Genomic DNA, 72,089 nt, shown 5'->3' on the forward strand with positions numbered 1-72,089 from the left:
TAGTGCAGAGACAACCTTAGTGAAAGTTCCAAATTACATTCTGTCTATTTATGACCAGAGCTCTCTCTGGTTAGCTCTTTCATAGAGCCAGTACAGATATGGTGGGTCTAATAATAATAATAATAATAATAATCCTTGCATTTGATACAGCGCCTTATCATGTCTTCTAGATGTCTCAAAGCGCTTCTCAGGTTATACTGGAAAGTGAATTGAAAATGACTAATTTATTATTGTTTTTTTTTGGCGGGATTATTATTATTATTATTATTAGGCGTGTGGAGTAAAGAAACTTGGCCAACGTTTCGCCCTGCCAGGAATCAAACCCAGTTCCTCTCGCTTGCGAGCTGAGTGCTCTAACACCAAGCAATAGGACCCCATTTCTCTGAGAAATGGCTTCTCCAGTGCTGTAAATTGTATAATTCTAAAAGCCATTGGTGCCATTTCAAGGCCATTTACCATTCAAGCAGAACCACTGTCGGTATTCGTATTTCTTCCTGGTACTTTTGTGAACATAGAATATATTTCCCAGTTCCCCTCCTCCCTTTCCCTTGCTTGACATCTGATCCTGTCATTATAAAGTACTCTAAGACATTATGCTATGTGAAGGGCGCTATGTAAATGCAAGTTATTGTTGTGTACTAAGTGCACAGTATTACTGTAAGAGCAACCTTACCAGAAAGAGAACAAAATTGTGTTTCAGAATTTTGTTTCAGAGGAAATGTCCTTCAAAATGTGAATTCTATCAGCTTAATGCTATAGCTTTGAATTGATGTGTCTTCCTAATACAATGCACACCCCATGTGACCAACCATTAATATTTTATTGCCTGCAGGGAATAAATATAGGAAAATATTCAAATTATAGTGAATTTTGCAGCTGACTTGCTAAACAGCTATCGCTGTCTTCAATCTGCCTTCCATTGAATTGTTGCTAGGATATCAATTGTATGTAACGGTTTTAATGAAAAGACAACTTTGTGACTTTTTTTTGTTACCCAGCCAAAGGGACCAGTATTTCAGGCCAAATCTTTGACTAAATGTGTTATTTTGCAAAACTATATAGCCTCTTCAACTTTGTTGTACAATAATTTTCCAATAATGACAACATTACATTTGTATAGCACCTTTCACATCAGGAGGACATCCCAAGGTGCTAGACAATATAGTAGTTCATAGAAAAAAGGTGAGTAATCTTCAGGTGAGGGGGCAAGAGGCATTGGGCAAATAGACATGCCTAATGTGAAGCTGACTCTGCCAAAGTAAGGCAGAGCTTTACTGTTCATCACAAATCCACCTCACTGCTTAGTCCTAGACTTCACAAATGAGTCAAAGGGAACTCCCCCACTCTATGCCCAGGAACTCAGAACCATGAAACAGAGCTGTTTGGACATGCATCCTGTGCATCACAAGCTTTACCTGCATTGAGATCTTGCTGTCATTGAAGAAAGGTGAGGACAACCAGAGTGCCCTTTGCCCATTCTGAGGGCAGTATCCAAGCAAAAATTGGTGGTCTGTCATAATTCCCAGATAATCATACTAATCAACAATTCTAAAAATAATAATCCTTGCATTCAATACAGCAAGTTTCACTTGAGAGTCGTCTGTGACTGTGTATTTTATAGGTGTACATGGCAGCCAATTTATGCACAGCAATGTCACACAAACAGCTAAGATTACTAAATTCATCCAAATGAATCTTGTGATCATGTTGTCAGGCACGCTTCATTGCACTTTCACATAATTGCCATATGATGGCAGCATATCCATTTAGTGCAGCACTGTCCAACCCGGTCACTGGCCCCATATGGCCACTTTGCTTTTCAGATGTGACTGTTTCCACATCGATGAATCAACTTGCGTTTCCAATAAGAAATAGAATATAGACTGCAGTATCATTCGCTTTGTGTGATTCTTTTTATTAGAGTGACCATTTCTGACTCTCGGTGCCCACACCTGTGATCACTTGACAATTTGGGGAGGACAGCACTGATTTAGTATTGTAGTTAAACTTTAAACAGAAAAGATATTCTCTGAAAATTCTTATAGAGGATACTAATCTGCATGCTGCGTTTTTCACCTCATGTTTCAACTTGTCATGATGGGGGAGAAGGAAAGCTTAAAAACTCACAAAATGACAGAAGTACAAATTCTGTTTGAAGTGAGATTTCTGTTTGAATTGAAGAGTTTGATGAGTGAACTATGAGCAGTTATTTAGTAGCCTCACTGGTAAGACCAGTCACTCAGATCCTAATGATAAGGTACAATTTTGCTAAGGATTACAGTATATTGACTTTTCTGTATGTATTGGTAATTTATACATCAGTTTGACTTCAGTGACATTATAATGCTTTCAAACTATCATATAATGCTTGCATTTGATATAGTGCCTTATCATGTTGTTGAGATGTCTCAAAGTGCTTCACAGGATACACTATAAAGTGTAGTGACTGTATGTTTTGTGGGCAAAATGCGGCAGCCAATTGCGCACAGCAATGTCCCACAAACAGCTGTGAATTAAGTGACCAACTTATTATTATACTCATGGGAATATATATATTATATTTTTAACCCATATATACTTATGGGAAGAACACATCCCATAGTTTTTGTAGTTTTTGTAATCGAGGTTTCTAATCAATATTTCAGCGCCTTGGGACGTTCTCCCGACATGAAAGGCGCTATTCAAATGTAATCTTGTTGTTGTAGAACACTTCACCATAGCTGCTATGCTTTGATTATCTTGTAAATACTGTGAATCTGAATTGAGTTGCCAGAACCACAGCAATTAGTTTTATACATTTTATTTAGAACAAATCAAATCATCAGTGGAAGGAAGAGAGAGTTCCTGCATACCCGGGCTGTAACTTCACTAGGAAGTGTTTTCCTCTGGGTGATTAGGCATTTGAATAGAAAATGATACAATGAGGAACCCAATTTTCAAACAAAAGAAAAGTTGCACATTTCCTGGACACATAATAATACTACTACTACTAATAATAATCTTGCATTTGATATGGCAACTTATGTCTGTGAAACGTCTCAAAGCGCTTCACAGAATATACTGTAAAGTGAATTGACTGTATATTTTGTGAGTGAAATGCAGCAGCCAATTGTGCACAGCAGTGTCCCACAGACAGTTGTGGATTGAAGTGACCAATTTATTTATTTTTTTGAAGGACGTATTAGCCCCCAGAAAGGCGATCTGCTATTCGACTAACAACCGGGTTCCTACTTACTGCTAGGTAAACAGAGGTGTATGGAGTAATGAAACTTGCCCAACATTTCGCCCAGGCGGAAATCAATCCCAGGTCTCTCGCTTACGAGGCGAGTGCTCCAGCCACTGAGCCAAAGGACTCCACGTTGTTTGGGAAAATAAAATTTGAATAATCTATTACAGAAATGATGCCAGATAACTATGTTAACTGAACAGTAAAGATTTTCATTTGGAAACTAATGCTGCTTGCATGGTTTTAAAATTAAAATAAAATGGAATTGAGAAGAGTCAGTTGAGTCGGTCGAGTTCACTCATTATTCAGATCTGAACAGATGGATTTATGCACATTCCTTGATCTTTTCTGCAAATATTATGTAAAAGAAATTGCAATGGATCATGGTTAAAGAAAATTCTGCTTGCTTTGTTAACATAAAAATGTAGTGAAACTAAATTGTGATTAAGGGGTACAAAGATGTGATATTTCATAACAGATTATCACTTCAAATCTAATATGAAACATTGAAATAATCTTCCCATAATCTCTGTGGTTCACTTTTTCCATAGTGAATCCATAATCTCTGTAGTCCAATATAGTATACTATAGATACCATCCTGTGTGAAGGATGCTATATAAATGCAAGTTGTTGTTCTAGCGCTTTATAATATCTAACAGCACAGGGATCCAGGCAATTATCAAATGGGTGAAGATGTATTAATTATATTAAGGAACAATACTTAAATACCTTTTTAAACCATAAACTGAACTCTTGTAAGAATGAATAAAATTGAGGGATATGGGGGCAAAAAGCCAATCAGAAAAAGGCTGAAATTTCAAATCTCCCGCCTGTACAACGGATGTGAGAGACACCGCTTTGGCCACGGGTGGATGAACAAGCGCTGGTGAGCGACCGGCGAGGCGAAGATGCGGCTGCGCCAGGCGCGGAGACGCCATTTACAAAATCCCCCGCCTGAAGCGCGTCCAGATCCCGTTGCCGGACATCACTTCTGGGCGCCATTTTCAAATCCGACCGTGTGCATGTCGTGTGACGTCACTTTCCGCGCCATTTTCAAATCCGGCCGTGTAAATCCCACTCCAGACCCCCCGCCCCCTCCCCCCCCATACACTCTGCTACTCCCACTCTGTCCTTTTCTCCCACCGGCTCCTCGCCTCTCTATCCTGGACCCAATCATTACCTCCCTCTGCTCCAGCCTGGGCATCCTCCACCGGGCCCATCGTGGCTCCCGGCGTTGGTTGTCCCAGAGCAGCCACCCCAACTGTCCCATCCCCCTTGGGAGGAAGCCTCCCCTCCTGGATACACTTTTCACCACACCCCCTCCCCAACTAACATGGCGGCAGGGTGGCCCTCATTTCCCAAGCTTCTCTTGGTCTATCACCTTATTCTTCTGGCTGTTTCTCCTCCTTTGAACACCTCATCCTCTACCATCCTTACTCTCTCTCACTCAAAATACTCCTAGTTTACCATCCCTGCTAAACCTCCTGGCTCCTTCCTCACTGGTATCTCTTCTTTCCTCTCATCCCTGTCGCTCTGCACTGAACACCTGCTCATAATGTGTGATTTCAACCTCCACCTAAACTACACTTGCACCACCTCCTCGGATTTCATTGCCCTTCTACATCAACTCACTGACCCACAACCGTGGCCATTCCCTCAATCTCGTCATCACACATGGCCTTGACATTTCCAACATGTCTATCATGGACAAGGCCATTTCGGACCACTTCCTCATTTCCCTCTCCTCCCACATCCCCCTCCCCACTTCCAAACCCTCTGCCATTTTTTTTCCACCCCTGGAAAAACGTTCCCGAGTCCCTCACAAATGCCCTCTCTTCCTCGGACCTCCTCTACCTCTGGCCCTCCACCCTCCTCTCCCTCAACTGGCACAGGCCTCCTGCTCATCCCTCACACCCTCCTCCCCACCATTGGAAATCATGCTATCAGCCACTATTATACCCCAAAACTCTGGAACGCTCTCCCTCAGTCCCTCCGCCTTGCCTCCTCTGTCCCCTTTTCAAGTCCCTTCTGAAAACCTTCCTCTTCAACTGTGCTTACGGCCACCTCCGAACCCCCCACCATCCTGACTCGGAGTCAGGCTCTGCCACTGTTAAATGCTCTGAGACACTACCCTGTGTTGCTCCCAGCATTGTCCCACAAATGCCACAAAATGAATAATAATGTGATAAATAATGATCCTTGCATTTGATATAGCACTTTTCGCGTCTGCGAGACGTCTCAAAGAGCTTCTGAGTATACTGTAAAGTAAATTGATTGTATATTTGTGAATGATCAATTTTATATGGAGGATTGTTGGACATACACTGAGAAACTAATTTCTGTTTTGAAATAGTGCCGTTGGATCTTGAAATTCCACCTGAACAGGCAGACCCTGATTTAGCATCCCATCCGAATTAAAATATATATATAGTAATTTCCATCCCAAATCCTCTTACCCTCCCAACAATTACTTTACAATGGAGTCCTGTAGCTCAGTGGTTAGAGCACTCGCTTTGCAAGCGAGAGACCTGTGTTCAATTCCAGGCAGAGGGCGAAACCTTGGGCAAGTTTCCTTACTCCACACAGAGCCTAATAATAATCCCTCCAAAACCAAAAATAAATTGGTCATTTTCAATCTACGACTGTTTGTGGGACATTGCTGTGCGCAATTGGCTGCCGCGTTCGCCCACAAATATACAGTCAATTCACTTTACAGTGTGTTCTGTGAAGCGCTTTGGGACGTCCTCCCGACGTGAAAAGCGCTATACCCAATGCAAGGATTATTATTATTATTATAATAATAGATTATTACTGGCCACATATTCTGCCGCTTTTGAAGAATGTGGGGTTATTTCATGTGTCAAGTTTGGAGTTTTCTTAATTTTCTTCAAGGAAGGCTTTTAAGTATATTCTGGGAGTGGAAGGCTGTCTGGAAATGCTCTTCGGAGGTGGCAAATGCAAGGGATGAATCTGGCAGAAGGGCTCGAGCTGGAGGGAGACGTGGAGGAATCTTGCTGTGTTTTGGGGGTTGCGGGGTGGGAAAGGGGGGTGGGGGGGGCAATTTTCTGGGCATATTACAGTGATGCTCGCTGCTGTTTATTGCTGGTGCTTGAGGTCTGCTTCGGTGTGGGGGAGGCGATCTGTCCTGGTTGGGGAGTGAGCTGTGTGCTCAGGGATGGAGGGAGGGAGGGAGGAGGAGGGAGGGAGGGAGGCAGCCCGATCTGCTCAGTGATTGAGGTGTATCCCGGTGGGGGAATGATGCTGCTGCTGTGGCCAAGGACTGTGATGGGAACAGCGAGAGGAACCAGACAGAGAGAGGAGAGGAGGGGAGGGGAAGGGAGAGGAGGGGAGAGGAGAGGAGAGGAGGGGAGGGGAGAGGAGAGGAGAGGAGGGGAGAGGAGAGGAGGGGGAGGAGGGGAGAGGAGAGGAGAGGAGAGGAGAGGAGGGGAGAGGAGAGGAGTGGAGGGGAGGGGAGGGGAGAGGAGGGGAGAGGAGAGGAGAGGAGGGGAGGGGAGGGGAGAGGAGAGGAGAGGAGGGGAGGGGAGAGGAGAGGAGGGGAAGGGAGGGGAGAGGAGAGGAGGGGAGGGGAGAGGAGGGGAGAGGAGGAGAGGAGGGGGAGGCGAGGGGAGAGGAGAGGAGGGGAGAGGAGAGGAGAGGAGAGGAGAGGGAGAGGAGGGAGGGAGGAGAGAGGAGGGAGGGGAGGGGAGAGGAGGGGAGGGGAGAGGAGAGGAGGGGAGGGGAGAGGAGGGGAAAAGCTGCTCCAGGCACATTGAACGCTCTGTTACCAAACAGCTGGTCAACGCCACAGAGGTGGTGCACGATCAGCCACACAGGTACCTACATACATACCCACCTGCAGCTATGGTAAGTCAGTGGCAACTCACCCGCACCCCATCCCATCCTTAACATCTCACTAATTCCCTTTGCTTTCTGCTCTCTCCCTTCTTCCCCATCTTCCAGTGCTTTTCCGCAAGTGTGGGGAGGGTGGAAATCATACTCCCCCCCCCCCCCCCCCCCCACTCTGTTTCCCCTCCATTTGCCCGTCTTAAGCTCTGTAAGTTATTACCCATTTACTGGGTGAGAATGCAGGACGAATCCTGCATTTGAATCTGATTTGAAAATAAAAGTTGGGGGGGTTAGTTTTAAACATTAGAACGAATATCATCTGACAATAATTAAATGTTGATTCATATATTCATTATTATTCTCAAATGCAATCTTAATAAATGTATTCTTTTTATCCTAATGATATATTTTTTCTAACAATCTATTATATATATTTATATGTATTGTTACTATATTTATTATTTTTTGACAATAAAATCCGGACGGTGGCTTGGAAGCTGTCCATCCCTCTGTAACCTTGTTACTTTATGAATAACATGGGTCGACTCTCTGCTGTAAAACCAGGGCAGAGGGCAGGTGGGAGTGAAAGCAGATTGAAGCCTTTGTGCTGCTCACTTACATATTACAAAGTTAGATCAGTGGTTATTTTTGCAAACCAGGATTTGTGGATTTGAGGAGCTTATCACTTGGGAACCGAGAGGCGTTTCAGCAGTGATGAGAAAGCCTCTGAATTTACATTCCATTGCAGTGTTAGCTTTCGTGAGAGGATGTATATTACAGCAGAAGTGTGTCACGCATATATATTTATGTATATATATATGTATGCCAGAAGCCATCCATGATCGTTTTATTGCACACTTATTCCGCAGAATCGAAGAATTAAAATAGGAATTGTTTTGATTTTAAAGCATTTAACTACTTCGTACATTTTGAGCTCTTTGATATCCAAATGGTAATAATATTGCGTATTCTAGCGATTTTTTTTTTTACAAACCAAATAAGGCAAATATGCAGTGGAAAATTTGGCCAAAATGTTTGATTTGTGTCTACTGACAGTATAGTAAAGCCTAGACACTAAGCAGAGTGGGGAGATGGATCTGGATTTGGATCTCTCCATTCTGTGCTACTGTACAGAGCTCTGTAATTCAGCATCAACAGTCTAACCAACAGATCTGAATCCAACCTCCCCATTCACAGTGAGAAAACGTGTCATCTCTTCAGCTGTTAAGGGTACATACAGAATAAAAGAACCATGTCACGTAAATTTCGTAATCATTACGAAGGAACCACCTTGTTCCCTAAAAGCAGGGAGGTTCCTTCGTAATGATTATTAAGTAAATATGAATTAATATTAAGTTTCTTCTGTTGGAAAGCACGTGGATTGCTTCCAGCTTGTGTTTTGGGGCATTGTCATTCTTTCCCTTTGATTTCCACTATCCCCAATGGCATTGCTATTTGTGGAATGGATGGACTGTGCATTCCAATTGCTGCTCCCACTACCTCATCTGCAGCACTTCAATTCATTTGACGAAGGGCTTGTATTCCTTCTGACCTATTTACCTGGTGGTTACAGCTCTCAGAATGACAGTACTCACACTGACCCCAGGTCCTGATGTCTGCAGACACGATTTCTCACAGTATGGAACCAACTGTGTGATAGTGGTAGGAAATGCTCTAATGCCACAATATGAATATTTCAAAATTCCCCTCAAATAACCATCTCCCTTAGAATACATCTTTATTGGTCTTTTATGTACAGGTGATGTGATTTGCAACACCCCATCAACAACAACCGCTTGCATTTATATAGCGCCCCTCATGCAGGGTAGCCAAGGGCAGTAATACAGATAATACAGGTTGCAATATTGACACAAGAGGTCATGGAGTTAGAATTACCTGCTGTAAAGAGACTAAGATTTCCATTGGCTGTAAACCGCAGAACAATAAGAGAAATTATTATTGATCTGCCTTTTTCTCACTCCTTTCCTGAGGGTGCCTTTCTTGAGCCATAGCCAAGGCACACCCACAGCCTTACATCAGGAAACAACTTTAGCCTATTAACCAGCCTAATCATTCACATCAGCAACCACTTCTAAGAGTAACACGCAATTCTAATGAACAAATGGTCAGTTTTATATGAGTTTTATAATACATTGATTCCTTATTAATGAAAATAACATTTTCCAAATTATTTTTCAATTTTCACTCACTCCATTCCATGCCCAGTCAACCGGAATGTCGGAATTCCAATCCTGAGGACCCACATTGTCAAACCTTTACAAATGAACAGTTAAAACGTTAGACAAATTAAGAACTTTAACATTTAACAAATATGTTTAACACATTCAAAGAAATCTACAATGGTGGAACACAGAGTGAAGCTTGAAAGGGAAGGAGAGCTGACAGTTCACCTTGAATTATTATATGCAAGAGTAGTGAATAGGTCAAATGGACTATCCAGGGAGGTGGTGGAAGCACATTTTGTCAGCAAATTGAAGAACTAACTAGTTACTCAATGATGAAATCAAATGATATGAGGATGGAGTAGTATAGCATTGATTTATACCTTCAGACTGACCAGATTAACTACAATAAACTTCTCTGGTCCTACATATTCATATGCTGTAAATTACTTCAGATTTCATGCATTCACTTTACAGTATGGATTCATTAACACCTGTCTGAAATCTTTGGTAGTGGAAAAGTTTGGTGAAGAAACATGGGAAAAATTGAGGTGTGTATTTACCATATTAATGAACAAACCTTTGAAGTACGTATTGATTTTTTTAGCAGACTTGCATATACTGTATATTTGTAGCTGTACATGTAATAATGCTGCTTTGTATGCTTTAGTTGGATAATTATAGTATAACCATTTCAATTAAATGTGTAAACCTTGTACCATATACCAATTGGTTATTTTAAAAGAAATAGATGAAGCATTCAGCAACATTTGTCATCATCAATGCATCTAAGGGGAAACTCAATGCATACATGAGAGAAAGGGTATAGAGGGATAAAGTAGAAGGATAGGGAGAGGGGATTAGAATGAGTAGAGCCTTATGTGGAGTATAAACACTAGCACAGACTGGTTGGGCCAAGGGTGGCCTCTTTGGGTGCTGTATAGTCTATGTAATGTAATTATGTAAAAACTTAAATCTAAAACAATGCAGATTCTAATTTATTCTAAAAAATATTATCTGCTAAACTGCAGAAAGACTTTCAGCAAATATATAATAGTTCAGGGGCTTAAAATAGTTATGACAAGAGATAATGACCTGTGTGGACCACGTTGCAAATATCTTCGCTGATCTAAAGGGGTGATCTTGCTGCTCAACAGGATTGCTTCCCTCCCCATCAGAAAAGCATGGCAGCCAGTACACACAGGGCAGTGGAATAGAATGATGATTTTGCTACCCCAGATGCTGCCACATCAGACTATGGTTAACGCCTCCTCCAGGAGCAACAGAGCCACAGGGTTTATATTGCAACACTGGTGTTGAAAGCAAGGTTGCTGACAGGGGCATTACTGCAACACAAACTGGGAATAAAACATTTATGAAACTCATGCCTAACTTATTTAAGTAGACAGATGGATCTTGAAAGATCTTCCCATCTGATTGCTTCATATTGTTTCATTTCTTCATAACTGAAAACTATCTGTTCTCAGGGCACAAGCCGATGTTGAGGACACATTCATGACTTACCAAATTTATGATGATGCCATCACCCTCAGGCTTGTCCATGAAGCCTGTAAAATTCTAGGTAAGTAGCTTACACGATGCACTGAAAAGATACGTTTGCATGCTCTAATTCACAGCAGAGCATTCCCTTTTAGTTTTTCATGTGTAAAACTTGTGGAACAATATAACACGAGTTGGACTGTGTTTAACAAGATCGCAAGAGTGGTTTGGATGAAGCCTATGTGATCTCATCTTCCCAGAACACTGCCTCACTGTCCTCCCATCACAGCAACAAGCTGTTTTTTTTTAAAATGAGTCCAGTGTCCTGGCCTCATCCACCTTTCATCCAACCTGTTCCAGACATTAAGTACTCGTGAGATAAAGAAATATTTCTTGGTGTCTGCCATGAAATTGCCCTTTACAGCTCTGAACCATTGTCTTGTTCTACTGCCTGCAAAATTCTACTACGAAATACAGTTCACTCCACTTTGGCTCTGGAGACAGCAGTGCTTCTCAGCAGAGAATGTGGAAGAGCTGACCGGAGATCACACCCTACAGTAGTGCTTGTGGCATTTTGGAACCCCAACTACTGAGTTATAGAGGGGGCTGTAATTTAGAGAAAAAATATTGCCCAGAAGTAAATACCAGCAAATTGTTAGCTCTCGTTAGAATGAATCTTCTTAAGAGTCAGTCAATGGGACAGATGCCCCTTCGTATTTGCTAAGCAGAATTTAAAAATGGATTTCTTGTTAAAATTCAAACAAAAATAGCAGCAAATATTTTTTCATGCATTTGCTTCAGAATATCCCTATTTGTGTCCTGCCATACAGGTGCATCTTCTGAAAGTATTCTGAAACTTTTTGGGGAATATTTCTTTAGTTTCTGTAAGATGTCCGGTTATGACCGGATGCTACACACACTGGGAGGATCGCTGATGGAATTTATTGAAAATTTGGATGCACTCCACAGTTTCCTCTCACTAACATATCAGGTAATCCATCAGTCCTTCTCTAAATATTTGTAAAATCTATTGCTATTACAATTATAGAGATCTAGGTTTATAAGTGTTAATTGGAATAGTGTCTATCATAATTATATATGTTTTTAGATTCATAGCAGTCAATGTGAAATTGCATATGTGTCTGATATATCATTGTGTGAAATACTTTCGACTGTTTAGAAGAAGATTTTGTGGGAAGAATATTCAGCTCAATCAATTTGTTCCAGATTTTCCTCGGTTTTACACATTACTATTGATTCCTTCAGAAATGGCTTTAAACTCAATAATAATCCAGTTTGATTTGATTCCTAATTTATTCATAGATGTGGCAAGTTTGATGTTGCTTGTTAAGCATAATTCTGCATCTCATTTTCTGGAGTCTCTGCAATCGATGAATTGCATTTATTGGCATCACTACAACAGAACCCTGTTTTAATGCACTTTGCTATATGCTTACGGAGTGATTGAGGTATGGATACCAAACTTTATTTACCAACAAATCCAAAATGCCTGTGTCAACTTCATTGGCGCTTTAAACTGGCAGTTGATGCACGAGAAACCAAAATGTCCAATCTCTGGGTCTTCAGGTTGTGCCAACATCACTTGATGCATGCTGTGTACGGCAGATATGACTGTTGCCCTGGAAGTCAGACAGTAAGGGCAGAAAAATGTTGGCCGGCTCTCTTGGTTTCCTTCATTCTATAAAATGCCGGTTTCCAGATCATCAAGTTACTGCCAACGTCACTTCCACAGTTAACGTGAGAGAATGTCAACAGTGACCTGTTAACCTGGAAGTTGGCACTTTGGGCTTCCCATGTGCCAGCCCATCTTTCTGCAAACATGCGCAGTGAATTTGGTGACACCGACCAGCGATAATGATCCATTGCAGCTCTGGTTGGGATTTTATGCTCCCCTCTCAACGCCAGCGTTATTATCACGCTTTGTTATGGAATTGTACTCTTTTAGATAATGATGCACAATTTATTTAGGGAATCAATATAGGGGAATGAACCATTGCATTCTTAGATGTGGCAATTATTATAAGGACAGAATTTGTGGTTTTTTGTCTCGTGTTTGTATTTGAATGCCTCTCCTCTTCTGGCGAATGGTTTCTCTCTCAGCCCGATTGGGAAACTAATCAGTGCCATTTTTATTTTAAACATGTCAGGGAATTTTTTATTTGAATCCTAGCCTCTAGAGCTGCCTTTTAATTTTTAAAAACATTTTACAATGATTTTTAGGCTTCTGTCTATTGAAGAAGTACAAAATCCTTGCTCTCCTTGGTCCCAATTCAGGAGTTTTCCTTCCAGCTAATGGATTTCACACTTCTTCACCAGACAAAGAGAACACAGAAAGGAAATAAAACAGGGCAAAGTAAGTGCCATATTTAATATATAGTAAACTCCTGATAACTTGACCCTGGCTTAATTCGTCACTATCATTTAAGTCATCATGCTGTCAATGTCACAGCCGCATTTATTTATGTATTTACACACAAACGTGCCTAACTCGCCACTCCGGATAACTCGTTACTGGGCTCTCTTTCCCTTGGAGTGACGAGTTGTCAGGAGTTTACTGTAATGCCAAAATGGTCACATTTCAGTGCTCCTCACATGAAAATAAAATCCCAGAGAAGGGACAAAAATCAATTATTTTAACTTGGACTTATTGCTATTAAAACTACTGGTCAAGTAGGGTGAGACAGGAAATCATATTGGATTTAGCTTTTTATAATTTGTACATAAATATATATATTGTATATACTAAATTTACATTTATATAGCGCTTTTCACGTTGGAAGAACTTTCACACAGAAAATTTATTATTAAGTTAGTGGAAATGCAGACTAAAGTTTTAATAATAGGATGTTAAATAATGATAGACTTTTTAAAAAATTGTCCTTTATTGTAAATTGTACCCAACCTTTTCACAATCATATGTATATACAATGTATATATAATGTATATAATGTATATATAATATGTATACATAATGCATATATAATGTGTGTGTGTATGATGTGTGTGTATATATAGTGTGTGTATATATAAATGTGTATATATATATATATAATGTGTATATATATATATATATGTGACTGGATTGACAACCATGCAGTTTACTTCCAAAGTGTGATGTATTGAAATCTCAAATGGAATATTCATATAATTGGATGTGTAATTGGGTGAAAGGGATCTCTTCTCCTGGATGTCTAGAGAGTGGTTTTAGTCACAGGCTTTTCAGATCCTGTACTGCCACACTTAATTTATTAGCAGGAATCCCAGAGGCTTCTATTCCAAGTCACGGGAGTGAAGATTTAACACTTCTTCACCAAAGACGGTCTTAAATTTAAATTAAAGTTAACATGACTCTCTGGCAGCCAGGAATTAATATTCTGGAATCCTCACTATCTCAAAAAGTTGCAGTGTTAATAATAATATTCTTTGCATTTGATATTGTGCCTTATCATATCATTGAGGCGACTTAAAGCATTTAAACTGAATTTGAAAAGCCTCTGGGTGAAATTATTAACTAGTTGGGGAGGAGGAGCAGTGTTTAATCTCAAACCTCTCATTAAGGACACCTTTTTTGTGTCCACTTGATATATTATCCCTGGCAATAATTAAGGAACGTAATGTATTTAGCCTTCCTGCATTTTTACCTCAAGTATTTCATATGAAGCATAAACATTACTGGATCTTGCAGCTGATTCATCAAGTGGATGATTACCTCTTGACTCCCCCAATAAAAAAAGCAATTGTGTGCTCTGTGAGTTTGTTATGTTTTTAAGCCTGTACCATGGTGATACTGGAAAATGTCTCAATATAAGGCAGATCCTGTTATAACACGTGGTAGAGTTATAGCGTCCCAGAGGGCTTATTTCAAGCGCTCTGGGATGCTCACCTACGTGAAGGGTGCTATATAAATGCATGTTATTGTTGTTGTAGAGTGTTTGTCCACGTTTAGTGCAGTTGGATCAGGAACCAGTACTCTAGTACCGTACTCTCCTGGCAATGTCTCCATGATTTCTTATACATGGCATACAGGGGCATCTCGCAGTCTTTCAGCATCACTCATGAGAGCAGACACTTCCTGCATCTATGTGCAATACACATGAATTGACATCAGCAGTTCCACACAACCTGGAAATGCTGATCGGAGGTCATTTTCATATCTCGTCCCATTTTAATGCAATGTCTGCCTTTATGGCCCCAAACCACTGCATTATAACTGGATCCAGCTGTATTTCATTAGTAAAGTTATTCCTGAATCTAATACATGAATATTGTTAATTAGGGAGCAGAATGTCTTTAAGAATACAGTAATTTCCTCTAATGTCTTTAGCAGTTGTGGAATGATGTTATGAGCAGAGCAACAGTCTTGGTGTCTGATTTGTATTATTTCTTAATAGGATTTCTTCATAAGCGAATCTATTTAGAATTCCTTTGGTACCTTTACTTTGGAAATAGATTGCGTCAGAGCAGAGTTCCCACAGCTCAGTGCAATATATTTCTGATTAGTTACTGGAAGGATTTCCCTTTTGCATGTGTCAGATTCCTCATTAAAAAACATATTTGAAATTCTTTCAATATGAAATTCCAAATCATGCAAACTCATTAAGGCTAAAATGCTTAAACTCTCAAACTAAATGCTACAACATGTTGTATTTCTTGAAATGAATATTTGTACCAAAGAAGATCAAATTGTTTGATTACTAGGAAATGAATGCACCGTCTTTTCGTGCAGAAAAAGGAGAAGACGGAAGAATGCTGCTTCATTACTATTCTGACAGAAAAGGGCTTTGTCATATTGTTCCAGGTAAAAATACATCATCATCTTCTTGTTGCCTGTTTTATATGCCTCATGTAAAAATATGAGATGATAGAAAAATAAGTTGAGAACATGCATGAATGTTACAAAATACGCTTATCAATAAAAAAACAGCTTGTTTTTATATAGAGTGCTTCATGCGGAGTAGCATTTCAGAGCGCTCATAAAATAAGATGTAACGAGTGGGATGTCCTCCCGACGTGAAAGGCGCTCTATAAATGGAATCGTGTTGTTGTTGTTGTTTTATGAATATTTTGGGATTGTTTTCAAGTTGACTGATAATCAGAGATACAGAGGTTGTTTTTCACTGGATGTACCTCCTGTGTGCAATGACTGGTTCCTAGGGATAATAGAAGCTGTAGCAAAAGAATTCTTCAACAGTGAAGTGGAGATGGAAATTCTTAACCAATTGGAAGAAGAAGAACGCACAGGAAAGAAGGAACATGTTGTTTTTCTGGTTGTACAAAAGAAACTTCCGCCACAGCTAAAAACACAGTACAAAGGCAAACCATTGGACCATAAGGTACACTAAAAGGTTAAATATGTACAGCTGACATTTCAGCACCAAGTTAATCTCCACATTTCAGCTCACATGTGGCAAAATGGTCATCATTATCCAGCAAAGGAATGACCAGCATTGTACTATAATATTTACAAGCAGATCAGCAGAATGCAGTTGCAACTGAATTGAGGGTAATGCTTAACCTTCTTGATTCTAGTGGGAAAAAATAATTTCTCAAATCTGTTTAGCAGTTATAAGAACTACGCAAAGAGGGCTTGAATGTTCACATGGTTCTTAATTGTGTCTGGTAGCATTTTATATTTCACTCACCCATTTTGGGGTCATGATGATATGAATGAAATAAAGTCTAGAGTGCATTAGTTAACCTGGAGCCTAGAGGCACTTGAGCCACGAGTCAGAAGGTTTTGGCTTCAAGTACCTCGCTGTGAGTTTCAACTCATAGTCTATGTTGACACTCCAATGCAGCGCTGGAGGCCATACTTCAAATGAATCATTAACCCAAGGCCCATCAGGTGGATGTTAAAGACCCCATGGCACTATTTAAAGTAAAGGGAGTTTCTCCCAGAGTCTTGTCAAAGAATCCCTCATATAAATTTAGCCATTCACTTCATGGCTGTTTGTGAGACATTACTGTGCAGAAATTGCCTGTCACATTTGCCTACAAAATTCAGTCACTACACTTTACAGTAAATCGTGTGAAGTGCTTTGAGACATCCTCCCGACATGAGAGGCACTATATCAAATGCAAGAATTATTACAGTATCAGGGTAGCATCCTTTCTCAATTAAAGGTGGAATTCAGAAACTGAATCCCTTTCAAATTAAATGTATTTTAGGTTTAAATTTAGAAAAAAACAATTGTGCTTGGGCAATTCCATTAACAAACAAGATGTTGAATGTCAATCTCTAATTCCCATCAGAATAAACTAACAGTAAAAATATTATGATAATATCCTTATAATGATCAGACAAGAATACTTAAATAAATGAGGACTAACCACAATCCAGTAGTAAACATTTCCTCTCCTACTACATATTCTGTATATAGATTGAGAAGGCCACGAATAACATGAAGGAGAACTATGTTGCATTACCTGATTGCCCAGTGAAGAGAACACATTGGGAAATTGTAAGAAGTATTGTCAAATTTGGTAAAGGTATGTTCTTTTATACACAATTATACATTGGATTGCAAGTAGAAAAATATATCATGCCCCATTGAAAGAAAGATCTAAGCATCATTCCATTTACTCAAATCACTCCTATTTCCTCCCTTTTTATTACTAGAAATCATTTTGGCTCCACAAATGTTCTGGGTTGTATTATTTGTTTACGTGCTGGGTTGCCCTATCCTATGTTTTCCATTCTTCTCTTCTCTTTTCCTTAAGTTATTTACTTGTGTTGGATTGTGATGATACAGGTGCTGCTGTCCTCTATTTACCTGACTTATGTGGCCATTCTTCCTGTGAGCCTGAGTGTTAACCAGCTAATTTACTGTGGGACATCATTAGCAAGTCCAATCATCTTGTGAAGCCTAAAATTCCTCATGATCTCATTAATTGTTAAGAACTGGAGAAAACTGCCTTGCAGATAAGAGTATAATAATTTGCAAGGTGAAAGAAGATCAAGATTCATCTAGCTCGCCTTCCACATTTGTCTCCCTAGGGAGCTTGTTCCATAAGTTTACTACTTGCTCACTGAAGTAGTGTTTCTGCAAATTTTTTTTTAATTTATCCTCCTTCAATCGCAGGCCGTGTCCTCTGGTTCTACCGTTCAATACAAGATTAAAAAAAGCTTATCATGGTCTACGTTATCTATTCCCTTCAGAATCATATCGCCCCATCAACCTTCTCTTCTCCAGTGTGAACATGCCCAGTTTATTTAATCGTTCCTCATAGTCCAGTCCCTCCATCCCCTCAACCATTTTGGTTGCCCTCCTCTGTATCTTTTCAATTGCTGCAATATTCTTGACCAGAACTGCCACAGTATTCCAAGTCTAGTCGCACCAGTGATTTATAAAGTGGGGATTACCCCACTATTTCAGCTCAATATTGCCCTTTTAATACAGCCTAGCATCTGGTTTGCCTTACTCACTGCTGCTGAGCACTGTTGCGATAGCTTCAATTTATTATCAATTAGGATCCCCACGTCCTTTTCATTTTCCATACAGATTATTTTCTTACCATTGAAATAATAGTAACTTCCTAGATTTTTGTCCCCATGTGAAGCACTTTGCATTTCTCTACATTAAATTTCTTCTGTCATTGATCTGCTCAATTCCCAAGAATGTTCAAGTCCTCCTGTAACCTCTCCTGTTCATCTTTGCATCACCTGCAAATTTAGCCACTGCTTGTGATTACTAGCTCCAGATTGAAAGTCAATTGAAGGCTTTCCCAAAGTTCTCCATGATCTCCTTTGAACTGTGATGAAGTTTCCTTCAGGGTGCACTGACTAGGGATCAGGGGCAGGATATCTGTCTCCTCTCAGTTACAGACCTTCTATCCCCACCACTTCTGTTAATTCAACATGAATCAGAATTTTTGAAATGTACAATATGAATGATATTTATGTAGTGCCTTTCACATCGGGAGGATATCTCAAAGTGCTTAACAATGCTGGATTGGCACCCGAGCTGGGGATAGGGGTGGGAGACAATGACGAAACGCATGGTCAAAGATGTACATTTTGAGAAGTGGCTTGAATGAGGAAAAAGAGAGAGAGAGTCAGAGGGATAAGGTTCCAGAGAGCGCAGAATGGCTGAAATCCCATCCACCAATGATAGGGAGGATAGGGCAGGGGACATGAAGATGCCAGTAATGCTGAGTGAAGGGAGCATCCTGGTTGGTGTGGATGAAAGAGGTTGCAGAAGTAGAGTGGGGATTTGAACAACAGAACAAAGATTTCGACAGAGTTTGAATCATTTGGAAAAATCAAGACAGGAGGTCATGAAAGCGTGAATGAGGGTTTCAGCAGCATTTGAAGTAAGATAGGGGGAGAGAGAGGTAATATGGTGGAGGTGGAGTTTGGCAGTCCTGGTCAGGAACAAGAGGTGAGAGGATACTGATGGAAGGCAAGCAGGAGAGCCTCTATATTGTCAATTTTCAACAGAAGATAGTTAGAGTTCATCTAGGACTTGATGGATCTGAGAACACCTGTATAAAGCACACAATCAAAGACACTCACATTAATACAGCTTCACTAGTCAAAGAAGAATAATGTAATGAGTATTTGATAATTATTGTATGTGACAAACAAAATATGTCATTGTAACTCAGGTGACCAAAGCAAATTTGCACAAAGAACTCATTGCAGTTAAATGGAGAGATAAGTGGGAATGATGACGAAGTAAATATTTTTTACACAGTGGTGTTTAGTTTCACATTGATGCTTAATTCCACTTTAAAGGACCATATATTGCATATTCTATATTGTATGAAGGGTAATGCAATTACCAAATGTATTTCTATTATTAGGTAACTTGCTGAGTATCTTTCAGCCAGTTTATCCTGAGAATCTTTGGATAGATACAAAAGCTTTCTGCAACACATTTCCTTTCCATATTGTCTTCGACAAAGAGGTAAGATTTCTTGATTTGTTTTGCCCCTATGCAAATTAGGCTGTCATATCATTGCCTAAACTGTTTTAAATGATTGGATAATGTAAATGTTACAATCATATTTACACACATTATTGTCTAGATTGTCTAAACATTCAATATTTTCTTTTGGTTGCAAACTTATTCCAAACTTCCGTAATAATCAGTGTGTTTTTAAAGCAAGAAATTCAAGGTCCAAAGTGCATTGACCTGAGATCTTTCCCTATGAATGGCACAAACATTAATAGAACTATTGTTCCTTTTTGATACAGCTGAAAGTGAAACAGGCAGGAATTAATATTCAGAAGTACGTCCCAGGATTACAAACCATGAACGTTCAGATTGATAATTATTTCACTGTTACCCACCCAGAAGTGACATTTACAATTAGCAGCATAAGAAAGTTTATCAACAGTCCATTTGTCTTGAAAACGCGAAGAGAAATGATGCCTGGATTTTCGAAAACCACACCAATGCTGGAACTCCGAGGTATTCAGACATTTTTACCTGAATCATATATATTATTATATGCAATCATATAAATTATAAGTGATTTGTGGTGTTCAATAATCGGCACTGGCATTTGGGTTAGACATTAATTTCTAAAATAATACTTACTGAACAATATTTGTAATGGTTAAATAAATTCTAATGATACTCATAATCACTAGGACATAATGGGTGGAACTGTGTTGCTTAGTAAGGTTAAAACCCAGCAGTGGGGACAATTAGAGATCAAATTTATGGTATTCATTAAACTAACAGTGACGTTTAATTATCGCTGCAATTAACAGTTGTTTAATGAGAGCTAATCTATCCTGTGATACATTAACTGGCTACTGGTAACAATGTGTCAGTCAACCTTCCCCTTTTCTCCTTCTCCCTGACCCAACCTCAATATGAAAATAAGGCTAAGACCAGGATTGAGCTTGAGGCCCCTTTCTCAATCTAATTAATAATAATATTTTCTTAGCTAGGTTGAACACAGTTTTCACCGCTCACTTAAAAATCCCGCCAGGTGCTGTTTGTGATGCCTGAGTCATTAGAATCTGACTGTCCAGATCTGATTGAGCTGTTCTTCATTTAGGGCAAATGGTGTGGATGGAGTCCATGCAGTGTATGCTTTACCTGTGTTCGCCAAAACTCTGTAGTCTCCACGAACTGGAGGAGAGAAAGATGCACATCGCTGACATTGCTCTGCATGACACAACCCGTGACCTGATCCTCCTGAATCAGCAGCGGCTGGCTGAGATTGAGCTCTCCAATCAACTGGAGCGCAAGAAAGAGGAGCTGAGGATTCTGTCCAAGAACCTTGAGACTGAAAAACAGAAAACCGAGACTCTGCTGTATGCTATGCTACCGGAGCATGTTGCTCATCAGCTCAAGGAAGGCAAGAAGGTAGAAGCAGGTAAAGGTCCTCTCCCACAGTTCGAATCACTGTAAAATTATCACAAATAGAGTTGATAACTTAGTCACTGAAAAGATAGTTGCTGGTAAGTACGCAAGATCACAAGGCAAGTTCAAATAAAATAAGTCCATTGTCCCAGTTGATCTCATCCTTTCAGAACATCAACGCTACTGTTTTCCCAATTTTATTGCCTTCACCCTACTGCCTTCCTATTATAACAACTACTGAACTCTTAAATAAGTCCATTGTCTCGCTGCCTTAAGCACCCTTTCTGTTAGCCTGTATCAGACATTAATTAGACATCACTTCAATGTACTTTATATAAGTACTCCTCATATTTGAAGCGCTTTGAGATATCTCAATGACATGATAAGGTGCTACATCAAATACAATTATTGTCATTAATATTATGCAGTGGATTCTGGTTGAAAACTGCAAATAGTGGGACAAGCAAGTGCTACCAACTGAGTCACACTTTGTTTAAAAAGGAGATATGGACATATACAGGCAAAATAAAGATATTAAGGGGTATGGAGAAATGTAAGGCAGGGAAATTAGATTAAAAGATTTTTCATGATCTAAAAATGTCATCATGTGAGAGGATTGATTGGCTTCCTTCTACTATTTATCCAGTGCAACACTGCACAGCTAAACCATCCAAAATCAAATGAAAATTTGGTTCAGTTGTCCACTAGCCGGCAAGCTTCCCATTCATTTCCTGTGTGGGGATGAGTTTCATTGTGATGCATGTTTGTGCTTTATTTCAGGAGAGTTTAAAGAATGCACCATCCTCTTCAGTGATGTAGTGACTTTTACCAATATATGTGCAGAATGTGAACCTATCCAAATTGTTCACATGTTAAACTCCATGTACTCCATATTTGATCGGCTAACTACTGTTCATGATGTTTACAAAGTAAGTTTATACTGGTCAGGATAACATCCAAAAAAGTTGAAGTTGAACTTGACAGCTTTTTACAAACTTGACAAATTTGAAACATATGATCAGATAAAAGAAAGAATTTACATCTTTATAATATCTTATCACATCACAACATGTGAAAACATTTCACAGGACATTACTGTTAGTTGGAGTTTCATAGAATTAAATGAAATGTAGAATGTATAGCACTCAAACAGGCCACTCGGTCCAATTAGTGTGTGCTGGTGTTTATATTCCTCCAATCATCCTAATCCCCATAATTTTAAAATAAATGAGAATTTCTATTAGAATGCAGTTGGATTTTATTTATTTTGTTATTTTATTGGATTTATTGAAGTTGGATTTTATGGATTTTACTTTATTTAAAATCTATTTTACAAGAGATTTTATTTTACTTAGGACTCACAATTAATGATTGTTCCAGTGTTAATGAGGAATTGTAACTGTATCTATGGACATGATTCTCCTCGGCTTGCCCCAGTGCCAGGAGCCAAATATTTTGACAATATTTGTTGGCAATCATTTGTGCCAACAAGTTCTCAACCGCTGTGATACATTCTACAATTGGAATCGATCAGATTTTCTACCCAGCTGAATCAGGAGAAATTCTTGAATTCTGGATGATTTCTTTCTCCCAATTCTTTCTCTCAATTGGTCAGCAATCTGTTTGGCAACAATAAATAGATAGAGATAATTGAGTTTCAAGATCTTATTTGTAGCTACAGTAGTTGCTTTATTAACCTCTTATCAATTGTAGGTTATGATTTATTTGCTTATTTTTATTAAATGACCCTGCATGGAATTTTCTGGGACTTGAAAGCAATGTGAAAGTAAATCAGATTACAAGTGAGTTACCCCAGACACAACAAGACACTTGAGTTCAGTGAGACACTTATTACAGACACTATTGTACTGATTTATATAGTCAATGCTGATGACATTTTCAAATTGAGTATTGTACTTATGCTTCTACTGTATCTCAAAAAAGCAAGATGGAGTTCATCAGTATGTATTAGGTTAATACCAACAATTGCTACCAATGTCAGACTTCTGATTCCATTCATAAATCCCTTGGGCTGTACTCTTATGCTATAATCTCCCAATTGATTAACCCTTGTAACATATTGTCTGCTATCTGTCACCCAATATATAATTAACTGGACTTTGAACATAAAGCTAAGCTAAATTATCTTCAACATGGTACCACACCCATTTTGGAACATAATCTGTCAGCCGATTGAAAAATTAATCCAAATTTGATAAGGACAATGAACAGAGAGTAGAGTAGAGGGCACCTCTACTGAACTGAAAATGGGTGCACTGACATAAGATTTTTCATTTAAACAGGCAAAGGAGACCTAATCCATCAGGAGATTTAAACTAAATGGTAGGTGTCTTTACTAACATGATGATTTAAATTACCTGTAGTTGAAATGCGTATTTTAATTAATTCCTTAGTTCTGAGAGGATCGTAACGTTTCTTATTTGACAATGCAATTTGGGGAAAATCTGTTAAATAATGAAGAGCTCAAAAGGAGGATTCATCGACTCAGAAAAGCTTGGACTTGTTTAGAATAAACCCAGAGGAAAATATTAAACTCGTCTTATATTTTACCAATGGTACTGAAATCCTGCCAAATCTTCAAATAGCTGAATTCGCAGCTTACTCTGAAGGAATATTTTATGCAAAGTACAAAAATCTGAAAAATCTAGAAGTTGCTGATTATTTTAACGGGAATTATTGTGCTCTGTGCCTGTTTGTAGGTTGAAACCATTGGGGATTCCTACATGGTAGTTGGAGGTGTTCCCATTCCTGTTAAAAGCCATGCAGAGAAAGTCGCTAACTTTGCCTTGGGTATGAGAATCGCTACCCGAAAAGTGATCAATCCAATCACTGGTGACCCTATTCAGGTATGCAGAAACAAAGTCAACCATTGTGTATACAAATGCAGAATTAAGTAAAGCTATTACAGAGAGTGTGAAACACATAGAAGATATACAGCATTGAGTAACAGCCCTGTAATAGCTCTATACAAGAATTGTACCAATTGGTATTAGTTGCAGACTGTGGTTCTGTCTTATTATTATGCATATCCCTCATATCTGAACACTGCCGGCACATTCAGCATTGTGTGTGATGTGCACCCAAGAGAATGAAAAGCAAGTCACAGAATTGCTGAGGTGATGGATGCTAGTTACTGGTCAAAAGTCTGACAGTTTTTACATATTAATTTTCAAACCACAATAATTCAAAAAGGAACTACAGCAAAATAGCCTTCTAGAAATCAATATTACAGATTTTTAACATATTACCTTAATCTACCAGCCACTTGTGGCTAGTTAGATTGGTGGAGCCCTGAGGCAGTATTTTGGAACACTCTGTTTTGGAGCAGCGTTGCAGATCCTTTCATTCCTGTTCTTTCAGCTTTTCTGCTACATTTGCCCTAGTCCAATTGTATTTAATAAACTTACTGGTTGCTCAGAAAATAACTTCTCTCTCCTGCTTTTGTGTATCACACATATAAGAGTCACTCTTCGATTTTGAGTTGGTTAGGGTCCTGCCATTATTTTGAACAGAACTTTTGTTGTCAGGGTGAGTACAAGTGGCTGCCAGCTGAGAACATGTAAATCCAGTGCAAATTCACTAGGGTGCTACCAGATATAAGATAATACAGTGGAACCCTATTACAATGTAGTGGTTTGGACTCATAAAATCCCAATCCGCACTATAATGAAGCACGACAGACAAGTCAGTTGGCTTGTTCTGTGCCACTGGGTGTCCTGGGTTATTAAGTCACCCTCTACACTGATTCTTCTGCCATGCACAAAGCAGGAAGTGAGGTCCGTTTCAACCTTATTTCCTGGAAGTTGGTTGTTTGATTTTCCAAGGCGAGTTGGCCCAGTGGCTATGGGAATGTAGAAGACCTGACCAGCAATCATGCTATGTTATAGCGCAGGTTGGGATTTTAAGAACCCTCAACTAAGGTGTCATAATAGGGCTCCACTATATATATTCAGCTATCACCAGTTTCTTCTATTTTGATGTGTATTACATATTTTTGCATTACATATATATTTCTAGATCTCTATTTTGACGCGGATCCCTGGCCGTCCAACACCTTGGGACATCCTCCTGACGTGAAAGGCGCCATACAAATGTAATTTGTTGTTGTTGTTAACATATCAGAAAAAATTGCTTTGCAACTCATTGTTACTCTGTCAAAAGATTTGTGAGTGTACTAACCTTCAACAAAAAGCTGATAGCAATGAAGTTGGTAAATTTATCTCACCTTCCTCCCCCCACCCCATATTTGATTTAGATCATCAACTCTTTCTTCTTCTATTACTATATATATATAATATATATATATATTAGATCCGAGTTGGCATACACACCGGACCAGTGTTGGCTGGAGTAGTTGGAGAAAAGATGCCGAGATACTGTCTGTTTGGTGATACAGTTAATACTGCTTCAAGGATGGAAAGCCATGGAGTACCAGACAAGATCCATCTCAGTCCTACAGCATACAAGTACATATACTGCACCATCATGAATGAATTTTCACAGGATCTAATGAGATCCATTGTTTTAATTGGGACTTCCAGTTTGAGAATATCAGAATGTGAAATTCATAATGTAAAAAAATAAGATGTAGATTTTTTTTTAGCAAAGTGTCTGAACTGCCAGATAGATATAATGTGTGTTTGCTTCTATAATTCTAATTGCCGTGAGTATATTGAACTAATCGCAAACCTCAAATTGTTAAAGTCAAAAACCAACAAGGAAAACAATGGCCAGAATTAATTCTGAGGTTAATTTCGAGATATCCCTCATATCTGAGCACTGCCGATACATTTCAGCATTGTGTGTGATGTGCACCCAAGAGTAGTGCATGAAAAGCAAGTCAGATTAGGAAGAGTTAGATTAGGTGCTTTTACGTAGAATTTTTTTTCAAGATATAGGAGAGATAACAGGAAATTACAAAAGGGACAATAGGGCAAACATTTTATTTTCAACTAAAATTCCTTTTGATTGTGTGCTGCTCCTGAAATTATATGAATAGCTATGCATCTATAATAATGTTTTGATTTATGATTTATTCTAAGTGCTGTACACTGCCAAGTGTCCTCCCGACCTGAAAGGCGCTATACAAATGTATTCTTGTTGTTGTTGTTATGAGTCAGCTAGAAATTTAAAAACCCTTCAGCCGGAGATGTAATTAATCCCCTGGACCTGTTGTTATCTCTCCTATAGCTGGAAGCTGGAAGGTTACTGGACTTTTTAATACTATAAAATCTGACTTCCAAAATGGGATCTGAATTTAAGAGTTTTCCACAGTTCTGAGTTATTTTAAATTTGAAACAAAATGGTCTTATAAGCTAAGACTAGATGAAATGTTAGGCTGATTGATGGTTTAAATAATGGAAGTTTTCATTCATATCTGGCGTATGATATATTTGACTTTGGACTTCTTGGATAATGAAACTGAATTAAAAAAATAGAGAAATACAGTATTTAATTTCCCCCTCAGCTCATATATTCATGCAAGAATTAGTTTTACTGGGATGGCCCATTTATCTGTATGCAATTTGTTTCAAGATTGATGATTGCTCTTTATAATTTTCTACAGAGCCCTGCAGCACAAAGGCTTTAAAATATTGCCACGGGAAGAAATTGAAGTCAAAGGCAAAGGAAAAATGTTAACTTATTTCCTGATCCACAACTTGCATGCCACTGAAGATGCCATCATGGGTAGTCCAACACAAGGCAATGGAAGAGATTTGGCTCAGCCAACTGATGAAAACATTGAGAAACCTGACCACAACGGTAAGCTGAAATGGAGGAAGAGTAGCATTTTACAAGCTCACTACAATCAACAACAAATTACATTTGTATTATGCCTTTCACATCAGGAAGACGTCCCAAGGCGCTGGACAGTCAAGGATCCGTACTTGAGCTGGTGTTGGTATATGGATGGGGTTAGGGGTAGGAGGGTGACCAAAGGCACGGTGAAGAAAAGGTCTTGAGACGAGTCTTGAAGGAGGCAAGGGAGGGGGCAAGGCAGAGGGAATGTGGGATGGAGTTCAGAAAGAATCCTCACGAAGGGCCCTATATGAATGCAAATTGTGGTTGTTGTTGATAGTTGTTTTCATAGAATTAATATTTTGAAAAGTGCCTTTAAGGTGCCACATAGAAAGGTTGTTAGGAAAAATATAAGATGTAGGTATTGTTTTTTTTCAGTGAAGTGTCTGACTTGCCAGAGGAGTATAATGTGTGTTTGCTTCTATAATTCCAATTGCCATGAGTGGATAGATTATTGGGTAAAATACCAAGCTTAGGTAAAATGCTTCCTATGGGAAAATTGAAGTGCAAATTGAAGCTTAACCTCATCTGTATTTGTTCTCCACTCTCAGGCCTTCATAAATCTCACTCTGCATTTGAACACAAGGTCCACTCTGTGTCCAGTTACATATTAGGTCATCATCTCATTTTTCCCCAACTTCTCTATGATTAGATGCCTTGTTTCTAAGCAATGGCTCCCTCTTATGGGCCAGACAAGAATATGTTTAATTGAACTCCACACACTTTGGGAGTCACCCAGATCCAATGTCAAGACACGCTGGAACAATAATCATGGGATAAAAAGTATTCTAGCAGTCTGATTCCTGTTTGTTACAAATGATCTAGCCATTTAACTCCCATAAATAAACTGAACATTGACAACATGTTAAAGGAAAGGAACAAAAGCAAGACTCATTGTTGATGAGTAGAAGTAATATTGTAATATAAAATAAAAGACTAAATGTAGATGGCATTCACAATCTAACCAGAAAGTATTGCAGATTATAATGAAAAACATCATTTTGGTTTACGGAAATCACAGTTAACCTATTGTTCAATTTGCAGAACAAAATCATAATGAAAATCCAGAGTATGGGACTATTGCTCTGAGATAACTGATAGTTAGAATCCAGTAATATGCAGTCTCACATCTGTTGGTGAGGACTGTCTAAATATTATAAGGTCTCTTTGGAGTTCAGCCTAACATCTATCTGAATTTTCAGAGCACAAAGGCAAAGAAACTAATGATCAAAATATTGTAATAAAAAAACACATGGGTTAATGGGTTAAAGACCTTTACACAGAGGTCATGGGAACTCTCTCCAGTCTCTCATAGCTTCTGGGTGGCTTTAGCAACATTGGTTTTACTGTGATACCCTGAAGCTGGAGGATAAGAGGGCAGGGATTATGGATTGTTGAGAGAAATGTTAAGACAAGTACCGGGAAGTATTTCCGGAACAGGTTACCTGGAAGGATGGTTGAGGTCAGAACACTTGACACTGCAATAGAGGATGAGAACAAATGGACCAAAGGATTTTCATCCATCTAATGATCATTTTGGGATCTACCTGAGCTTTGGATTATCCAGAAATAATTTGTTAAATGGGTCAGGTGGTTAATGGTCATGAACCTGCATAATTTGCCGAGTTGAATGATTTATGGTAATATATTAGAAGTTGATTACTTTCTCTTACAATGTGAGAATGATAGGAGTTGAAATTCCAGGAGAAAAAACCTTAAAAGAGTTTTTGTTTCATGCCAATCCATTTACACTCAAATACTCCAGGTGAGGTATACATCTTCCAGTAAGTGGGAAATGATGCAGACAATCACATCCTGGCAGATGATCAGCCCTCTGACTGCCTCGTCAAAGAGATTAACTAACTAGGGAGAGCAACTAGCCAAAGCTGAAGCATAGAGTCATTCAACTCACCCCATACGTTATCCATAACTAGCAAATTATTTGAATCCGAGTAAGCTCTGTTGCCTTTAGAAGCGATGCTAGTTGGCTAAGGCTTCTTTATCCTGTGTATTGCTTTACAAGAATATACCAACCATGAAAATCTCCTGCATAATCACTTTGAACAGTACGTAATAGTTTGAAAAAGTTTAACACTGTTCATGGGGTCAAAACTATTTCATTACGGATCAGACCACAGTATTGCCAACTCTAAAGTACATGGTCTGTTAAAGACACGTTTTGGCAAATATTAGTGGAAAGTACAGGAATAAAGTATGAATAGATATATATAACTACTTCATAAATATCATATGAGGTATTTTTCAAAATCTCTTCCTCTTCATTAGAAGGGCAATACATTTTAAGGATTGTTACAAAGATAACAGTACATATTTGGCTAAATAAAAAGCAAAGAGTAAATATTGCCATTACCACCATTCTTCCCCACGTGCAAACATCACTAATAAATGTAGCCAATTGTACAGATATGCTACATAATGCATGAGCTTTTATTTTATTTTAGTCTATACTTTTGCAAATGGAGAGTGTTGAGATTAATTTGTTTTCTCACTTTGATGATAAAGAAACCAATGGATTCCAAAGTAACAGTGGCCCAGGTACCATTGCAATTTCCAGAGGAGAAAACGCAGAAGGAGCGGGACTGGACCTGAACAATAAGGAGCCTGTCCACACAAGAAGCACAAACTCAAAGTTATGTGTTATATTATAAACTGAATACAAAACTGTAATATACAAATGACCAGTACCTTAGCTCATTGACCAAAGTTTGATTTGTCCTTTTTGACTCTTGAATTATGCTGAAACAAAATAATTATATATAATGCAAATAAAGCTATGTTTCAAACATTTGTTTTATGTTTTAAAACAAATTTTATTTGTTTTAAATTCTTCCGAATACATTATAACCAGCCAGCATGACACCTGGCTTGGACACTTGTGAGTTTTGTAACAATATGAGCTTTCTACTGTCCATAGGTCAATTGAAGAGCTAACGTTTTAAATGACTGTTAAATGCATAAATGGCAACGGTCACTGTGAAAATGGTATGTTTACATTAGATTTCTGTAACATGAGTCATGCACTGTTTGGATAAGATGTAATTGCTGCTTTGAAATGTCATCAATGTTATTTTCTAATAAACACAACCTAGAATGTCTTATACTTATATTATAATTAGTCTTAATAATTATATTATTATACACGCCTAATAATAATCCCTCCAAAACAAAAACAATAATAAAAATTGGTCATTTTCAATCTACGACTGTTTGTGGGACATTGCTGTGCGCAATTGGCTGCCGCGTTCGCCCACAAATATACAGTCAATTCACTTTACAGTCTATTCTGTGAAGCGCTTTGGGACGTCCTCCCGACGTGAAAAGCGCAATATCAAATGCAAGGATTATTATTATTATTATTATTATTACATGTATAAGCAGTATGAGAGACTGAGGATTTCAATGTAACAATCTAATATTTTGCAAAGTATTATGGATACTTGATTACTTTTGAATTCTGTAAATCACCAGTGCAACTCATTCAATTGAGCATTCAAAGACATGTATTGCCAGATTCAATAAAGGGGCAAATTAACCCATTAAGAATTGTTTATTCTGTAGTAATAATTTGTATTCATATGTTGTATTCTGTCTGTATAGCTATCTTTATTCTTGTAGTTTGGTGTAATTAAAGCTAGATGTTACTTTAACCTGGAACTACCTGTACTAGTCCATGTCATTATATCTATCTGTTGAGAGTATATTCACAAGTAAAATCTAATTCCAAACTGTGTTTGATCAGGTTGTATAGTTCTGCAAAGGTAGAGTAACAGAAGAGAAAGCTGGATTATAAAGGACAAAGGGAAAGAATTTTGGAGAAAAAAGTCTGATTGCAGAAACAATACTGTTGAAGGAGTAAGAGATCCAGTGATTCCCAAAGAAATGAAAACTGAAGTTTATTAGCACAAGAAAAATTGTATGGAGGTCCCTTAGCAGAGAGGAAAATGACTTGGAAGTAATTATTGATCATTGGTTATGATCTTAGAGTCCAGGCTAGCACACCAATGCTGTACTGGTGAAGCAATACATTGGTGGAGGTGCAATCTTTTGGATAAGATATTAAGCCAAAGCCACTGTCTGCCTTTTCAGATGGAGAGTTTCTGCTGGTGTCCTGGCTACCAATCCCCTTCAGATTAACTGGTCATTTGCCTTGTGTAAATTCATCTGGTGTCCTGGCTACGAATGCCCTACAGATTAATTGTTCATTCATCTTGTGGCTGGCAGCAAAGGCAATTACTTCCTTTGGCAGCAAATTCATATGAAATTGATATGTTCAATGTACAGGCAACCATATGAAATTCAAGGATTATTGTTATTGATCTAAATCCACAAAAGGAAGATAATCTATTTGAAGATATGAAGATTTATTCTACATGTTTAAATACTTTGTAATCTATCACAAGTTAAAATTAGATTGATTTTAGAAGACCGCAATGAACAGCAATGAGAACATTATTTAAAAAAGCACAAAATATTTCCTTAAAGAATCCTGGAGGATAAAGCCCGATCCTAGATAATTCCTTTTAAACTCTGCGTACTGTATTTTCATTTATTCCACCTCACTGATAAATGAACAGACTGTATTCACACAGAAAAAAATATAGGGCACTACATCAATGATACCTTTTCACAAATGGTTTGTCGATGATACGCTGCCCCGTGTGAAAGGTGCACTATGAATGCAAGATGTCGTTCTTGATAGAAGGCCTGCCCGTCCAGGCAATTCATGATTTTCCCAATAGCAAACTGACCTGGATCTTTTCAGTATCGGATTTCCTATTGTAATATGGATGTTCCCATCAAGTATGCATTGGTGTTTTTCTGCTTGTGAACCTCTTTCTCACTCCCCCATTCTTTTTAATATTCCTCTAATACCTCTATCTAATCACCTTTAAGAAAAAAATATACTCTGCCTCAACAACGAGTGTCAGTAGAGATTGTACTATGAAGATAATTAAACTAAATTAAATATCTCAAAGGCAACCGGGTCAAAAGTGATACACCCTACGAGACTTAAGGAAATATGTGAGAGGAAATATATGAGTTCTGGTCAATATTCATAGGAGCTCCATATACTCTGGAGCTATACGCAAAGTCTTGAAGATAGCAAATATTATCCCTTTACCAAAAAAGAAGACATAATCCTAAAAATTATAGACCAGTTAGCTGTAATCTATAGTGGGGAAAAGTGTTGTGAGTGTTACACAGGCTGCTATCGATACTCATCTGCATAGTGCAGAGGTATTAAAGGTAATTACACTGATTTCTAAGCAATAAGACAAGCTTCTTGCATTTACTGGCATTACTTGAGGAGGTAATTAAAGTGATACATGAAGCAAAAGCAAATCAAATGGAGCTGTAAAGTGACCAGTCTTCATTTGTAACAAGTGATGTGAAAAATAGTTTTAACACATCTGCCATCTCTTGATTTCTATAGCCTCTAGAATGCTGTCTACTGATTTTAAAAACAGATTTAAAACATAATTGGATTGCTGAAACTAACTCCCTTTGGAGAGATATAACACTGGAGCACACTCCACACATAATGGGAAAGAGACAGAATAATCAGATAGACATCACAGATTTAAAGATGGACAAATACTCAATTGACAGAATAATCTTTATTGTGTCTTGTTATTTTTAAAATGATGGACAGTAATTAAAGATAAAACAAGTGCAAGCAGAGCAGTACGCTCCATGATAAAATGCCGGGGTTACTGATAATACATCAAAAATATGAACAATGCAATTTCCATGTCTGAGTAATGCTCCATGGAATAGAATCAATCTTTAAGAATCAGTCCTTGTAAATTAATTCCTATTTTAGATGAAGGTTAAGGAAAATTGTGTTTCAGATGTTTTTCAAAACTGAGTCAAGCCAGCCTGTAATTCCACTGATGTAAAAAATCCTAATTTCATTGATCATTAATCTGGTTGGCACGGAAGTGCTAGTAACAGGCAAACAAGTGAAGCTCTGGTGATTAATTAATGCCACCAACGGCAAAATATGCACTGAGCAATTTCTGCCTCACACCTTTATTTGCACAGATCAGAATCTAATTCATTCTGCGTCTTTGTGTTTAACTCTGGAGGGAACTTGTAAACACTTAACAAGATCCTAGATTTGTTTCCCGAAATGAAATGTATTTAGATTTTATAAAACATTTATTTCCGACGATACTTATTCGACTCAAACACAACATTATAAACGGTTTTATTTCCTCTTTTAGAGCCTTAGAATAAAGTTGATTTCCAAATATGATTTAATATCCATTTTCTGAAAAAAATTGTTTACTAGCAAATGTTTTCCTGTACCCCTTCCTATAGAAATTGATGAAACAGCCTGAGCCCATCCAACACATTGTATTAATAATCCTTGCAGTTTTTTTAATTAGTAAATATTGTATATTGTTCTTAGTATATTGTTTTTCCAGTGAAGCCATCTATCCAAATCCCAATGCTCTGCTCTTTCCCTATAACCTCTTATACTCTTCCTTCAAACGTACAGATCTATATCTAATTCCCTTTTAAATGCCGCAATCTACTGTGCTCCAACAATCCATTCCTGGCAAATCATTGCATATTCTATTTCCCATGTGAAAGAAAGTTCTTCCTAATTTCAATTTTTAAACTTTTAATTTTAAATTAATATCCTCTTGTTCTCAAGGTTTCTACCAGCAGAAAGAGTTGTTCAACATTTATCTTCTCAAACCCTTTCATTGTCTTAAATACTCCCACTGTACCATTTCTCAACTTTCTCTGCTGCAACAAAGAGTCCTAAACTCCTCGGCCTCTCATCACTAATTAATGTTGCACCCTTTCCTTCGTTCTAGTATCAGCTATAGTTCTGTATCCAAAACTGCACAGAATATTCCAGCTGCTCTCTAACCAATCTTAAAAGGATTCACCATCATTTCTTTAATTTTTGATTCAATAGCTCTGTATTTAAAATCCTCAATCTTATTTACCGTTTTAATACCCTTTTAACGGCCTTTTCTGCCTGCACTCCCATTCATATGATCTCTGTATTTGTACCCCAAATCCCTGTTGTCGCATTGAGAATTTTACCACATGTTGTTACACATTGAAGTCTTAGCTATAAAAAAGCACATTTATGAAACGTATAAAAATTTGGGGGTATTCTTTAAAAGGAAGATGCTTCCCCAGCTAACGTTTGCTTATAATTCTGCTAACAGTTTCTTAGCTGTTTTTGATTCTTTTGCTATTATGTTCTGAGCTCACATTTTTGTCAATTTTCTCTCCTCCTCTCCTGACTCTTGCTTAGTTCACTGGCGCCAACAATGGAGCCATCTCACCAACTCAGCCGTTATTTAAGTAAAACAACCATCTAGGTTGAAGAAATTCCTACTGAAATCTCCCCCATTTCTTTTGCTGACAATCCTGAGTTTTACCACCAATTCTCCAACTAAAATAGTTTTTCCTTAATTGCCTTAGCACATCCCTTCAGAATCTTACAAGACGTCTATCATAAACCCCTCCCAATCTCCTCTGTTGCAGTGGAAAAAGTCTGACTTTAACCAATTCTCTGCTTACATGTATTGTTTCATACCCTATACATGTTACTTTACACACTAGGCTTTTTGGGTAGGACTAAGGAGGGGGCCTATGTGGTTGTGATGATGCCATTTTCGTGTCATGGATTCTGAGTAAATGAGGCAAGTAAGAATTCAAAATTCCAGTGTAATTGTTAGTGAAAAATATTAGCCTCCCTTCATCTTTTCCGATATCAAGTAGTCATGTCATATACACACAAACAGCATCCCATCGTAAGTTCAGAAAGAAAGTGCTTTTGAAAGCCCTCCAGCATTCTACACCTTGCTGACTGGTGCGTAAATTTCCAAAATTAAAAGCAGATCCATGGCAAAATCTAAAGCAACTGTAGAAAATGTTCCCTGATTCAGTTTGGCCACTTTAGTAAAGTCAGATATGAAGACGACTCCATTGCAAGGTCATTGTCGGCTGCCTTTCTTTTGATTGCGTCTCTGTGTTGCTACCTAGAAGTTAAGAGAATAAATATTGAGAAAACTCAGTTATTTGAGTAAAGAATACTGAGTTTAAAAAAAACAGAATTCACTTCAAACTCAGAAAAATTGGGGTCAAAATTATGATATTCCTAAACACATTGCACTCCTTAGTTAAAGAACAAGGTTAACATTTGATTTGAAATACTTATGAATAACAGTAGCATAATCAAGGCTGAGAAGTCAAATCACCACAAATTTTGATTCCCTCAATGTAGGGATCATTTTTGAACAGGAAACATGTCACTTTGAGCATATTCAGGGATATTATATTGCATTAATGTTACTATATATTATAAATTTGTATAGTAACTCAATCTGATTTAGGGCAATATCCTGTCGATAAACCTGGCCACATGGTGTCCCAGACATTCAAGCTATCAGCAAACCTTGCTAGAATCTTAGCCTTAAACTGAGATTCACAACAGGATCTTTGATCAGCCATCTCAAACTCCTCTGACCTCAGGTCCTGACCTCAATTACAATGCCCGGGAAATTGGCATCGCATCCCAGATGAATTCCAGAGATTTGGCCAAGGCACATCAGGAATTTCACATCTATAAATCTGTTTGTGAATCTCGCAATTTAATTCTCATCATTATGCAAACATAGGAGAATAGGAGAGGTTCAATTCAAGAAGTTTTCAGACAGATCTGGAGACTGTTCACATGCAAGTGCCAACATTGTGCTAATTATTTCAGCTGTAATGATTTAAGTAAATAGTCATATATTTAACAATGCAACACATTATCCATCTCCCCCCCACCCCCCTCATTCTAATTATTGTCTTCCTTCTGTTACCAAAACACTTTTGCTGGGGTACTGTGGATAGGTCCATAATCCAAGTGACTCAATGGCTCAGGTGGTAGACCTCTTACCTTTGGTCTGAGGGTTGTGGATTTGAGCTCGTAGTCTATCCTGACAACTCAGTAGTCCTGGATGACTAAGACACCATCCTTCAGATGACATGTTAAAAACCACAATGTTGTCTGCCTATTCAAGTGTATGTTAAAAATCCCAGAACAATATTTAAAAAGAGAACCAAATTTTTCCAACAATCTTCCAGATAAATTGGTCATTCATGTCTTGGCTGTTTGTGGACTTTGCTATGGAAATTGGTTGCCTACAAAATACAGTCACCATGCTTGACAGCACTTACAAGTGAAGAACTTTGAGAATTTTCAACACTGCACGTACTGTTATATTATTGCAATTGCACAGATTATATTATAACAACAGGAAACCTGGCTGATTTTTCTTACTACGCAGAGACAAACTGTACAACAACTTGCATTCATTCTTTGCACAGGTAGCATCTCAGAGCGCTTAATAATGGTATAGCTTGATGCCGAGTCAGGGAGATAGGGGAGGTGATCAAAGGCACAGTCAGAGGAAGGTTTTCAGATGCAATGCAGAGCAACAGAAAACCATCAATATAAGCAATATCCAAACCAAACTACTGAGTTCCACATATGTATGGACATTTCCATTTGTCCATAATGGAACATATACTCTCTCCCTGGAGGGATACACCTGGCACATCTAATCCCAAAATACTTAAGCACAGAGGCAAAAGATAAGGCTTAGTAAGACCGCCATGTGCAATGGGTTATATATATTTTGATTATTCTTAAAATACTTTGCATTTGCATTGAAATTTGGGAAGAATGAAAACATTCATTTTGGGTGAAGTTTTAAAGGTGAGGTTTACAGTGCTGGGAAACATTTAAAATGTTATTCCCAAATGTTAGCATCAAGCATTCTAGGCCAGTTCATGTATTGTAAAACCCAATGCATCCATTGGGCAAGTTTCAATTTTGCATAATAAAATGCGGGCTTAGAAAGATTAAGTTGTCTTCCTAATTTTATAGCTTAATGACATGGCCTGTTAGTAGAACCCCCATGCAAAATCTCAAATGAATGTTAAAATAATAAAAATCGTTCTGATTTCATGTTAGTTTGGTTTCAAACATATTAGATACATGTAGTGAAATGACATTCTTGCTTACAATTTGCTTATTTTGTAATATTTCCTAACAAAGCTAACATCGTGTGCGCAAAAATGAATATACCATTTTGCATGGATTGTCAGCCAAAAACTACAAGCAATTACAAAAACACAAGTGAAATTTGAAATAAACAAACTTTTATTTGACTTTTATTTTCCTGAAGAAATTGATCAATTAAATGATCTATGATGGTCCTTTGTTCTTTGGGGCAAAAAAGGCAGAGATATTTTTCATTCCACTCTTGTCAACTTTGGCCAAAGATTTCTGTGCTGCTGTCATTTTGGAGGACTAAGGAAAAAGGTAACAGTTAATAATACTGTACAAATTTCATGAACACAATGATATTGTTTAAAGTTACAGCAAATAAGACTTTTATCCTAAACAGAATGCTGTTTGCTGATTTTAACCACACAAGGCTCTGGCATGAGGCAATATATGTGACAAGCGACTGACAGTGACTAAAAAATCACCTGTAGAATTTACTGAATCTTGACAGCTCTGCCCAAGGCATACAACTCTCTGAATCTGGGTAAGTAGTTTACTAATTTACCTCACTAGTGCATTTCAGAGACCATGTTTTCCACCATGTGCCAGTCATGGGATGGGAGCATCATAGCTCCAGTGATCCTGTACTCAACCACACCTCCACACTCATGCAATTTGCAGCAGGAGTTACTGGATAGCAATCAAAAATTATAGCAAATGAAAGCTTTTCTAATACTATATAGCTTCACAACTCAGAAATGATACTAAGTCAATGTAAGGACATGTACACTCGTAGCAAACGTTCCATGCATGAGCTGAATGTGAGGCAACTCCTCCCTGTTCTTTATCAATCACTGTTTTCTTGTCTTTGATTCAATGAAAGAATGTCTTTTGTAGATAGCATTAGGACAACTGATTGTCACTTGCTCTCAGCTCCAGAATGGAGGGTGGGAGGTAAGTGGCAGAGAACAAACAAGAAACTAATTTTAAAGTTAGATCTTTGGAAACATAAAAGTTTTGTTGTGATTACACAGAAAAAAACAAAGTTAAAAATGCAGATGCCACAATGAGAATGTGAAATAAGAGAACAGTAAGAAAGGGGAAGCAAAATTAAAATGCTATTTCTAAAAAAATTCTAATTGCACTTTAAATTACTATTAAGCATTGCTGGCATCTGTATTCCTATTATGTTCGAGCTTGTTTTAGTGTCACAGGATGCAAGTTAAAATCCTACAAAACTAGTTGGCCTAAAGAGAGGGATAATTCCAGGCCTGGCGACAATCTAAGGGTTAACAAATACATGCAGGTGGAGGGAATCAATTAGAAAGACTTACCTTTTTGTCCTTGGAATCGGAGTTGAACTTGGTGTAATCCTCTTCAGCTTCCACTGGTTTATCAGTCAGTTTCCTTTTCTGTAAATGCAGTTTACCAAGTTTTGTTCAACACAGGAAGCAATGTAGATGGATGCTACCCCATATGAAGGGTACTATATAAGGATAAGTGGTTGTTGTAGTAGGCAGGTTGGGCATTTCATTACAGTGAACAAAACATCCCAGCAAAAGTCAAAAACACTGAAAATGCAGCAACTCTGAATCATTGAAGTGCTGAATTTGGAAAATCAGCAGACAAACATTTGATGGAACTTAGAGAGAGAAATTCCACTTGAATCTAGATTTACTCTTTATACTTAGCATTTCAAAGTGTTCAGAGTTCAGCAAATTGTTCAGCAAATTCAATCTTAATTTAGAAGTCAGCTTTCTACAGTTCTGAAAAGAACTTGCAGAAAACCTGGCTTTAAAATTAAGGCTGCGTTTAAGAATTTGCCAAATTCTGATGCCCTGTATTACAGATAATTATCACCCGTGTCCTCTCCCGCACTAGGCTCCTGGATGAGAGCTAACTTTCTTCTGTTGAACGTCAACAAGACTGAGGCTCTCCTGATTTGCTCCCGTCAGCGCCTCCTCACCTCAGGCGCTGACAGCATCACCATCCATGGTTGCACACTCACCCTCAACTATCCTTTCTACCCCACATCTGCGCCATGAACTGCTCTGCCTTCCCCCACCTCCACAACCTCACCCGGCTCCGCCACTGTCTCACACCACAGGCCTCCAAAACCCTCATACACGCTTTCATTACATCGAGGTTCGACTGTGCAAACTCACTGCTTGTTGGCCTCCCCAACTCCTCCCTCCACAGGCTGCAGATCATCCAGAACTCTGCAGCCCGTGTCCTCTCCCGCACTAGGCTCTGCGACCTTATCGCCCCCATCCTTGCCCAACTCCACTGGCTTCCCATCACACGGAGGATAAAGTTCAAGTTCCTGGTCCTCACCTTCAAAGCCCTCCACGGTCTTGCTCCCCCCTACCTCTCCGACCTCCTAACCCCCTACCACCCTGTTCGCTCCCTCCGCTCAGCGGGCTCGGCCTGGTTCATGTCCCCCACCTTCCTCGTCCCAATATTGGTGGGCAGGCCTTCCGCCACTCTGACCCCACCCTCTGGAACTCCATCCCGCAGTCCCTCCATCTCGCCCCCTCTCTCGCCACCTCAAGACCCTTCTCCTCGACCGTGGTTTCGATCTCCCTGCTGCCCCCCTGCGCTTCACCACCCGACCCTCAGCTCGGGTCTGTCCAGCACCTTGGGACGTCCTCCCGACATGAAAGGCGTTATATAAATGTAATTTTGTTGTTGTTAAGCAGGGTGACTGTGTATTTGTAGGCAAATGTGGCAGCCGATGGCACAGAACATGTTGCCATAACCATTAATGTGTAAAACCAGTTTATCTGGATTATTGGCTAGGACACCAGGAGAAACTCTTTTTAAATAGTATCATGTGATGACCTGATATCCACACTTTTTTCATACCCACAATGGGACCAGTTCATATAAATTCACACATTAGGCTTTCTACTGTAATATGCATGTTCATCATTTGGGTGGGGGGGGGGGAACAAACATCCCTTGCACTCAGTTCTTTTAATAACAACCTGAATAGTCTGAAAAGACTAAAGCGACAGGAGTCAATAAGATTAGAAGACTTGTAACTAAATTCTATTGCGGCAATTAGAAATTAGTTTGTCAAAAAGCATTGGTTAGTATATGTAAGTGTCAAAAATTGTCTCTTGCACTGTTAAATCTTTTGATTACTGAAATAAGATTAAGAGTAGATCAAAACCAAATTACTCACTGTAGAACTTACATTTTTACAGCACATGTGAAAAATGTAAAATATCTCAAAGTGCTTTACAGTAACTGCAGTGGAGTGGAATGCCTGATTTTCTTGGCAGCAATTTTGAGTACAGCAGAATCCCACAAACAACCATAAGATGCATCACCAATTAATCTGGAGAATGGTTGGCCAGGACAGAGAGAGAAACTCCCTTCATTTTTCAATATTTCGCCCACAAAATATACGGTCAATTCACTTTACAGTATATTCTGTGAAGTGTTTTGAGACGTCTAGAAGACGTGATAAGGTGCTATATCAAATGCAAGGATTATTATTAAATAGGGCCATAAGATCTTTAACATCCTCCTACAGACAGATGGGATCTTATTTTTATTTCACACCCAAAGGATAAAATCTCGGACTAAGCAGGAATCCCTGAGGAATGCCGTGAGAATCATTGTCAGCACAGACTATGAGCTCAATCCCTGAAGTGGGACTTGAACTCACAACTTTCTAACACATATATATTTAGGCCCTTGCTTTAAAACTGAAATATGCAACACATTGATCAATGCAATCAAGTAAACTATACAAACCTTTAATGGTGGTTCTATTGCAGCTGCTTTAGTGGAAACATCTGGTAACCTAAGAAACAGAAGTAATAATATTAATGGTTTCGGCAAGGCACAAGTGTTTTGTGCTTTTGCTGAATTTGCTGAAGGGTATTAGTACATATTGGTCACATTTGAAGTGATAGCACTTTATTTGTTATTCTGTGTGTTCCATGCTGTGCAGAAATACTCTGCAGCTTTTATATGGAAAATAAATTATCATATTGATATTAGGTTTGTAGCTCTTCCTAAAATAGGAATATCTGAAAACAAAATCACTTACTGGAACTTACCCCAAAATCTTGAGGAGTTCCACACTTAGAGCACCAGGAAGATAATCTGACAGCAAACCATGAGCATAACGAAGATAATCCTCTGAAGAAAACACAAACATTGGTTCAGAAAAAAATCACCCGTCATTTCATGTTATAACCTGCGAGAACGTTTGGACAATCTATTTTGCAGAACGTTAAAGCCAAAGTAACAATGCTTAATTATAATACTCTGGTGGATTGAAGAATCAGTGTACTGAGTCAAGGATTAATGGTCATTGCTTATTGTTTGACTTCACTGGCGAAGCCCAATGATGACATTTCTGACCACAGACACTAGAGATTATTTTCTTTGGTAGTGGAAAGTACTCAGAGAGAGGGATTGGAGGATGGTGATTTTCTAACCCAACAACCCAACCAAGATAGGTAACAGCAATTTGTGCCTAGATCAGAAACACCAACTTTCTGCTTCAGTTTGTTTTCCAGGTGCTTACATTTATATAAATACTAGCTGCGCCCATTGCAACTTCGCTTGCAACCAAAGGATCCAATATGGAATGTAGATGGACACACGGACAGACATTTCGTCTTTATCTACACTCAGCTGGGAGGACTCCTGTGGGAGGACTCCTTTTGGGAGGACTCCTTTAATATGTTTTCTCTCAAAGAGTCTTCCTCAGTCTCTCTGTCTATCTCTCTCTCAGTCCCTCTGTCTGTCTCTTTCTCAGTCTTTCTTTCAGTCTCTCAGTTTCTGTCTCTCTCTCTCTCTCTCTCTCTCTCTCAGTATCTCTCTCTCTCACTCAGTGTCTCTCAGTCTCCATCCCTCAGTCTCAGTCTCTCTCTGTCTCTCTCTCTCTCTCTCTCTCTCTCTCTCAGTCTCTCTTACAAAACACAGTCACTACACTTTATAATATATTCTCTCGGACAGTCTCACAGAGTTTTTGTCTGCAATCCATGTTTTATGTACTGTATATCACCACAGACATGATATCACAATGGGTGTGATATTACAATGGACAATGTCACAACCGATTGACGTGGAGATGTGGTGTAGATACCTCATATTTTGGGGCTTAATTTTTAATATAGTTTATCAACAATAGGAGATTTCCCCCCAAAAAAATGCCCACGATACTGCCAGTTGCAAGACCTTTCCGTTGAGGTATAAATCATGTCTCTACGTCAATCAATTATTGCATGATTGTCAGATACACTACGCAGACAGACATTGTTGTTTTATTAGTAAATATAAGACAGAAGAAGATAAAGTACTAACCCAAGATAAATCACATTTAAAAAAATATACAAAGCAGGGCACAAGAAGAATGGTGTGAAGACCTGGGACAGAAGCACAATTGGAGTGCAATTAGGGCATTTTTTAAATTTACTTCTAACTCTTTCATTTTTCAATTACTGGAAACAGTAAATTCTATACATAATAATAATAATAATTATGTAGAGAATTTATTGTTTCCAGTAATTGAAAAGTGGAATTATTATTATTATTGTACATCATTTCCCATTAAGCAAAATAGAGAGAGAGAAAAGGAGGAGGAACCTTTGGACTACTCCCGAGAACACAATTGGAACCAGACAATCCCAAAAACTTTTACACAATACCTAGATGATGCTGAACTTGGGATCAAGCATTGCTTGTTTGACAATTCTTGAGAAACAGGGGACAGAAATTAAATAAAAGTTCAGAGAAGACTGAAAGATAAAAAGGGTAGGAGAATAAGAATCTGTGTGAAAATTTGGGCAGCCCCTTACAAAATATGTTTTTCTCAAGTTGCTCACTTGTGTATTTTTATCTTGTTGCTAAATATACCACACCAGTTCTGCCAACCTTTTAATAAAATCTTGGATTTTGCTTGTAGGCCATTGCACAACATGATGTTCTATGCTCCGAAATCCAGAGTCAGGGTCAAATGCCAAAGAAGCCATGAACTTTGTTTACATTTAACTAAAAGCAATAATGGGGTCTTCAATTCGTCAATTTGCACTTTGTATTAAAGTCAATATATCCTCCTGGTACTGTTATTATCTAGTAAAGCACCACTTGTACAAGACCCCTCAAGTACTAAAGATCATCCATAATTAGCAAGGAATTTATCACAGAGGCATCTTCATTGAATGTTTCCCACAGAACACTCAATGCACTGTGGGACTAAAGCTCTGTTTACTTCTATGAAGAGTGGCACCAAAGAGGTTGTGAGGGCAATGATCTTGCTACAAAATATTTTCCCATAACATTTGACTTTTTCCATAATGTTGCACTTTTTATCTTATTCAGAGAACAGCTCCAAAATAGAACATTTTTCAGTTTTTTTACTCCCATGTCAAGTATAAAAAGGCCAAATGGAACTCGTAGGCTCTTCCTACGTTGCCCTATTAATGCTTGAGAATCCCAAAATGAGAGAAACATCCTCTGCTGCATTGGTCAGGCATTTTTAACCTCACCGATACAAATCACAACCACAAAGCCCCTAGCCTGCAGAATTCCCTGCCTCAATCCCTCCGTCTCGCCCCTGTTTCGATCTATCTTTAAATCTCACCTTACGATCTACGCTTTTGACCATACCTTCGGTCACCTCCCCTCTTCCTTGCTCGGAGTCCAATTCCACTACTGTGTAGCATTCCAAGACACTATATTGCATGGAGGGTACTATATCTTATACTAATAAAGACAAAGTGTCTGACTGTGTCTGCCAAGAATGCAATAACCGATTGATATAGAGATATGATTTATACCTCATCGGAAAGGTCTTGCATGGGGGAGTGTCATGGGCATATTTTTTTCGGGGATCTCCTATCGTGACCTAAACAAGTTCATCACACTCCAACAAGGAGTCCTCCCAACACGAGTCCTCCCAACAAGGAGTCCTCCCAACAGGAGTCCTCCCAAAAGGATATGTGTGCAAATATCTGAACAAGGGATGCTAACGAGTTCAATAGCATATTTTCTTAATCTTAAGGGATAAAGATGCCTAAAAAGCGAAGATCAAGCCTTTGAAGGACAAATAAAAATGCCAGATGAAAGAGAGAAGCCTGATTAAATAAAACTGGTTGCAAGCGTAGCTACAACGGGTACAGCTAGTATATAATTATATATATAGACATACATACACAAGTTGATATTGTGCCTTTCTGATAATTATACCAAATGTGAATTATTCTTCCTATTTTATATCACACCAAGTTTACTCACCATAATCTTTGCATGCAAAGGCTGATATGCAGTGTCAGTGTGGTAGTTTACTCAAAGAATTGTTAGACTTGGAATTTGACACTGTGTGTTTGGGGGGGATGGGGGGGGGCATTGGGAGAAATTAGCACCGTTAATGGTAAATCTACTGCAAGAAGGATGAGAAACAGATGGGGTTTTGATGGCTGTGGGAGTACCTACATTAGATTAAAAAATTTGGAGTTTATTGGCTTTTATATCACTAAATGTCAAAGCTCTAGATTAAGTAGAACAGGTTAAATGAGGTGTATTATGCTCATTCTACTAATTGTGTAATATTTAAACTCCAACGGGATTCAAAATGGAAGTTTCAATTCCCATTTAGACTAGTCCAAAGAAAAGCCCTCCTGATTCCCGTCACAGGGAAGTGGTTTTGAATTTGGTCCCAAAGGTCTATCCTGAACAAAGCACAGCCAATCTAAATCACAATCTATAATACTGTACTTTAATCCAGACCAAGGAATCATTTATTTTAAAAATAATACTAAAACAAGTACTAACCTTCAGTCACCTCTGCAGCTTGTTTGCTTCTAATAAAGGTGCTGGACTGCACGCCTCCTCCTACATTGAGATTATTGCTCTTCAGGGCTTTGACTGTCTGTTTCACCTATTAAACAGTATGAAAACTGAGTCACAGTGGAGTGGTGTAATGGCTGCTTTTTGGGACTCAGACCAAATTTGCGATTGGACATGTATCACATGACATTTTGATTGACAGGAGTTATATTGGGAATTTTATAGACATTTTCAGGATTAAAAACTTTTGAAATTGGTCAAAGGACTTACAAAACACACAATGGTTGCACAATTTACAATTGGTTATCCTACTTTTGTTGATTGTCTGAGTGCTAGAAGGAGAAATCAAACATGGGTATGTGGCTTCTACTGAAACTATATAAATAAAAATAATTTACCTTTTTCTTTAACCACAAGAGTGTCTTCTCTTGACTATATTTATAAAATTTCTGATCGCCAATTTCTGCAAAGTGAAAACATAAAATTGTAAGTGATGCAATGTAAATTCACTGCAATCCTACATGGAGACCAACAGAAAACATGTCAAATATTATAAGCAGAGTGCAAGTGGAAAGAAATTAAAAAATTCAATCGTAACATACAACATCAGCATCAGCTCTAAAGCAACAAACCTCCTCTGCAAAAGACTCTACCTAATTTAAGTACTTGCCCAAGAGGGCAGTTCATTTCTTTCCTGTTATTATTGAGGCAAAGCTATATCAAAACCTACAGCAGAACTAAAAAGGCTCCACAGTATTATCTGTAGCAGACAACAAGGCAGGCAGGAAAATGACAGACTGGCAGACCAAGAGAGGAAAGTGAGTCAATGTCATTGCCTATGATTAATTGTCCCCAAAGGAAATTAAATCCCATTCTCAAATGTAGCTGCTTTTGCAGCATTTGGCATAGTTGCACACACTAAAATCATTCAAACCACTAGGGCTTCAATTCAATATATCTACAGAACAGGGCAAAAAAGGCACAAAGGCATTTTCAGTAATTGTGCCTATTGTATCCTGATTGGTAAATGAAATGACCTTTTTATTACTGTACTTTATAATGAGACTTCCCATTAGAAGTCAGGATAAACATGTACGAACATGAGTAGATTGTCCAACCCATTTTTTAGTGTTCAGCATGTGATACACCTTATTTGTTATACTTTGAGAGACTAATCTATGCAAACGTTTTGATGGCTTTTTTTAAAAAAATAACTGAGAAGTCTGGCTGCAGGATACAACCAATGTTGAAGAGGAATAGGAGAAAAAAAACGAGATAAATAAAGAAGTAGTTATTAGGAGTCATAAAGCTTGGATTTCAAAAACATTCTGCAGATTATAACACAAAGGAGAGACAGAGCTCCTGAAGACACAGTGGACATCTTATTGATTAAGAATCGCTAAACTAAATCCAACTCTAATAATATGCTTAACATATTACACAACATATTTCTACACACAGACACAAGCTCAGAAGAAACTGAATATAAAACTAAATGAATTACTTTACAGACACTAGTATGTGGAATAGCATACTGTGGGAATTGGTTAGATAACTATTTGGAGAAGAAATCAACTGAGGAGTATGAGGGGTAGAATAGTATAGATTTATTTATTGATTTTGTTTTAACTTTGGAGCAAACTAGATTGGCTACAATGGTCCTTTATGGTTCTGTACATTCCTCTATACCTCTGGGATCAGTCAAATTAGACTTTCAATCCAGCCTGCTTTGGATTGAAGCCTATGTTCCAATTGTGACAACAACAATAACTTGCATTTATACAAATCCCTTCATGCAGGGTAGCGTCTCGGAGTGCTTAACAGTGGTGGAGCCTGACGCCAAGCCGGGGGGAGGTGACTGTAGGCACAGTCAAAGAGAAGGTCTTCTGGCAGGATCTGAAAACGGGGAAGGAGGAGTCAAGACAACGTTCCATCAAGGATATTGTTCCAATCTACCTAGCAACTCTTGTTTCAAAACTGTTCCCATAGGGTGCAATTTAATGAATAGGAGTAGCATTAAATTGCTAGCACTTCCTCTTCAAGAAAACTGTATTTGGACAGTAAATGCACTAAAATAATAGCTTAAGAGCTGGTAAATAAACAAGTGATTAGTTTCTGATACATTGCCTTTTTCATCCGCGATATGATGAACTGATTGCAAAGTCCTTGGACACTTCAGTAGTGTAGAGCACCCAGGAAAATCTTCATCTTTCATGATCTGATCCACAAGCCAATACTTTGCCTGCTGCAAAAAATAATAAAAAGAGTTCAGTTCATTGTTCATTGTCAATTGTGGAAATAAATTTATTCTACAATAATTTACTAGTTGGAACTTCAATGGGAGATTTTCACCACTTCGTTACCAACAAGTTGAAGCAAATCATTCACTGTGTGCCTATAATTGAAGCATATGACGGCAGATTTACTAAACTTAGCAAACTAGATATAAAAATCCAATGGTTAATATCAGTATTTATACTCTTAGTACTTTGGGACATCTTCCCAATGTGAAAGACGCTATAAAAATATAAATTTGTTGTTGTTCTATAAGCAAGATTTTTAAATTTCCACTTAAAATGTTCAAGTAATCAGTCAGAGAAGTGTGCAATACCTTTCAGAAAGTTTTGAACTGAACAAACGTAAAGCACAATGGCTATTTGGATTTTTCCATAAAGTGCAATTTGAATTTACTTATGTAAAAAGTTTAATACAAATCGTTTTTAATACAATTTCTTGTTTTACTTGTCTGAAAATGAAAAAATAGTCAAACAAAAACAATAGGAAAAAGGAAGAAATGAAATATTGCAGTCTATAACAGCAGTCTTCAACCTGTATCACAATAAAGACTGGTAGTGTACCAAGGAAGGTGGGTTCTCCTGAACAGGATTCATAGGTTGCTGAATGGAAGGTTAATGTTACATATGGAATACTAAACTCAAAGGAGGAAGACAAACACAATCTCATCAATTCAATGCTTCAGCTTGTAACAGAATGGTATAGATAACAGCAAAATAACTGTCCCCTGCAAAGCATTAAACTCACCTGTTCAGTGGCCTTTAGAAAATACGGCAATACAAGAAACAATGGGTCCAGGGGAGTAACAAACAGCAGACGTCCATCTGGAAAGATTGGAATGATAATTGTTACGTGTTTCTTCCCTACCAATTGTATCCCTCTGCTCAGTGGGCACCTGAGCTGCTTCACATCACCCACCTCGCCCACCACACCATTGCTGGGCAGGCCTTCAGCCACTCTGCCTCCATCCTCTGGAACTCCATCCTGCAGAGCTCCGCTCTCCCCCTCCGTTGACTCCTTCAAGACCTGTCTCAAGACCCTCCTCTTCGACTGTGCCTTCAGTCACCCTCCTTCCCCCCCCTGCCCTCCACCCTCCCCGATCCAGAACCCCAGCTCAGGTCCTAAACACTGATTGTCCAGCGCCTTGGGATATCCTCCCAACGTGAAAGGCGCTATAAACATGTAACTTTGTTGTTGTTGTTGTTATTGCCATGCACTCCCATCCCATCTGGCCATTCAGGTGGATGTTAAAGATCACTATCTTTTCACTATTTGAAAAGAGAAGGGAGTTCCTCCTGCTGTCTTGTCCAACAATCCCTACACAAAATCAAGGTCATTCACCTCAAGGCTATCTATGAGGCACTGTTGTACAAATTAGCTGCTGCATTCACTTACACATGCACAGTTACTATATTTTACAGCAAATCCTGTGAAGCACTTTGACACATTCCTCCAAAGCACAAACAAAAGCAGGAAGAGAGGAAACAAGGTAAAGAGTCTGGAAGAGAGTGGCAGGGACATTGTGGCTAAAAGTTCAATTACCAATTGTGGGACAGTGGAAATGAGGAATGAACAGTGGACTAGAATCAGAAGAGCAGAAACCATAGGTTTGGATAACATAGGGCAACAGCAACAACTACAACTTGCACTTATATAGCGCCCTCCACACAGGCTAGCATCTCAAGAGCATCTCAGAGGGCAGGAAAATAAAGTTGGATAAGATTAAATAAGTGGGTGGGGGGGGGGATTTGAAGTTCAGGACAATGATCCTGAAGTTGATCCACTGGGGACTGGGAGCCAGTGGATCCTGGTGATGATAATAATAATAATAATCCTTGCATTTGATATAGCGCTTTTCATGTCGGGAGGACGTCCCAAAGCGCTTCACAGAACACACTATAAAGTGAATTGACTGTATATTTGTGGACGAACGCGGCAGCCAATTGCGCACAGCAATGTCCCACAAACAGTCGTAGATTGAAAATGACCAATTTTTATTATTGCTTTGTTTTGGAGGGATTATGATTAGGCGTGTAGAGTAAGGAAACTTGCCCAAGGTTTCGCCCTGCCTGGAATTGAACTCAGGTCTCTCGCTTGCAAAGCGAGTGCTCTAACCACTGAGCTACAGGACTCCACGATGGTGGTGGTAATGAGAGAATACAGACTGCAGAAGTTTGGAGAAAATAGAGCTTGTAATGGTGGAGCTAGGGAGGCTGCGGAGGAAATCCAGAGGACTGCATCACTGAGTTGAAAAAAGGCAGAAATAAAGATTTCAGAAGGAGAGAGGATAAAACAGGAATTTAATCAGGCAAAACTTCAGAATTAAAAAAACTTATATATAAACCTTACATATACCATTCAACCAAAATTACAGGAAAAGCTAATACTGACCACTCTGGACAGATTGCCCAATGAACCAAGAGTGATAGTTTTCATCAAAGGCCTTCACTTCATATATCTGAGAGGCGTTACTGTTGAACAGGTACAAGGAAGCTTCATCTAAAACAAGAGATAAAAACAAAGCATTCTGCATATTGGATTTTATGTGCTCATATACCACAGTACCAAATTGTTCATCACCAGACAGACCAGATATTTACTAACTATACCAAGATACTGAATTTGTCAATACATGTATCAAAATTCACAGTGTTGTTAGCACAATATTTTACAGTCAAAGTCAAAATTGCAAAGAAGTATTTTTGACATTTAAATAGTTCCGTTTTTTTCCACTTCTAGCTTTTCTCCAGAGTTAAGCAAATTGTATTAATAACTTGTGTTAACAACAGAGAGAAAAAACATAAGCTACATTAGGACTGGACTATGCCTTATCAAGGCCCATCAGTAATTACTTTAAAGAAAGCAACTCCCTGAAAGAGGTTTTATATCAAGCTAAGGACTGAATGCAGTATTATACAAAGACAAATTGAAGACTGCACGTTTTAAGTGCTTTAAATGGTAAAGTCCAACCATTTGAAACATTGTAATCAAGCATTTCGGGAACCAGCCCTCACGTTTGTCATCAAAGACTCATCATCCTCATCAACCTTGCTTCATTTCATCTCTTTAACCAATGCAAGACGCTTCATAAAACTCTACATGTTTCTTATGCACCATTACTTTCTCTGTTCTTCCAAAAATTATTTGAGATTCAGTTGAGTAACGCTCATCGCTTCTGCCATGCACTGCACTGTGACCACTTTTACACCATGGCTTTGGAGGCTTGAAGTGCAGCACATATCAGATGCCAATGCTGTCTTCTGAATAAAGACTTGTAGTGCCAGAGGAGGTGTCATGTTTACATGGAAACATAGGTTGGTGACTGCATCAGGTGTTGAAACGTGTAAAAATATCACAACAATTTTATTTTGAGTGGAGACCAGTTCCACTACCATAATTTTGGTAGCACCAATTGTGAAAATGAACTGCACGTGTTTTCTTTGCACATCGGGAGAACGTCTGGGGCCATTATGTCCCACATGCAATATACCATACATTTTGATTAGCAAATAGTGTTGCATCTTTTTTATTTCATCAATTTTCATAAATTTTCATCAAGGAGACAGAGGTTGTAGAAGACAGCATCTGACTCACTCTAAATTGTGTCTGTGATAACTCAGCACTGTGAAATTCTGCAGTGTTTCATTACAGGCTGCCGGCAGAGGCAGGCTTAATTCTGCAAACAAATGTATAATTTAGAAGCAGAATCAAAGTCGCGCATAGAGAAGAGCATCTCTCCAGAGTTGTCACAAGAACAAAACGCCACCAAGATCAGAACAGACTCAGGGTATGTACCACAGGCAACGAACGTTGCATTATTACACTCAAAACTTATATCAGCGCGTTTTAAACTTGGAAACCTGGCACAATGATGGCATCATGCTGGCAGCAATGCACAACAAATTTGATTAAAGACATGGGATAGAGCTCAATCATTTATATTGATGACAATTTCGAATTACAAGTCAGTCATACAAATCAATCAATCAACTAGTCATGCAAGCTCCTTGATATACATCAAACACAAATTGCACTCACACTGCAAATGCTCTACTTGCCTGTTTTGGGATTGCGAAGTCTGGTAAAAACAGGGCCACAATTTGTGTTCTCTAGTGCATCAGTGATTGACTCTGAAAAAGAAATCACAGTCAGACCATCAAGAAGATTTCACTTGTAGTTGTTCAAATGGGATATTAACATATTCACCATGGTGGCTCAGCAGTCATAAAGGCATGTAATTCTGCACCATAGAAGGATCTACTAAGCGCTTCAACATTATAGGCTGACCCTGTTGTAACACTGTATATTTGGGTCCATAAAATTAGACACTGTGTTATCAAAGGTCCAGGACCAATCTCTAGATCTAACAAGACCGGATGCAGTTCAGCTGTTCAGTTGGAGGTCAGTTACTGAAAGAAAAGATGCTGTCCGGAGGTGAACTACTGATTAACAGGTTCCAAGGTTTTTGGAAAGACTGTTCCAAAGGAACGTAAAGTCCCACAAACCTAAAATGAGGTACTATCTCCACATTCCAGACTCAGGTTGCTAAATATAAAAGGGTATTAATTGTAGGCAGGAGGAGGGCGATAAAGACTCAGTAAAATGAATATATTACGCAGGAGTCCTGTAGCTCAGTGGTTAGAGCATTCGCTTCGCAAGTGAGAGACCTGGATTTGATTCCCGGCAAGACAAAACCTCGAGCAAGTTTCCTTACTTCACAAGCCTGATAATAACCCCTCAAGACAGAAAAACAACAATAAAATTGGTGACTTCAATCCACAACTGTTTGTGGGATACTGTTCTGCGCAATTGACTGCCCGTTTCACCCACAAATATACAGTCAATTCACTTTACAGTATATTCTGTGAAGCGTTTGAGACGTCTAGAAGTCATGAAAAGCGCTATATCAAATGCAAGGATTATTATTATATACACACACCACAGCAATACTGGTACTCGTGGAGTCCTGTAGCTCAGTGGTTAGAGCACTCGCTTTGCAAGCGAGAGACCTGAGTTCAATTCCAGACAGGGCGAAACCTTGGGCAAGTTTCCTTACTCCACATAGAGCCTAATAATAATCCCTCCAAAATAAAAAACAATAATAAATTGGTCATTTTCAATCAACGACTGCTTGTGGGACATCGCTGTGCGCAATTGGCTGCCGCGTTCGCCCACAAATATACAGTCAATTCACTTTACAGTGTGTTCTGTGAACCACTTTGGGACGTCCTCCTGTTGTGAAAAGCGCTATATCAAATGCAAGGATTATTATTATTATTATTACTCAGAAGGCATTGCTAAGGAATTCAAAAAGAAATAACATCTGCATATCACATTCCGAACACATGCATTCTTACGCTTAGGGAAATGAAGTAAAAACATGTTGGTTTTCTGAATTCATAGCTAGTCATTTCGCAAATGTTATAAATCCAATTGCGGCCAATGTTTAGACACCTCAAGTCACAATTAATACAACAAATCCAGTTTGCAAATATCGCTAATTCGTCTCCGAGCGTGTAAAAACGCACCGACGATCAATGGCAGACTGAATTCAGCAGTGATAACAGCCCAAGGAATAAAACATGAGTGAACCATGAAAATGAATGGAACACAAGGTGTGTAAAAAAAATATTTCGAAAACAAAATCCTTGAGAGTGTATATCTTTAAAATAACGTTAAGGTTGACATATGAGGGGTGGGTGGATCGGGGGGGGGGGGGGGGGGGGTTGCTTTCGTGATCTAATCGTGATGCAAAATGCATTCGCCTTATTGCAATAAGCATAAAGACCACTTTTTATGGCCATCAACACGTCGACAAAGTGCTTCACGGTTTGTGCCAAGCGCTAAACGGGACCGTATGTGAGTGCAAGGGTTGTTATTATGATTCATATTATAATAATAACAATAATCCTTGCATTTGATATAGCGCTTTGCATGTCGGGAGGACGTCCCAAAGCGCTTCACAGAACACACTGTAAAGTGAAGTGACTGTATATTTGTGGAGCCAACGCGGCAGCCAATTGCCCACAGTAATGTCCCACAAACAGCGGTGGATTGAAAATGACCGATTTATTATTGTTTTGGGGGTTTTGGAGGGATTATTATTAGGGCTGTGTGCGGAGTAAGGAAACTCGCCCAAGGTTTCGCCCTCTGCCTGGAATTGAACGCGGGTCTCTCGCTTGCAAAGCGAGTGCTCTAACCACTGAGCTACAGGACTCCACGGTATCTCGCAGGCAGACAGCCCGACTGAACCGCAACCCGGGGGGGGGGGGGTGGTGGGGGGGAAACAGGGCCTAACAGGGCCAATGTGGTGAATGGGGCCAATGCTATGGACCAGGGCCGGGAGTTGGGGGAGTGGAGGGGATAAAGTCTCCTTCTCTTTCTTCTCCTTCTCGTCCTTTTTTTTTGTTGTTGTTGTTGTGTGTGTGTGTGGAAAGGTTCCCATCAAAATCCGTGACCTCTCAACGCAGGAACCACGAGGCTTGAGAGCCCCACCACGACCCGCAGCCTGGAGCCTGGGGGGGGGGGGGGGGGTCCGGGCCTGGGCCTGGGCCTGGGCTGGGCCGGGCTGGGTCTGGGCCTGGTCCCGGGCCTGGGTCTGGGTCTGGGTCTGGGCCGGGCCTGGGTCTGGGCCTGGGCCTGGGCCGGGGTCTGGGTCTGGGTCTGGTCTGGGCTGGGCCTGGGTCTGGGCCTGGGCCTGGGTCTGGGTCTGGGCCTGGGCCTGGGTCTGGGTCTGGGCCTGGCTCTGGGCCGGGCCTGGGCCTGGGTCTGGGTCTGGGCCTGGGTCTGGGCCGGGCCTGGCCTGGGTCTGGGTCTGGGTCTGGGCCTGGGCCGGGCCTGGGCTGACCAGGTCACTGACCTCCGGGGCAGATCCCGACACCTCTCCCCCTATCACACCGTTACCTTCTGCCAACAGCACCCACTGAGCCTCCTCCCGCTGCCGCTCCCGCTGCCCCCCGGCCCCGGCCCCGGCCCCGGGCATCTCCCGCCTCTCTCTCCCCCACACCCCACACCTCTCCCCCACACCCCGACAATCCCAGAGGATTGAGCTATTCCCACACTCCGCTTTCCCTCCTCCCGCAAACAGGCGCCAAACTCATCCGGGAAGCGAGCAGTCAAGAGGCCCGGAGTGGGGGGGGAGGAGAGGGGGAGGTACCTCCCTCACACCGCCCCCCCCCACACACACACCTCCTGCCCCCCCACACACACACACCTCCTGCCCCCCCTCCCCTCAAACACCGCCCCCCCCCACACACACACACCTCCGCCCCCCCTCCCTCAAACACCGCCCCCCCCCACACACACACACCCTCCTGCCCCCCCTCCCCTCAAACACCGCCCCCCCCCACACACACACACCTCCTGCCCCCCACACACCGCCCCCCCCACACACACACCTCCTGCCCCCCCCCCTCCCCTCAAACACCGCCCCCCCCCCACACACACACCTCCTGCCCCCCCCCTCCCTCAAACACCCACACACACCCCTGCCCCCCCCCCACACACACACCTCCTGCCCCCCCTCCCCTCAAACACCGCCCCCCCCACACACACACACCTCCTGCCCCCCCCACACCGCCCGCCCCCCCCACACACACACACACCTCCTGCCCCCCCCACACACCGCCCGACCCCCCCACACACACACACCTCCTGCCCCCCCCACACACCGTGCCCCCCCACACACACACCGCCTGCCCCCCACACACACCGCCCCCCCACACACACGCCTCCTGCCCCCCCCCACACCCGCCCCCCCCACACACACACACACCTCCTGCCCCCCCCCCCACACACACCTCCTGCCCCCCCCCACACACACACCTCCTGCGCCCCCCCCACACACACACACACCTCCTGCCCCGGCTCTGGGCATCACTTGGTGCTGTGTTGTCTGCTTAAAGAAACACTGTATATCAGACCCTAAACCACTGTGCCATCAGACCCTAAATCACTGTGCCATCAGACCCTAAACCACTGTGCCATCAGACCCTAAACCACTGTGCCATCAGACCCTAAACCACTGTGCCATCAGACCCTAAACCACTGTGCCATCAGACCCTAAACCACTGTGCCATCAGACCCTAAACCACTGTGCCATCAGACCCTAAACCACTGTGCCATCAGACCCTAAATCACTGTGCCATCAGACCCTAAACCACTGTGCCATCAGACCCTAAACCACTGTGCCATCAGACCCTAAACCACTGTGCCATCAGACCCTAAACCACTGTGCCATCAGACCCTAAATCACTGTGCCATCAGACCCTAAACCACTGTGCCATCAGACCCTAAACCACTGTGCCATCAGACCCTAAACCACTGTGCCATCAGACCCTAAACCACTGTGCCATCAGACCCTAAACCACTGTGCCATCAGACCCTAAACCACTGTGCCATCAGACCCTAAACCACTGTGCCATCAGACCCTAAACCACTGTGCCATCAGACCCTAAACCACTGTGCCATCAGACCCTAAACCACTGTGCCATCAGACCCTAAATCACTGTGCCATCAGACCCTAAACCACTGTGCCATCAGACCCTAAACCACTGTGCCATCAGACCCTGAAACATTGTACTGTCAGACCCCAAATCACTGTACTGTCAGAACCCAGAACACTGTCGTCTCAGACCCTAAAACACTGTACTGTCAGACCCCAAAACACTGTACTATCAGACCCTAAAATATGGTGCGATCAGACCCTGAAACACTTTACTGTCAGACCCTAAAACACTGAACTGTCAGATCCTAAAACACTATCAGGCCCTGAAACACTTTAATGTCAGAGCTTGAAACACTGTATCGTCACAACCTGAACATTGTATTGTTAAATGCTGAAACTTTGTATTGGGAAACCCTTAAACATTGTATTGTCAGAGACCCTGAAACATTGTGGCACAAACAAATGTAACAAGTGATTTCACAGAAAGGGAATTTCACATCAGTGCGACACCGCGTAATTTAATACAATTAATTGGTGGATCTATTTACAGCTATTTACTTTTTAAAAATACTGTATTTTTAAATGTAGCTTAACTGCTAGAACTAAGAAAATTTCTTGCGAGGATCGGACTTTGAGCTCACAATAGTGGAGGGCAGTGCTGGGGGAGCAATCTAACGTCGAATAAGACGTTTTAAATAAAGATCCCGTTTACACGTTTAGGTGGTTGTTGAAGAACCCATGACATGATTCAAAATGAGAAGGGAATTTCTCCCGGTGTCCAAATCAACAATCGGATGGTTAGGTCAGTCATTCACCTCAAGGCTCTTTTTGGGGGGCATTGCTGCATGCAAATTGGTTACCACATTTGCCTACATTTGACAGCAATTACCTGAAGCGCTTTATGAAGCTGACATTATACAATACAAAATTACATTTGTATAGCGCCTTTCACATCTGAAGGACGTCCTAAGGTGCTGGACAGTCAGGGATTTAGACCCCTTGGAGGGGGGTGGAGGTTAGGATAAAGGAGGGTGGAGGACAGGGATGGTAGGAGGGTGGCTGAAGGCACAGTCGAAGCGGAGGGTCTTCAGACGTGCCTTGAAGGAAGCAATGGAGGGAGTGGAGCGAAGGGAATGTGTGATGGAGTTCCAGAGGGTGGGACAGAGAGGCTGAAGGCCCGATCGCTGATGGTGGGGCGTGCCGGGCGGGGGGCATGGAGCAGGCCAGAGCCTGCTGAGCGGAGGGAGCGGGCAGGTTGATAAGGAGTGAGCAGGTTGGAGAGGTAGGAGGGGGCAAAGCCGTGGAGGGCCTTGAAGGTGAGGATGAGGATTTTGAACTCTATCCTCTGAGGGATGGGGAGCCAGTGGAGCCGGGCGGGTGAGGATGATGGGGTCATGGAGCCTGGTGCAGGAGAGGACACTGTAAATGTGTGAATCCGAGTGGTAAAGGGTCACTGGGCTGTTTGACCATGAGAGGAGATGGAATATCACAGACAAGTCTCTTCCTGTCCACACACAAGCACCTTCCAGCCAGGACCATTGAATGTGATAAGAAGTGGGAACACTGGCTGTATTTTTCCTCCTACTTATACAAACTAATTGTAACATCCCATCTGCTGCCAAGCTGAGACCAGGTAACCTGGCACAAATCTGGGTCTTCCAAGTCTCAGTTCAACGCCAGGCAGTGCCTTTGTCAACCAAGTGCTCAAAGAGAGCAGCTTGGGAATGGAGCAATCTATATGCAGGGTTTGATAAATTTATAAGATAGTATTGTTCTGATTAAAAATGGGGGGCGTTATTTGAATAGAAAATGTTCTTTTTGTTTCTATTTAATCATGTATTGTAACTATTTCTTAAAATTAGATACTGAAATAATGGGCACAATGTGTTTGAGCTCAGATTGCAATCCAAAGTGCCTGTTCCCAGCCTCCAAGACACAGTCGTGTATTAACTACCTCAGCTGTGGAGGTGCTCATCGATGATTGGAAAAATGTGAACAAATTTACTGGAACAAACCTGAATCCTTTCTGAAGTTCAAAATATGGAGGAGGTTAATTCTGTTCTGAACTGTAAAGGGAACATGACTGTTGACTAAAGATGCTCCTACAAAATACACAGTCACTACACACTTCATAGTTGTGAAGCACTTTAAACATCCTCGCGAATAGAAACATACTATTCTTGGTGGAGACCCAGGCATCCTACATGGCTCAGCCAACTTAAGACCAAAAGATTCTGTGGTTGAATTCCTTGGAAGCTCAAGCTTTTAACCTTTTTAGAGCAACAATATATCTTTAAAATTATCCTCTGTGGTGACAGATAAGCAAAGTCACCCGAGGGCAGTACTTTTACACTGTGATGACTGGCCTAACAGAAGCCAGGAAGGTGTGTGTTATCCTAAAACCACCTTGGAGGGTGTGAATGTGTGAACCAAAGCTGTGCAAGCTCATAGAACGGACGTAGATGTAAAGTAGCATGTTACTTGATAGCCATCATTATGTATAGCTACGGTCTCTTGGCCATGCACATATTTATATAAAGGTTTGAAGCTACAGAACGTTTCCCGAATTACTTTTCTCGTCCTCTCGATGCAGCTGAGAACGTGGCGATGCAGTGGCATGTGAGTCGAGAGGAGCAGGACAAGTTTGCTGTACAGTCCCAGAACCGAACTGAGGCAGCACAGAAAGCTGGCTATTTTGAAAAAGAAATTGTTCCTGTCTCCGTCCCTTCCAGGAGAGGTATGTGCTGTACTCCTAGGAGGAGAGATTTTGAGACTGACTGGTTCATCTGCACGAGCGCGTGTGAGTGCGTGTAGGAGAAGGTTTCAGAAAGTTGCATATTCTAAGCTTTTTCAAGCCTCAAAAACAAATGTCATAGAGGGGACCTCTATAGAGGTATATAAGATGCTGAATGAGATTGAATGAGATTGAGAAAGTAAACCTACAAGAATATATTCAGATATACCAAGCCAGCAGAAAACAAGGTACAGGTTCAGAGTTGTAAAGGACATTATTTAGGACACACAACAAGAAGTGTTTCTTTACACGTTGCTGCAACTGCAGTAGATTACCAGGAGGGATGGCAGAAGCTAGGTTGCTGGACACTTTTTTTAAAAAAACTATGCGGTAATGAGAGATGATAGCATGGATATTCTGGAAGGCTCAGATTGAATAGGCCGAAAGGTTTTATTTATCCAAACCTCTTTTGTGATCTTATGTCATCCAGTCTGCCCTAAACCCTATGGGCTTGCAAGAGGTCTTCCAAACTATTTGGCACTCAACCAGACAGAGGCCAACATTATTCACTTCGACTAACATATGTGCCACACTTGTTTTTAAATGTATAACACTTATAATGAAATTAAAATTTTATTTGGTACTATTGTGTAGCCTCGAAGTGCTACATTTTAATTAGGAGCCTTAATAATCTAACATCATCCTCTCTCTCTCTTCAGGGCCTATCGAGGTGTCAACCGATGAGTTTCCCCGTCACGGAAGCACCTTCGAAGCCATGTCTAAACTAAAGCCGGCTTTTGCAAAGGGCGTATCTGGCACTGTCACTGCTGCTAATGCTTCAGGTCAGCAGAAAGAATCACTTTTGTAATTTGCTTATAAAGTCGTTGAAAAGAAGGCAGTAACTTTACTGACAACACACTCTGTTTGCTGTTCTGCAGGAATAAATGACGGGGCCGCAGCTATGATTCTGATGAAGAAATCAGAAACTGACAAGAAATGCCTGAAACCTTTGGCTCAGATTATATCCTGGGCCGAGGCTGGTTTGGATCCTGCCATTATGGGAGTCGGGCCTATAGCAGCAATAAGGAAGGCCGTAAGTAATACAAGAATATTGTTAATACTTATACCTCTTCACAGCATAGAGCCTTAACCAGACTCAGACATGTTCATTTATTAGCACATCTCTACTTTTATATGGTGTTTCCTGTTTTGGGAATGGGCTATCCTGCAAGTGAGAGAATTGGCAGCTATTCTGCCCCCAGGACTCTGCTATTGTTTTTTAAGCACCTGCAGGAGACGAGACTGGGGTCGTGGCTCAACTCCAGGTATCTCCCTTTCCCATTTGGAAAAGGTCTGCTCGGTCACTCCTCACATGGCTGATATCATTGACTGAGGAGCGGTCAAATTGTGTCCCCCCTGAAGTAGGGTCAAGTAGATTGTTTTCTTTTCAACCAATGATTCACCCACTGTGCATTCCATCATCTTCAGATTCGAGGGTAATGACTTAGATTTACTATTTATTCTAGGTAGAAAAAGCCGGCTGGACGCTGGATGAAGTTGATCTCTTCGAAATCAATGAAGCTTTTGCATCACAGTCTGTAGCTGTTGTCAAGGAACTGGGTATAAACCCAGAGAAGGTGAGAAATGCAGATATAACAATTGGCACTACAACTAAATGCAATTGATCCTTTTTACTTCCTGATTCACCCAATGGGTCAATGTGGGATGTAATAAAACAACAAATTGCATTTATAAAGCGCCTTTCATGTCGGGAGGATGTCCCAAGCCACTGCAGTCGAGGGTTTGCATCCAAGCTGGGGTTGGATTCGGGAGGGATGGGGGCCAGGAAGATGACCGGTCAGAGGAAGGTTTTGAGGACCTTGAAGGAGGTAAGGGAGAGTTGAGGTGATAGGGCTCTCGTTGGAGTTCCACAAAGTGAGAGCAGATAGGCTGAAAGCCTAATTTAATACTGCAAATTAATAGGGACAGTAATCCCTGGTTAATCAGCTCAAAGCATACGGTAAAAGTTCCCTCCTCCAATAATCTTGAAATACAATTAAACCTATACCAAACTAGTTGCATAGTTTTCCAGGTAGATGGAGAGTGCAGCTTCCACAGCCCCACCTCCTGGAACTAAAGACTTGGACTCAAGCACTCTCTTCACAACACAGAGTGCATCATGTAGGGAGCGCTCCATCTCATCACACATGAAATCATTTGCTCCTCGCAGAATGATTGATGCAGAAGTACGGGCCTTTGTACTGAAAAATACAAAATAAACTTTACAACAAGAGGACTTGTGAGGGTTGGGTGAAACTCATTTTAAAATGTCAGCATCAATTTATACCTCACTTTTAGAAATCAGAATCTAGATCCCTTTTTCAATCACAAACTTTGTGTGCATTGCTCCTGAATGAACAATACCTATTGCTTATATACTGTTATGCAAAACAATATTCATTGCCGACTTAAACCAGGAATAGATGTGACAGTACTACTTTCATCAGGAAACGGCTTAGATTATATTTATATGCACAACAAATTTAATCTGCATCTGTGCAGTCAATATAAAAAAAATTCAACACAATTACAATCCCAACATCTTTTTCAATTCTGCAACATTAACAGCAGCATTACAAGATACTACACTGTATACATTGGAGATAATTTTTTATGGTCAGCTAATGCATTACTGAGAAGACATCAGCAAGGTCTTCAGTCACACAAGGCTGAATATTCTCTATCCCAAGCGTACAACTGCTCATGCCACAGATATTAGCAGGGCAGCAAATAAATGGGAGTTCAGTAAGGTGTACATGTTTTCCTTACTTTTTAACAAGTATCAGTTCATCATCGCATATCCTTTCTTGAACCACCTCCGGTCCTGGCAAGGACCGGCCCTGGCAGGGAGCGGCCCTGGCAGGGACCCGCCCTGGCAGGGATCGTGGGACCAGAGGTTGTGGGCAGAGATGCTGGAGGCCCAACTCGTGATGGTGGGGTGGGTCGGGCAATAGACATGGTGCAGGCCGGAGCCTGCTGAGCGGAAGGAGCTTACAGGTCGGAGACGTAGGAGGGGGAAAGATCATGGAAGGCATTAAAGGTGAGGGCCAGAGTTTTGAATTCGATCCTCTGAGGGATGGGGAGCCAGTGGAGCTGGGCGAGGGTGGGTGTGACTGGGTCATGGAATCTGGTGCGGGAGAGAACACAAGCTGCAGAGTTCTGGATAATCCGCAGCATGTGGAGGGAAAAGTTGGGAAGGCCGACCAGCAGGGCATTGGCATAGTGGAGCATGGTTGCAATGAAGGCATGTATGAGGGTTTCGGCGGCCTGAGGCAGTGGCAGACTCGGACAATGTTACGGAGGTGAGGGAAGGCAGAGCGGGTCATGGCACGGATGTGGGGGAGAAAGGACAGTTGAGGGTCAAACACGATGCCTAGGTTCCTAAGTGGCTTCATGAGATGGAGTGTGCATCTGTGGATGCTAATGCTGCCGGTGCTGAGGGTGCGGAGGCGCTGGCGTGAGCCAATCAGGAGAGCCTCGGTCTTGCTGTCGATGAACGGTAGAAAGTTGGCTAGATCAATGGTCCTGGGGTCAAGGATGGAGGCAGAGAGATAGAGTTGGGTATCATCCGCCTAAATGTGGAAATTGACCCCATGTCTGCGGATGTTGTCACCAAGTGGGAGCATGTACAGGTAGAAGAACAGAGGACAGAGCTCCGAGGAACACTGCAAGAGATGGTGCGTGGGCTGGAGGAGAAGCATTTTGTGGAGATAAAGTGGAGCCAGTGTTAGAGATAGGATCTAAACCATTCAAGGACAGAACCTCGAAGGTTATGGTGAGAGAAGAGGTGGTGGAGGAGGATAGAGTGGTCCACAATATAATATATTATTTATATATAATAATATTAGTTCATTTGTCATCATTATTGTATAAGATCTATTACTTTTTAAATATTTTTTATTATTATTGCTGTACCATTCTTCTTGTATCAAACTCTGCACGCTAATCATCTCAATGCTCGCCAGACTTTACTGGCTCCCTATCTCTGAAACGATCGATTTCAAGATCCCCACCCTCACATACATATCCCTTCAACCCCTACCATCTCATACCTCCCAGATTTGCTCATACCCCACTCCTCTGCCCTCCCTTTCACTCAACTGGCCTGTTGCATGATCCCCAATACCTCCACACCACCAGTGGTAGCCAAGCCTGTACCCACTGAACAATGATTCAACCTCACACCAAGGTGGAGTTTGACAGAGAGGCCAGGGAGGTTGAGCAGGTCAGAGCCAGAGTGAGGAAATCTTTGCAGTATCTCAGGAGATGACTTCTCTCTTGACCGTGAATAGTTGAAGGACATTTTGGGACATCCAATCTTTGATAACCAATAGAGAAATGGACTAATGTCAATTCACCTGGTATCAAGAGTAGCGCCCTGAGATGTCTTCCGGCGTGGAGGGCGCTATATCAATCCAAGTTGTTGTTGTTGTTCAAGAGTAGTCCTCGAGGTCCATGTCTAACGCCAGATACAAGGCTTGCTCAACAACAGCTGCTTAATCCAAACCCTCGTGCAGTAGCAAGGCAGGTCAATGTTGGAACTGGAACACAGACATTTTTTGGACAGTAGATGCTTTATGCACACATTGCGAAAATTCTGTCCCTTTCTCACCTCCTACACCCTCTCTTTGCCAATGTGTCTGTAGACATATGAAATCCCCATAATTTTAATGTTTTAATTCTTGTGGATTGAAGTGACCAAATTTTTTTTTGAGGATTATCAGGCGTGTGGACTAAGGTAACTTGCCCAAGGTTTCGCTGTGCCGGGAATCGAACCCAGGTCTCTTGCTTGAGAGGCGAGTGCTCTAACCACTGAGCTACAGGACTCCTACGTATAGCGCCTTATTATGTCTTCAGTACGTCTCAACGAAGTGAATTGACTGTATATTTTATGAGCAAAACACTTTAGCCATTTGCGCACAGCAGTGTGCCACAAACAGTCATGGAATGAGTAACCAATTTTTTTTAAGGGATTATTGTTCCCGAAAAAGCGATCCACCAATCGACTAACAACTGGGTTCTTACTTACTGCTAGGTAAACAGAGGCATGTGGAGAAAGGAAACTTGCCTAACGTTTCACCTTGCCTGGGAATCAAACCCAGGTCCTCTCACTTGCGATATGAGTGCGCTAAGCAATATACTACAGGACTCCACTTGATACTGATCGGTCAGAACAGTAGAGGTCCTGGCATCAAGGGCGAATGCAAACTACATCTCCCGGGCACAAAATGGTTAGGAAACTAGCATCAGCAAATTGTCTGTAAATAATTACAAAAGCCTTCAACAAATTGCTGGAAAAAATAAGCCCCTCTACCCCCTCCTCTGGCCTCCAGTCAACCATTTCCACATTGTTGATCCTGTTCCCAACATCTTTGTCCTCCCTTATTCTTTGAATGAAGCCACCACCCACTCCTCGAACATATAGCCACATCTCTCTGGCCACCCAAACTCCCTTCTTCACACCTTTGCTAGCCAATCATTACTCTGCTTCTCCACTGGTACAGCACTCCCCGCCTTTCAAAACCACTGTCATCACCTTCTCCTGATGAAACCGTCACTTGACCCTTCTCTGCTCTCCAGTTACCGAACGATCTCCAACTTGCCCTTCCTATCCAAAGCCCTGGAATGAGTTGTCACCTCCCAGCTTCACTTCTTCCTTGCAAGGTGGAACCCTCAAAGTGAGAATTCTGCCCAGACACGTGAAAATTTCCATGTGTAGGTGGCATACATATATGGAATTCTCAGTGTGGTTGGATACTTTCCAGCGTGGTGATGGGTTTCTGCACGCTTTAGACACTTTGCTGAAAAAGCCAAATTTCATTGTAATAAGAATAATAATACTTGCATTTGCTTATAGCTCCTTTTGTGTCTGGAATCTCAAAGCCCTTCACTGGATATATTGTAAAGTGTAGTGACTGAGTATTTTGTAGAGGAATGCGCCAGTGGGTTTTGTCTGCTGTAGATTAGCGATTGCATTTATTTACACAACTAAAGTTACCATTCTTTGTAAATCATTGTGTGAAGCATTCCAACACAGAGTACCACATCAATTTTAATGCCTGTTTTGTTATTTATTCCCTTTTGTTTCCTCTTTAGTTGCTCCCACTGTTGTCATAGAACCGTATCCAGACATCCCTGTGGCTGACAGTGGAGAAAGCACCATAGCCACCTGTCTAGCAAAAAATGCAAAGCCAGCCGCTTCTATACATTGGAAAGGTCCTTTCATTGTCAGTTTTACTCAGAGTGCCACACGTCCTGCTCCTGATGGAACTGTAAACGTCTCAAGCCCACTTCGTCTATCTGCAACCAGAGAGATGAATGGACAGTACGTTTACTGTGTGGTGGAACATCCAGCACTGAAGACTGCTGAACAATTGGGTTATCAGTTAAACATTCATTGTATGTATAACCATCTCTTCCTACACTGTTTTAACGTCCGGTTCAGTAAATACACAGTTTAGTAACACTTGTTAATGCCATTTTAGTAAATACACATAATAGAAGTAACAGTTGTTAATGCTGCTGTTTCTCCTTTCAACTTTCCAGTCAGTTTTCAGTTACATCATCAAATCTTGGAGGAGTTTTAAATTTCTGGGGTAAGGTTTTCATACATAGCTCCCATCCACACCTTCTCAACTCAGTCATTGACCTCATTGACCTGCACATTGAACACTCTCTCTCTCTCTCTCTCTCGCAGGCATACAAGTTCTCATTAGTTCTACTTTCTCTGCTTAACGCTTCAAATTTTACTTCCTGCACTATTGCTCCCCACATCCCACACCTCCTGCTGAGACACTTACACCGCTTCCAAACTCAACTATTGCAACAACCTACTGCTCCGCAGATCCTCAGCTGCTTCCGACACAAGTTACAGACCATCCAGAACTCTGCAGCGTGTGGCATCTCCTGGAGCAGGCTCTGTGAGCACATCAGCCCATCCTCACTCAGCTTCACTCGTTTCCTTTCTGCTCCCTTTCAAATGTCTCCATGGCCTACCATCACCCCACCTCTTCTATCGCTTGTGTTCCATTCTTGTTCTTGTGCTCAGCAAATTTTGCCAGCTTCACCTATCCCTCTCTGAAACTCCATCCTTGTGTCCCTGCATCTTGTCTCATGCTTCCCTGTTTGCTCATCTTTTGTACTATAGTACTGACCAAGTGAAAAGTCAAATTCTCTCTCTGTCGCATGCACACAACAATTATGCATGCATCTCAGGCTTATTGAGATATTCTTTATTACATGAAAGATTTGGAAAATTATGAGATTCCAATTTTATAGTCAATTACACCAATAATGCTTTGTTTCGTGGACTGAGAATCACAGCATGTGAAGACTCGTATCACCACTAACTGAATTGAACCTATTTAACAAATGTATTTGGGTACTTGGAGCAGGCAGAGAAAGAATGTTTACCACTTTATGATCTGAATTAATGCTCTGTTCTGAAACAAAATTGAAAGATCATTGTTCTACTTACAGTATGCAATCTTTTGTCCGTCTCTTCCACCATTGTCCTGTTTTGCTTCATTGTTTATGATTTTACTAGATTCATATCAGGATAACAGTCTTTTGTTTTATTTAATAAAGTTCTACAAGAGTCTTCAAACTTTCTAGCTTTCACAGCAGAATTGTTATAGTGGAGTTTTATCTGTCTATACTTCTCTGTAGAAAACTTTTCTGAATCTTCCAAATCTTGAATTTTGAATCGTCCTTGGAATCTACATTCTAAAACTGCTTGAAGTGTGTTAGAAACATCTCTTCAATCTCCTGGCACCAAATGGTCCAGTGATCTCATCTGCTATTGTGTTGCAGGAGAAATTTATTTCCCTTGATATAAGTTTCCATTCTTCTTAATTGTTTTTGGTACCTTTTACAGATTGATTTAGACTGTTTTTACTTCATGTCTGGTTAATATTAAACTGACTTCTTTATAAACCTATTGTGTTGACAGAACAATGGCATTTTGATTGAGCAATCAACAAACCTTTGGCATTTGAATAACTTGACCAAATTCACCCCTTTTACAACTTGAATTCAGCTTTTCTGAGCCACAAATTTAAGTTGGACTTTTCCTTCCGCTTAGTTTTTAGAATAATAATCCTTGCACTTGATGTAGCACTTTATCATATCATTGTTTCCAAAAAGTTACACAGCTTATTTGTAAGGCTTAGTGACTTCATTTGTAGTCAAATACGGCAGTCAATTTGTTTGTAGGAATGTCCCACACACAGCCATGAATTGAATGATCATTTTTTGTTATTTGGGAGATTATTGGCCAGGACACTGGGAGAAGGTCCCTTCTCTTGTTGAATATTGCCATGGAGTGTGGATTTTGAAGTGGATTTTAAAATGGTATTTTTTTCAGATGTGCCATCAGTTGCCATTACAGTTGTGAAGACTGAGCAAGATAATTTACAGCTGAAATGTAATGCAGATGCTAATCCTCCATCTACAGGAATCAGATGGACAAGGTGAGGAAATGTCTCTGTTATAGTGACTGGGCTTATTTTTGGTCATCTTGATGTTTGTCACATATGGAAACCTATCACCATGCTTAACAGTATCCGAATCAGAGTTCCAATTATGAATGCCACTTACAAATGGAAAGTTTTGAAATTGCCTTTACACTTATAAGCACCGAGCTCAAATTCAGTGCCGACTGAGAAAATTGAACTTTTCTGTCTCTGCTGACTAGAAGAGCACCAGTGACACTGACCTGTGTCCATTTCCAAGGGAAATTAAAATGATAATAATCCTTGCATTTGATATAGCGCTTCATCACGTATTCAAGATGTCTCAAAGCGCTTCACAGAATATAGTGTAAAGTGAATTGACTGGAAACAATAGAGCCTCACTAATCCGGTCACTCAAGTGGCTGGTATAAGTGGCCTACTTAGTGAGGTGACCTGACTACTGAAACAGGCCGGGTGATTCAGGTCATTGATGTAATGTTAAGGGCATTGGTAATGGGCAAAGGTGATGAACATTCAACAACCTTACTTTGCAATTTCATTAAACTAAAGGCATTGTCACATTTAAAACAGATCTTAGGTTTCATAATTTAAAGTTCACACAAGAGGTTAAAATCACACAATATGTTCATTTCTTGAAGAAAGAGTCCAGCATTGTTTGCCTGGCGGCTGATTAACCTGCACTGCCTTGGCCAACCATTGACACTCAGCATGAGCCAAAGTCTGCCACGAGTCGAGTCCATGATCAAGGCAAAAGTCCTTCACTTGTCCCAACAAACCCAGTGCAGCATCATAAGTGAGAGGGTTCTTTGATGTTGTTGGTTGCCCTTCCCGTTCGTTCTCCTGTTCCTTAGTGTCCCTGGTTCCTGGTAGAAACTCCTCCAATGGACATTACTGCCATCCCTCATTCAATTCCTCAGTGGAGGGCACATCACTGCCAATGGCTACATTCTCCTCGGCACTGAGGATAGGGTTGTCCAGTGACAGGCACTGACTGGCCTGAGCCAACAAATGGGCACATCATCATCAGGCTCATCCACACTAAAGCCAGCCTTGGCAAAATACTTCTCTACTATTGATCTACACCCCACATGTTGACTGCTGAATCAATCCAGATGACTGCATGAAGAACATTGATGGATTGCTTCCCACCAGTGCAGCCATCATCACAAACTGAAAGGCTCCTGTCAGGGAGAGCCCTGAAAACAACACCAGATTCATCCATGTTAAATATGTCCTTGGGTGCACAACCAACTGTAATCATAGGGAATTTATCCATCCAGTTGTTAACAGCAGCAGGCTCAATGTCACCCTTTTCCCCAGACACAATTGCAGACCCAATGTTGTGTCTGGACTTGAAATGGACAAGCCAGCCATTTGATGCCTTGAAGCCAGTCTGGCCAAGTGATGCTGCAAAGCTGAGTGTTTTCTCCTGTATCATAGGGCCAGACACAGGCATGTTGAGACCACTGGCACGCTGGAACCACTCCCATGTAGGTTTATGAATGTCCTCAAACTGAAAGTTCAAACACACACATTTTCTATCAGTTTGTTGAATTTCTTCAAAAGCTGTGATGTATTCAGCCTTCCTTTTCAGAATGCATCCAACTTGTGTTCCACCAATGCCATAGATAACAACAAACTGTCTATGACTTTTGCCCTCACTATTTTTGATTAAGTCCACTCCCTCACGCGAGGACAACTCCATCTGTGGTAAAGTGAATTGACTGTATATTAGTGGGCAAAACACAGCAGCCAATTGTGCACAGCAGTGTCCCACAAACAGGTGTGGATTGAAGTGACCGATATTAATATTGTTTTTTTCTTGAGGGATTATTATCAGGCGTGTGGAATAAGGAAACTTGCCCACGGTTTCGCACTGCCAGGAATCAAACTCAGGGCTCTCGCTTGTGAGGCGAGTGTTCTAACCACTGAGCTACAGGTCTCCTGTATATATAGAAGATATATACATATCATTTACACATTACAAAAGACTGCAAGAATACGGTAATCGTGATAATGCCCCAGACAGAGTGACCAATGCTGGAATCAGCAACTTTATTGGCTGTTCACGATTTGCAGCTTTTCTCCCACCTAATTATTCTTCTCAGGCTTTGTCAGAACAATTATTCATTCCCCAGTGCTCTCTTCTTCAATTCTGCTAATTGTCGCCAAACTACTTTTTCAATTTAGTGGTTTTAATCTTCTTGAAAGAAAACTCCCCAAAAGAGTGCAATTTAGATAGGAGCTGCATATGAAATGGTCTACAGAAGTGGTTATAAAAAGCAGCAGGAAGTATAAAGCGCACCGGATGCTGTGATGGGGGAGGGTTTCTGGAGGATGAGATCAGATGGTCGAAAGGCCTTCTTCATTCAAATCGATCTTGTGATGCCTGGACTGAGCTGACAAAATACTCAGCACTGTAACTAAAAGTAGAAGCACTGGGGATTTGTCAGGGGCCGGGCCTGTTCATCATCGCATATCCTTTCTTGAACTACCTGACCGGCCCTTGCAGGGACCGGCCCCTGCAGGGACCGGCCCCTGCAGGGACCGGCCCCTGCAGGGACCGGCCCCTGCAGGGACCGGCCCCTGCAGGGACCTTGCAGGGACCGGCCCCTGCAGGGACCGGCCCCTGCAGGGACCGGCCCCTGCAGGGACCGGCCCCTGCAGGGACCGGCCCCTGCAGGGACCGGCCCCTGCAGGGACCGGGCCCTCGCAGGGACCGGCCCAAGGGTGGGGTGATTGGCAAGGAGGGCGTGTCGGGGCGGGGCGGGTGACTCGCGGGGCGGGGCGGGTGACTGGCAGGGAGGGCGGGGCGGGGCGGGTGACTGGCAGGGAGGGCGGGGCGGGGCGTGGCGGGTGACTGGCAGGGAGGGCGGGGCGGGTGACTGGCAGGGAGGGCGGGGCGGGTGACTGGCAGGGAGGGCGGGGCGGGTGACTGGCAGGGAGGGCGGGGCGGGTGACTGGCAGGGAGGGCGGGGCGGGGCGGGTGACTGGCAGGGAGGGCGGGGCGGGGCGGATTTCCTGGTGCCCCCCCCCCCCCGCCTCCTGCACTCGGTGCAGCGCTGTGAGTGGGAAAGACGCTGTTGTGATCCTCTCCGCAGCGAGAACCCCAATAGGTAACACAGAGAGAGCAGCGCCACAGACGGGCAGCGGGTGGGGACCCCCGGACACTGGGGGGGACCCCCGGACACTGGGGGGGGACCCCCGGACACTGGGGGTGTGTGTGTGTGTGTGTGGAGGCGCTGTAAGGTTTGCATTTAAGTACTGGAAATTCATTGCATTTCCCTCTGTTTTCTAACCTCTCTGAGGATCTGTGGCGTTTAGTTCTAAGGCTACCAACTGCCCTCCAGTAATAACTCAATCCAAGTCACAGGTGTGTTAGTTGCTTCTTTATTTTGTCTTTCCAAACTCTCAGTAAAGCACCACTTTACATCACACATTCTTTGTTCTCACTCCCAGTATCCTTTTATACTTTCTTTCATTGGCTCCTGTTAATTGATCCCAATTGAGTATTCAACAGACATGAGCTGCAGAGTTCCGGATGATTTGCAGTTTGTGGAGGGAAAAGTTGGGATGGCTGACAAGCAGGGAGTTGGCATAGTCAAGCCTGGATGTGAAGAACGGGTGAATTAAGCTTACACTATAGAGGGTTACATTATAGACAATATATCTCATGTAAAGATTATTATTCTAAACCTGTATTGATGTCCATCCTAGGTCAGGCAATAGGGAGGAGTACTTAGCTGGGAATGAAGGTTTATTGGAGGGAATTGTTAGTAGCAGGCATCACTGTATTCTGTTTGGTGATGAGTTTATTGTCTTCTGATAATCTCCATATGTCTTTCTTCCTTCAATTCCTGTCCATCTCCCATCACTCTGCCTATGTGTGAGAATGCGTGTGTCTCTTTCATGAGTCTTTATCTTTTAATTTTGTCTGTCTCCTGCAAATTGTGAGCTATATTCATTTGTTCTTTCTCATTTTTCATTCTCTTTTCCCTCACTCACTCTCTCTTTCACAGTCAGTCACATCGCTATCTCTTTCTGTATATTTAGTTAAAAATAATAATGTATTAATAATGCATTGCATTTGATACAGCACCTTATCATTCTCAAAGTACTTCACAAAATATACTGTAAAGTGAATTGACTGTATGTTTTGCGGGTGAAACGAGGCAGCCAATTGCGCACAGCAGTGTCCTACAAACAGTCATGGATTAATACATAAAGAAAGCCTCTTTGCCTTCCAAAACTGTGGGGATTAGAGATTAATGAACAAGGTTGTTGGTATCATATCTTGGATTTTAGCAACGCAGTGATCATTTAAGTGTGAAGCAAGATCCAATTTGTGCTTACTCATCACCTTGAGCAGATAGGCTCAGATGCATATTAGTTTGCATTGGCTGCCCTTTGAGCGTACTTGGGCAATCCATTGAAAAGTCGCAAGATTTCAAAGGACCGTTCTTTAATGTTACAAAGAGTTGTTCTCAAGCTTCCCTGATGACCTAATGGATAAAGGGCCAGCACAAAGGTGTATAAGCAAAGATTGCAGACAGACTGAATTGATATAGACAGAACAGCAACTGGGACAGTTAATCTCAGTGCTCCTTTCACCAATTACTAGTCTAAATTCAGTCCTCAGCACAAACTTGATGACTGAATGGTCTGCTAGAACATCGTATGTTTCTACACAGTGGGAGGAGCTGGGGATGAAACACTGATTCCTGGGACACCACTTGTCACTATAATAAATAATAATCCTTGCTTTTGTTATGGCGCTGTTCATATCAGGAAGATGGCTCAAAGTGCTTTACATGAGTTACTTAAAGCGTTGTGAAAATGATTATTTTGTAGAAAAACACAGTAGCCAATTTGTCACATCTAACATCCCATAAACAGCCATGAGGTGAATGATCAATTTTGTCTGGGAATTTTGGCCAGGATACCGGGAGAAACTCTTTTCTCCCTGCACTTCCCTTCTTCACTGCCTTCTAATTAGAGACTGTCCATTTTATCACCAAAATTCAGCTTCCCAACTAAGTTCCTATCCATCACACACAACTGTCTCCATTTCCACGTTATTAATTCCATGTAGGAAAATGTAGGATGTGTCTGTATCCCAGCACTTGTAGTACAAACTGTTTAACAATTTGCTTCACCAGTGATATTATCCTGTTTCTGATTTCCACATTCTTTACAGTGCTATTAAAGGCTGTTTGGTAGTGTAGTAGCAATATTATGTTATCAATTACCCTGAATTACACAACAAACATTTGGTCCTGAATTCAACACATATTT

The 72,089-nt window shown here is 40.8% G+C and overlaps 3 protein-coding genes and 1 long non-coding RNA gene across 5 annotated transcripts; 3 read left to right on the forward strand and 1 right to left on the reverse strand.

Annotated features, from left to right (window-relative positions):
- The first annotated feature begins 6,956 nt into the window (after positions 1-6,956).
- LOC103187614 (guanylate cyclase soluble subunit beta-2-like) lies at positions 6,957-29,617 on the forward strand. The gene is made up of 15 exons (XM_042334384.1): positions 6,957-7,091; positions 9,734-9,807; positions 10,744-10,838; positions 11,587-11,747; positions 15,476-15,575; positions 15,932-16,110; positions 17,158-17,266; positions 19,583-19,686; positions 19,977-20,193; positions 20,792-21,112; positions 21,880-22,028; positions 23,820-23,966; positions 25,432-25,586; positions 26,687-26,883; positions 29,443-29,617. Exons 1-15 carry the CDS (start codon positions 7,089-7,091, stop codon positions 29,586-29,588), a joined length of 2,157 nt encoding a protein of 718 aa, XP_042190318.1. The 5' UTR covers positions 6,957-7,088; the 3' UTR covers positions 29,589-29,617.
- A 2,921-nt stretch (positions 29,618-32,538) lies between these two features.
- Positions 32,539-54,176, reverse strand: rnaseh2b (ribonuclease H2, subunit B). Of its 2 annotated transcripts, XM_042334342.1 has the most exons (11): positions 53,984-54,176; positions 51,139-51,210; positions 49,472-49,579; positions 47,828-47,904; positions 46,913-47,030; positions 45,184-45,248; positions 44,771-44,876; positions 41,047-41,128; positions 40,739-40,787; positions 38,308-38,385; positions 37,104-37,276 (listed from the first exon to the last, which is right to left on the reverse strand). In XM_042334342.1, exons 1-11 carry the CDS (start codon positions 54,060-54,062, stop codon positions 37,172-37,174), a joined length of 939 nt encoding a protein of 312 aa, XP_042190276.1. In that variant the 5' UTR covers positions 54,063-54,176; the 3' UTR covers positions 37,104-37,171. The 2 variants fall into 2 exon arrangements, with proteins under 2 accessions (XP_042190275.1, XP_042190276.1); XM_042334341.1 differs by lacking the exons at positions 37,104-37,276; positions 38,308-38,385 and adding an exon at positions 32,539-34,952 and having other exon boundaries at positions 53,984-54,065.
- A 2,781-nt stretch (positions 54,177-56,957) lies between these two features.
- Positions 56,958-59,251, forward strand: LOC121848860 (acetyl-CoA acetyltransferase, cytosolic-like; the record flags this gene model as incomplete). The annotated part of the gene is made up of 4 exons (XM_042334048.1): positions 56,958-57,015; positions 58,117-58,263; positions 58,980-59,102; positions 59,199-59,251. Coding segments are annotated over exons 2-4 (306 nt in total), but the record flags the coding sequence as incomplete, so codon positions are not given.
- A 4,186-nt stretch (positions 59,252-63,437) lies between these two features.
- On the forward strand, positions 63,438-67,079 carry LOC121848848. Its single transcript, XR_006084997.1, has 3 exons — positions 63,438-63,551; positions 64,417-64,719; positions 66,686-67,079. It is a non-coding gene; the product is annotated as an uncharacterized LOC121848848 (long non-coding RNA).
- Positions 67,080-72,089: the final 5,010 nt, after the last annotated feature.

Source organism: Callorhinchus milii, unplaced genomic scaffold, assembly GCF_018977255.1.
Source record: "Callorhinchus milii isolate IMCB2004 unplaced genomic scaffold, IMCB_Cmil_1.0 Scaffold4, whole genome shotgun sequence".
NCBI classification, from domain to species: domain Eukaryota; kingdom Metazoa; phylum Chordata; class Chondrichthyes; order Chimaeriformes; family Callorhinchidae; genus Callorhinchus; species Callorhinchus milii.

Coding starts and splice junctions, on each gene's coding strand:
- rnaseh2b (XM_042334342.1), bottom strand. CDS start 54,062: ATGCCCGGGGCCGGGGCCGGGGCCGGGGGGCAGCGGGAGCGGCAGCGG. Junction 40,788..41,046: donor GAACTCCTCAAGATTTTGGG/GTAAGTTCCAGT, acceptor TCTGTTTCTTAG/GTTACCAGATGTTTCCACTA. Junction 37,277..38,307: donor CCGATTCCAAGGACAAAAAG/GTAAGTCTTTCT, acceptor CTTTTTCCTTAG/TCCTCCAAAATGACAGCAGC.
- LOC103187614 (XM_042334384.1), top strand. Junction 9,808..10,743: donor GAAACATGGGAAAAATTGAG/GTGTGTATTTAC, acceptor ATCTGTTCTCAG/GGCACAAGCCGATGTTGAGG. Junction 26,884..29,442: donor TGAGAAACCTGACCACAACG/GTAAGCTGAAAT, acceptor TTGATGATAAAG/AAACCAATGGATTCCAAAGT.